The sequence below is a fragment of the Amaranthus tricolor genome, chromosome 1 (genome assembly GCF_026212465.1).
Source record: "Amaranthus tricolor cultivar Red isolate AtriRed21 chromosome 1, ASM2621246v1, whole genome shotgun sequence".
NCBI lineage: Eukaryota > Viridiplantae > Streptophyta > Magnoliopsida > Caryophyllales > Amaranthaceae > Amaranthus > Amaranthus tricolor.
This window is the reverse complement of record NC_080047.1, coordinates 1,850,676-1,911,623: the sequence shown is the minus strand read 5'-3', so window position 1 is coordinate 1,911,623 and position 60,948 is coordinate 1,850,676. Positions and strand designations below refer to the sequence as shown.

The following is a 60,948-nucleotide window of genomic DNA, read 5'->3' as shown; positions in this document are numbered from 1 at the left end:
CCTTTCACTATATTTTACTCACATTCCTTCCTTTGAAAACTAAACTAACAAGTGCAGCCTTTATTTTTAATGAAAGATCACTAACTTTCAAAAATAAAACAAAAACAATATATTCTAAAAGTAATTTTAGACTTGTATATGAGCAACAATGTTTGCGACCTATATTAAATCACATCTTTACCTCACACATTTTCATAAATTTGTCATTGGAAGTATACATAATAAGACTGCACAGGAGAAGAATTAACTACAAGTCTACAAACAAATGCGACCAAATGAGGTTCCATCGTAATATCAATTGGTTATTTTAGGAGGAGCAGCCCATCAAACTTATATATTGGTCAATCTCTCTTTAATTTTTCGATATTCTAACACGTTTATATGGCTATGTGCCTATACCGACCAATTACTAATTGGAAAAATTACCTAAAATAGTCCAACATTTTCATGATTTTCCTATAATAATACCACCTATTGATTAACCATGAATAATCCCAATTTTAGAGGGTATTTGCCTAGAATAATTGGGTAACACAATGATCTGCTATAGTAGGTAATATAATTCACCATAAAAGTAAACAAAAAATTAATTTAAAAATAGAGAAAATTTTTAAAAATTTACATAAAAAATTTTAAAAAAATCTTAATTTTTTTAAACATTTATTTGGACATTTTATTTTAATTTATTTTTTTAAAATAAAACTTGCAATAGCAATCATCCGGTTACCGGATTTATTCAAAGAAAATACTTTTTAAAATTGGGACTATTCATGGTTAATCAATAAGTGAAATTATTATAGAAAAATCAATAATTTCAACATAATGTTTCCTTACTAATATGATTAAGAGCTTTATTGATATTTTATCCATTTGTATGTGTGCACATTGATCACCATAGTCCACATATGTTTAAATCAAAAGGCAAGAAAATAGTGTTATACCTTTATACGTTATTCTTACAATAGAAAAATCAAGTTTTTGTCACTTTTAATACATATTGCAAGAAGTATATGTTAGCCATAGTAAATGAATTTTTTTTTTAAAAAAAAAATTATTTAACTTTCCTCTTCTCTTTGCATGTAGAAATTTTCTAATTTAAATCGAATCATGAAAATTTCATAAATTTCCTATTCAAATTTTAATTAGGCATGACTACATGTTCAATCATTCACAAAGTTTCAATAAGTTGCATGGCAATAAATGGAGGTGCGCACAATTCGATGATTTTTGATGAAATAAAAGCAGATACATGTCCCATTTTTCATATGGTGAGAAATTATATTTTCCTAGAGCTTATATAACCTTTATTCCTATGATGCAATTGCTACCAAATGGCTATAGATAGTAGTAATATAACGGTCTAACTGTCAACTGCTAAGAAGTATATAAATGGATATGTTACAACCTACAATGCAAGTTGTACCATCTAGAATATTGAGAGAATTATCTTATTTGATGTTTTTTACTATTTATTAATTACTATTATTTTATATTTTATTTTTAATTTAAATGTCAAAATATAGTCATGTGACATTAAATTTGATTCGTTTCAATGTAAATTTTATTAATATTATTTTTTATAATATTTAATTATATACAATTAGAAATATTTAGAAATTAATTAGTTCATTAAATGGATTATAAAATCAAATGTGACAATTAATGTGAATTGGAGGGAGTATAACCTTATATCAACCATGTGTTTTTTTTTATTTTATAGCAAGGAGAATCCCAAGAAAAAATTAATTTTTCATACGTGGTAGGAAATAAACCCTATCATAATTAGTATGGCTACATTAACAGAGACAAACAAAAATGGATAGGGGTGTTAAAAAAATCCGGTTTGCAAAACCCGATCCGGATTATTCGGTATCCCGTTAAATGTGTTAAAAAAAACTTTTAAATGCTTATTCTTGATATATCTTATATAATTAATATATTATAATCATTTTACCTTAAAAAAATTAAATGTGTTAAAATTCAAAGTAATGTGTTAAATTATATTCTATTAATGTGGTATTGGCAATTAGATTGTAAATTTACTAAAATTATCCTTGATAATTAGAATTTAATTAGGATCACCAAAGTAATAACTAATTAGTAAAGATATTGTGTTACGTAGTTTTATCTTATTAACAATATAAAAACCCTTACAATGCACGAATTTATTATTATAGAATATATAAAAATATTACTTCATCGAATTAATATGTAAGTATATATTATCGTGATTAAATTTATTGAAACAAGAATGTTTGAAACATATATGGATGTGAGAATTAAACCTTAGTCTTAATGGATAGAGTATCTTCATGTAGAGCAGATGGTTTGGGGTTCGTCCCTTATCGGACGCAGGTATTAACTGGAGGATTTTTTGACTGTGTGCATCCCTCTTTACTCCCTCCTTGAGGATGCCGAGTATGGTATATAATGTCCGTCTCTTTTAGGAAAAAGAAAACCCCCACCTAAACCATACCTTATGTGGGATGTCGAGATGGTCCTTTACCTTTTACCTTTCTAAAACTTGTAAATTTAGAGATAGTAACAACTCATCCAACATGTAATGTCAATTGACTGATTCACATTGTATCCGCCTTTGATTATCAGACAAACTCATCATCGTTTAAATTAGAATCTTTTAAGTCTGCCCCTTAAAGTGTTCGGCCATTTGATCAATTGATGATCAAGTTTGGTATTTGATATTTAAAATCAGACTGTTATTATTGATCCAATTGGACAACATACATATCTAAGCCTTAATTGGTTACAAAAATGATAAATAGCAAAATTAAATAGCATGGGATGGACATACAACTTGCTTTTTTTATCACTTTCACTAATTAAACCAATCCTCGATTCACTCATTCAATTACTATTATTTTAATGTTTCTTTCCCACGAATTTGTTATTATAAATAGTAAATACTTTCTTATGGTTGTCCACAAATTCAATACCTTGTGTTTATGAGCTTCTAAACTAAGAGTGAATATGAAGAGCTTAACTCATCTCGTCACTCTTAGTTGCCTCTATGTTATCACATTCTCTTTTCTCTTTAACCTTGTGTCTCCCACTTTATTGTTTCAGGTTAGTACTATTTTAGTTTTTTCTATTTGATTTTGTTGATTACATTTTAAGATATTTTATATAAATTTAAACATAATTTATCATAAACATACAAATATTAAAATATTTTTATGTGGGGTTGTCTTGGTAGATTTGACTTGATGTATGAAATTTTAATATACAAAAGCAAATATACTATAAGCATCAAAATAAAATGGGGAGAGTAACATTTTATAACTAATAAAGTAAATTTTAATAAAACAAGTATTACTTTTTAAAATACATTACTTGTCTATTCTTTTAAATTTATTATCTCTCACTATTAAGTGTTCTCTTTATTTGTTCCTGTTGCCTCTCATTCTCCCTTTGTACTTTAAGAGCACTAAACCGCTCTTTTCACTCACGATGCATATCCTAACAACTTTTCTTTATTTTATATATATATATATATATATATATATATATATATATATATATATATATATATATATATATATATATATATATATATATATATAGATGTAGCATCAAATAAAAAAGATTTTAAAATGAGAATGGTGAGAAGGATTTTTATTTGATTTTATTTGGTTACTATATATACAAAAAAGTATACTATGTTATAAACCAAGAACATTTTTAAAATTATTTCATAATTACCTTTCTGTGTAACATAGTTACTTTTATAATTATGAGTTTTTTATTTTAATGAAATCAAAGATGTAGAGTGTCCTTCTTACTCTTCTGATTTTCAACCCCTCCTCAATGGATCCCTCCCCTATATATATATATATATATATATGACAAATCAATCAACTTTTTTATCTATGTAATTTAACTATATCTAATATTTATCGTTCTCAATTGATCAGGGTTTCAATTGGGAATCTTGCAACAAAGCTGGAGGGCTATACAACTCACTGAAAAACTCCATTGATGATATTGCTCGAGCTGGAATTACACATGTTTGGCTTCCTCCTCCAACTCAATCAGTTTCCCCTCAAGGTATTACTATTATTGTACTTATTATTATTGCTCGATTCATGCCCTAATTAAGAATGTAATTAATTCTTATTATATTGCTCAAAATACTTTTGATCAACAGGATATTTACCGGGAAGATTATATGATCTTGACTCCTCCAAGTATGGAAATCAAGCTGATTTGAAGAGTTTAATCAGTGCCTTCCATGGAAGAGGGATCAAGTGTCTTGCCGACATAGTCATCAATCACAGATGTGCTGATAAAAAAGATGGTAGAGGAATCTGGTGCATTTTTGAAGGTGGTACTTCTGATGATCGTCTAGATTGGGGTCCATGGGCTATTTGTAGGGATGACACTCAATACTCAGATGGTAGTGGCAACCCAGATACTGGGGCTAGCTATGGTGCTGCTCCAGATATCGACCATCTTAACCCAAGAGTGCAAAAAGAGTTAATCGATTGGATGAATTGGCTTAAGTCTGAAATCGGGTTTGATGGGTGGAGATTTGATTTTGTAAAGGGATACGCACCAAGCATTACTAAGATTTACATGGAGAGAACGAACCCAGATTTTGCAGTTGGAGAACTTTGGGATTCAATAAACTATGATCCAGATGGTAAACCTGATTATAATCAAGATGGTCCTAGAAATGAATTGGCTGCTTGGGTTCAAAATGCTGGTGGTGGTGTTATTTCTGCTTTTGATTTTACAACAAAAGGTGTTCTTCAAGCAGCTGTTGAAGGAGAATGGTGGAGAATGAAAGATTCAAATGGAAGGCCAAGTGGTTTGATTGGAATCATGCCAAGAAATGCAGTGACTTTCATTGATAATCATGATACTGGCTCCACTCAAAGATTATGGCCTTTTCCTTCTGACAAAGTAATGCTAGGATATGCTTATATCTTAACACACCCTGGAATTCCATCCATAGTGAGTATCATATTTTGCTTTGCATATTATAAACACCTATTTTATATATCTGAAACTCCTACTTTAATGCCATAATTAAACACCTGCTTCATAAACCATAAACACCTAATTTATATACGATAACACATCTATTTTTTTTATATATATAACCATGAAATTAAACCTACTTTATTGGCCTGGAGTATAATTATATAATTGATACTAATTAAATTAATAAAAAAAAATGTCTTGTTTTGCAGTTCTATGATCATTTTGTTGAATGGGGATTGAAAGAAGAAATCATAAAACTAACAACAATAAGGCAAAGAAATGGAATAACAGAAACGAGTAATGTGAATATAATGGCATCAGATGCAGATGTATATGTAGCAATGATTCAAGGAAAGGTCATAGTTAAGCTTGGCCCAAGATATGATGTTGGGAATCTAATTCCCTCCAATTTTAAGGTGTCAACCTATGGAAAGGATTATTGTGTCTGGGAGAAGCAAAGCTAGCTACTTCAAGAGATCATGCATCCATTCCTACATAATTAACTAGCTAGCTTCCTAGCTAATAGTAGTGCTTATTAGAATAATGCACAATCAATAAAATTAAACCACCATAATTAATGTTAGCTAGTATTTAATTTCCTAGTTATGACATTTTTCAAGAGATATAATTTGTAGTACCATGCATGGTTTATTTTCATATAAAATAACCATGATCATGAATAAAAGTATCTTGCCATTATTCAATCATGTAATTGGTGCATGTTATATTCATGCTCTCAAAGCATTAAATTATGTAATGAATAAATTAAACTAATGATATATACCTTCAAAGTTAACTTAATTATCATATTATTCCTTTTTATAACCTTTTTAACTTAACATACAAAATTTTAATTTTAAAGGTCAAATCGTTATAAAGAACGATAAATTATTTAAAGATTAAACCTTTAAAATTATACAACTATCTTTAGAATTAAATTTTTCTTGCTTTTTTTTATTCATATTGCTAAATTTATATTTATGATCCACAAGACTAAAATTTGGATTTCATCTTTTTATTATGTTTTAATACTCGAATGTCATCATGTATTTATTATTCTAATGGATTGCAAAACTAGTCAAATTTACATATATAAATTTTTTTTTATGATAAAATAAAGATGTAGTATTCCATTAACTTATAATAAATATAAATTTTGCATAATTTAATAACTTAGTTATAGGGGCGGCCCCAAAAAATCAATTGCGTTGAAAATAGGCTGTATTTTTTTGAAAAAGGGGAATTAAAATTGAATGGCCGGAGAGAAGAGAAACTCATAAAATACATACGTTGGACGAGTATGTCACCATTTACTAATTGAAACTTTGAAGGTCGTTTCTACGGAAAAATATGTTTAAATGATAATATGCCTTATAAAAGTTATACGAATCTGTCACGTTGGGTAGAATTTGGTTAAATTAATTTTTTCTTTTTCCATTTTACAGAAAAATATGCTAAATATTCTACAAAAATAATTTATATCTCGCTACATACTCAATTAGTATATCTCATTTATATAAAAAATATAGAAATATTTAAAATGATGAAAATATTAAACCATACTCATAAATTAAGAAGGACGCGTCCAAATATTGTATAATAGATATGAAGTATATAAATATTGAATTAAATACTCTATAAAAATATTTTATAAAATTATATGCGTAAATTGAAATTGAAAGATTCTATTTCTTAACATCTAAATAGGATAGAATGTATATCATAATTTAAATTATCAAATATACTAGTGGTATATCATATCTTTGATGAGTGAATTTCACATTATATAATATATTTAATATACTAAAATAGAGATAATAGAATGTCAAATGTCATTATCTAGTGTTGGTACAAATATTGAATTGATCACCTCGCATATTGGTGTGAAATAAAAAAACCCTTTTTTCATTATAATTTCAGTGGAATATGTGTACCAAAAATATTAGAATTAGAATGTTGAAAAATAAATTTTGCTCAACAAATACATGCCATTATATTATTAGTTCATCAAAACTCTCCACCTTCTCAAAGTGAAGTTACACGTTACATAACACATGACAAACTTATGGTGACTGCTAAGATCTCATACTTATGTCGACTTAATTTGTGTTTTTAATTTACTAATTAACACACACGCATTAATACTACATAACATAAACTCTATACATTTAATTGATCCAATGAGCATCCAATGCTCTAGGTGTACCTTTATCCGATACATATTTATATGTGTAACCTCATAGGCCCTGATTATAATTAATTTAGTAAATTAATTCTATTACATACAAATTATAGTTGGTTTATAGCAAAACACTATGGCTACGTGTTGTAAGATCGCCTAGTCCTTAAGGTTCTTACAAGCTTTAATTACGGATCGAAAGAAAGAACGATGAAGCGAATGAAAGGTGGTGAATGTCGAATGCAATGACTGAATTGTTTTGTGTTTTCTGTTTGAGTTTTGAAAGTGCAAATGAAGGATAGTTTTGGCTAAAATCGAAACTCACTATGAATCCACGTAGCAAGTAATGACGCTCTTATGGCACAGGTGCACGCACCAAATACACCAAGCATAAGATTTTTTGCAAATACGACTCTAATCCAAGAATCATACAAACAATGGGGATTTGGAACAAGCGTTTCGGGTTTTCTTTATCATTAATCAACTCTTGAAAAATTACATTACATGCTAAGCTATTTATAAAGAAAGCAAAACGAAAGAAACTAACTTAAAAACCGACTCAAAAACCGTGCACATAACCGGCTGGTGAGTGACGTGTGGTAGTTACCACATTGTGGCCGGTTATCACCTCTTGGTAACCGTCCATTTGTGAGTTACTTCTCACGTAACTCCCGTCCCATTATTGCTTTTTACAAAACCGACAAATAACTACCTAAATTTCAGAAATTAACTACTAATTACTTGCATAAAAACCGAAAAGTAATCACCCTAATTATTTTGAAAATAACTCCTTAAAACCGAAAAAAACTACTCTAATTTTTTTGATTTTTTTAATTGCTTACATGAGAATAATTACCTAGATATTTGGACTAAAAGGACTTCAAAGATGATGACCTTCTACATGCCTAGATTGGCTCGACTTTTGCTGAAATTAACTTCCTTGCTTTGACTTGATATCCGTCTTTGATTTCTTCTTGATTTAAATAACTTCTGTGCTTTGACTTGATTTCCGTTTTTGATTTCTTCCTGGCTTGTAATTCCATACTTGCTTACGATTTTAAAATACTTAAAATACATTACCTATTTTTTTTGTTTTGTTTTATTTTAATTAAAACACTAGAACATAAATAGACCGACCCTAATAAACATAAAATAAAACACAAACTAGAAACTAAACATTAAAATTCAAATTTGAAAGAAACAATGATCGACAACGAATGATCTTTGGAGGGTGGATTAAATGAGTGTTTGTTACATAAGGGTGTGGCGCCAACAATTGCAAATAAGATTAAGTGATGGCTTGATATAATCGACACGAAAGCTGCCTTTGTATAATGTTGTTGATGTTTTTGGATAAAACAAGCCATGAATAAATTTCCTCCCAATTTTAAAATATTAGTGGACTTTAATTACTTTGATTTACAACACTACATAAATTAATTAAATGTATTTTATCATTTAATCATAGAACACGCATTAAATATGAATCATAGTTGATATATAATATTAAAAATTTAATATAAAACTACACATAAATTAGATGATGAGTACTTATTTAGACAGTATTCATATGACAAGTTGATCAATAACTCAATCATTCAAAGTCTCAAACCATAAATTCACTAGGGTGGATGACCCTATCTATACATCGTTACTGTCAAAACTTAAAACCCAAGTGGAGAGATGATATATATAATACATGAGTGAGCACTTAGCCGTTATCCAATCTTCCTATTCACTTTTTTTTTAGATTTCAATCTAAATTTTTAAATCAAATAATTTTAATTGTAAGTGTTTAAAAATTTTAAAATGTCAATATTTGAAAAGTATATATTAAGTCGAATCTAACAAGGTCCTACATAAATATATTTTTTCTTATAAATCAATGAAAAATCATAATCAAAATTTAACACTAAAATTAGATATTTTATTTAAGAAAAACATATCAAAATGAAAAGAGCATATATTATTATCCAAGTTTTCAACACTATAGCAATAACTTCGTAAGAATAGGGTTAGAAGTTCTAGGAGAATCCAGCAATCCATTTGGAAAATGAAGCAGCTAAGTGGATATACTCTCTCTGTCTTATTTAATTTATAGTATTTTTTATTTTGATTCATTTCACTTAATTTGCATTATTTCTATTTTTAGATTATTGTCCACCACTTCCTTTTAATCACATCCATACATTTTAACTATCTTTTAATTTCAACTACATAATTCAATATCTCTCTTCATTTATTACCATTATCTACCTTTTTTAAAAAAGTAATAATTTTCTCTTTTAAATTATATAGGACAGAGTAATATTTTTCTCTTAGTAATATGAAAAATGGGACATGAACTGACACTATTGTTCAAATTACGTAATATTATTTTCAGGTTACATTATGTTCAAAGTATCTAGGCTACTTGCGTATGTTGTTTGTGTAAAATGTTTGATTGCACTAAATTCTAATTAAAAATAAGAGACCAAAATTGTATATCTAATTATATGAATCACGGAAAATATATTTAGACGTTACTTATTGCACAAGAATAATTTTTAAAATCATACATTATTATGAAACTTATATCTCAAATTTAGATAAATTTTATTTAGTTATATATATTATTTAGGTAATTTAGGCTTAAAATTTAAATAATAATATATGAACACCAAAGAGGGACATGACTTTTACTTTTTATTTGTGCCCCACCCTTTTGGATATTTTAATATTTCCCGTCTACCATGTTAATAATATATTTTCTGTCTTAATTGATTTCACATCTCCAAAAGCAAATTTTTAGGTTATAGGGTAAGCTAAAGTAAGAGTCAAATCTAAATGACTTATGGTAAAATTGGTACATGCTTATATAATCACTAATCTTTTACTTTTTTATCTCAGTTTGGGACTTGGCTTTGGTTGCAAACTGATGACTAGGTAGGGACAAGCAATATGAGTCGCGAATTTGCTTGTTTTGGCGACCTGCATGCTTAGGTAGTGATTTAGTCGCCAGTTTTGACGACTCATTTTATTTAGTCGGCAACATTAGTCGCCATCTCATTAGTTATTTACAGTGATGGCTTACGAAATACTAGGTACATACTCATCTCATATTATTTACTGACTTGAGGATTGGATAAGGTTCTCAGCAAATATTGTTGGTCCTTCTAACCCTTCTTACTTGTATGAATATAATCTTTAAGGTGCTAAAACTGCAAGAAGAGATAGATAGCGAAAACAAGCCTCTCAACCAACAATATTTCTTAATACAAACCCTAACACTAACAACAAATTTTGTGCAGATTAATTTTTATAGAGAAATTTTTTTTTTATAATCCCTTGATCGCGGCACAAGTATTCCCTTCACTTTCGTATATGGAAGTATTATTTTAATGTAAAAATTACTAGTTGTATGATATATAAACAGTAAGATATGGTGCATCCAACTTGTTCTATGATTTAACTACAAGCAATGCAACCGTTTGATATGCGGCTACATGCATGATAATATTAACCAACCAACCAATCAATTCCTCGATTGAATAGATATTATATTAGTATTTTATCATAGTTTCCCATGAAATAATTCCTATAAATACCTGTCATTGTTGTCATCTATTCCACACCTTGAGTTGATTTGTGAGTTTGCAAAATAGGAAGGAAAATGAAGAACTTAAATCTTCATGCTCTTGCTTGCCTATGTTTCTCCTTTTCCCTCCTCTTTGATTTTGTTGCTCCTACCTTATTGTTTCAGGTGAGTAGTCTTTTTTTTGAATTACATGGTAGACTGAGAAAAAAAAAAGTAATGCGAGAAATATTAGGGGTTTAAGTGTTAGAAAAATTGTTTGAATTTATGCGGTTACTTGATTACATATATACTTGGTGTATATCCTTTGCGTTGTAAGGATGGATCGTATGGTGCTTGTGCATGCGATGTAATGCATTGTCCACTTTTTTTGGATGACTTGAATATTGTGGCCTCTTTTCATATAACTTTTTTTCCTCGTTGGAAGTTTTTATCTAAGCAGTTTTGGGTCCCTTCAATATTCGATATATTCAATAATATATCCTCAATTTTCAATAAAATTAAATGTGAGAAATCTTATCCGAAAAGTGTAATACTTGCTCCAATTATGATAAAAATATATATGCAAATAGTTATATTGATGAACCCATTACCCATTTTTGAGATAGTCATGGAATTGTATTCAAACATGATATATGTTAAGCAGTTAGCTAGACAATAATTAGTACGTATCACCATTTTGCATACAATTTTCCCACATTATTATTTGTAATTAAAAATAAGAACTTTAAAAAAATGTGATATTAATTGGATAATATGATGAACAGGGTTTCAATTGGGAATCATGCAATAAAGCAGGAGGATTATACAATTCACTGAAGAACTCAATCGATGATTTGGCTAGAGCTGGAGTTACCCATGTTTGGCTTCCTCCACCTACTCACTCCGTTTCACCTCAAGGTACATAAACATTGTTATTCACATGACTCTTTGAAATAAGATTATAATACTCCCTTTCTCCCGCTTAAAGTGTGGCTCATTCGATTAAAAAAAAATAAAAAAAAATTGCTAATTAAATGAGGCAAACTCTAACAGATGAAGTAGTAATTGTAACTAATGACATCTTCTCTGATTGAGTCTATTTGTACTTTTTCCACCCTAATCAAATGCAACACGAAAAGTAGCGCCACGAAAACCATGGAAAGTAAATGAGGGTAATATGGTCATTTGCTACAATAATTTGATAAAAATCGTTACATTTAATTAATAATTACATTTAATTGAGAATATGAATTACAATTTAGTTGAGTTCTATCATATACTACTAGATGTCTAACTAATGTAAAGATTCTCATTTACCTCTTATTCACAAAATATATATTAAGTGCCGATCAATTATGCAAGTATTAGGGAGTCTGTGCTGCCTTCACACATCTACCTAATATATCTTAATAGAGATACAATCATTTAGTTGATGAGTTGCCAACATTTTACATTTTCCAATTTCCATGACTGTATCTCATATATATGGCGTTTATTTTGATAAATCATTACATGTTTGATTTCAGGTTATTTACCGGGAAGATTATATGATCTTGACTCCTCCAAGTATGGAAATGAAGCTGATTTGAAGAGCTTAATCAGTGCCTTCCATGGAAGAGGGATCAAGTGTCTTGCTGACATAGTCATCAATCACAGATGTGCTGATAAAAAAGATGGTAGAGGAATCTGGTGCATTTTTGAAGGTGGTACTTCTGATGATCGTTTAGATTGGGGTCCATGGGCTATTTGTAGGGATGACACCCAATATTCAGATGGTAGTGGCAATCTAGACACTGGGGCCAGCTATGGTGCTGCCCCAGATATCGACCATCTTAACCCAAGAGTTCAAAAAGAGTTAATTGATTGGATGAACTGGCTTAAGTCCGAAATCGGGTTCGATGGGTGGAGATTTGATTTTGTGAAGGGATACGCACCAAGCATTACTAAGATTTATATGGAGAAAACTAGGCCTGATTTTGCAGTTGGAGAACTTTGGGATTCAATTACTTATGACCCAGATGGTAAACCTGATTATAATCAAGATGGGCCTAGAAATGAATTAGCTGGATGGATTCAAAATGCAGGGGGTGGTGTTGTTTCTGCATTTGATTTCACAACAAAAGGTGTTCTTCAAGCAGCTGTTGAAGGAGAATGGTGGAGAATGAAAGATGCCAATGGAAGACCAAGTGGTTTGATTGGGATTATGCCTAAAAATGCAGTGACTTTTATTGATAATCATGACACTGGCTCTACACAAAAATTATGGCCTTTTCCATCTGATAAGGTCATGCTTGGATATGCTTATATCTTAACACATCCTGGAATTCCATCTATAGTAAGTTCTTTTTTCTCTCTCTATATATATATTTTTTTAAATATTTTCTTTCGAATTTTTGGATCAAAATTTTTACAAAATTAATGTTCAAATGATTTTTTTGCTAGCGTTTTTGTTTGCTTTGGTCTAACGGCCAATGCATGCGCTTAGTAAATGGATTTTTAGACAATAAAAAATTTAAATTTTAACCAAAATTAAAAAGTTGCTTTTTTAGTGGCTTTTAACTTTCAACTTTCTGGCTTAATTTTTTATCTATAAATACTTAACGTACAATCAAGGACACACAAACTTTGTGCTAAAATCACTTTAATAAATAATAGTTACCATGTATATAACTGGTCAAATAAATCAACTGAACCAGTCAATAACCAATGACGGACCGCTGATTGCCAAACACCCAACAAAATTAAAGCAATGCAGTCCACTTTTATGTTATCTAATTGTTGGGTATATATAATGATGTACAGTTCTATGATCATTTCATTGAATGGGGATTGAAGGAAGAGATAATAAAGCTGACATCAATAAGGCAAAGAAATGGAATAACAGAAACAAGTAACGTGAATATAATGGCTTCAGAATCAGATTTATATGCAGCAATGATTGATGGAAAGATAATTCTTAAGCTTGGCCCAAAAATGGATCTTGGAAATCTGATTCCTTCAAACTTTAAGGTATCAATCTATGGTAAAGATTATTGTATTTGGGAAAAACAAGCCTAACACATGTAGGGAAAAGATTTACCTCAACAACACATTCATATATATGCAGTTTTTAACTATGCAATATTCATCAAGATTATAACATGATTTTCTTATAAAATCATGATTAGTTATAGTCTTATATCTCTCATTGTTTGTTCTTTTTTGAAGCTTTTGCTTCCCTATTATTGTATACGTCATGCTACTTTATTAATAACATTGGACTAATTAATGTAATATCTAAAATGCATTTTATATATATATATATATTATTATGATTATTATACCATATTCTTACAACTTGCTTCAGCATCAGAACATATCAAATCAATACTAATTAGTTCGTTTGGTTCTTGATACAAACTAAATAATTTAGTGTAATTTTTAACGAAATATAGACAATGTTATTTCCATGGTAATGTTAAAAAGTCGCAATTACTCATTACTATATATCACATCTTCAAAGGGTACGCATTGGAATGAATTTTATGAATTAAATGAGATGATTGAAGTTGAACAAACATAACTATTAAACTTATCACGAGATTTTCTAACCAAAATTTCACTTATGTTCATTATTATTCCTACCATTTATTACAGATTAAATTTTCATTATCGTTTCTAATATTTATTACGGACTACATTGATAGTTTTTGTGACCAAATAGGATATTTGGGAGTACTTGTAATTTGGATTTGTGAGATTAATTGAATCCTCATCAAGTTTATAAGAATTATTGTGCATTTGGGTATCAGGTAGGGTTTTTAGAGAGCGTAGGTGGCCCATATCTGTATACCAAAATTAGACCTTAGCATTATTATGCATGTATGACATTTGACAAGTACGTCCTTATCAGAATTGAATACAACCATTATGGAGAATCCAACGCTTTCCTTATTAAGGGTTGTGTTGAGGTTGGAATTTGTAAACTCTACCATTTATATGACAAATGCAAGAATAATCAACAGAAAATAATAAATATCTCTCACGGATTAAATTAATATAATTTACTATTAGCTATGTTCACAGACTGAAAATTTATTAATATATGTGGAGACTATTATATAGAATATAAATCAATAGGTTAAAAGAGGTTTATATAAAACCCTTAGAAATTCTAATTAAAATAAAAATCTAGAAAACCTAATATAAACCTAATTAGGATTTGACTTATAATATCACAACCCATAACCCATTAGACTATTTGCGCTGAGAAACGTATTTGTTGCTTTGGTTTTACTTTGCATCAGATTCTAATGTGGAATTTTTTTGTTGCCAATTTGTTGAGGTCAAGTTAAGGGAGCGATGAAACACCCTATGTAAAGGTTCGCATGTGCTTGAAATTAGGGTTCTTGGACTTGACATGAATAAAGAATTTTATATAATAGTTGGTCATGAATACCATTTTGAGGTGAACTGTTTATTTTTAGTCGGGTTATTTTTAAATTGTGATATTTTTTAGATCACATTATTTTGGTTTGACTAAGTTTTGGTCCATACAATGAATCAAGAGTTTTAAAATTCTTTTTATAAATCATTAAGATTTTACTAAAAGTATATTTTTATTATATAAAATTATATTTGGTGCAACAGACCATGTATATTAATTAATTTCTAAATAAACTTTTATTTGAAAAACTATTATCCTATAAAATATTGATGTTCATTATGGTTATAGGGTTCATTTCGAATTATGCGTTTCAGGTCGATTCAAAATTAGGTTCTGTGTTATAAGGTTGAGTAAATGTTGAGTCAAATTAGATTCAATTATAAGAACGAATAAATATCAGATTATCGAATCTGTTTTGAAAACATGTAAAAATACATTTTCCGACCCTTAAATCTAAAATTGATGAATTGAATAGATAAATTCATCACCTTCATACAATGTGATCCAAAGTTAACCTAAACAATCTATACCGTACCAACTCCCAAATGGTCCATTTCACTTTCACGTATCTTGGACCATCATTTTTTATTTTTAGTGTTAGAATATGTAATATATTCTGGAATCTCAACCATTAGCTTCTTAAGTTTTTGATTTAGTTGATTTCTTAATATGGTTTTAGAGCCAACGTGACTAAAGGTCAGGGGTTCGAATCACAACCACCCCTCATTTAAAGTGGAATATTTAGCATTTATGCGCATCCACACTTCTAGGCTAACGGGTTCTCATGTAAAGAAGCGTGTAAAAGTATATAACATATTTTGGGCCTCAACCATTAACTTAATCGTTTTGTTGAATTAATTGCTCCCACTAAAACTCAAAATCATGTTTGAAAAGTGGTAATTGCTCCCTCTAAAACAAGAATCAATTCTCTAAAACAAAATTAAAATTGAAGTAAGAGAGTAGCTAACAGCTAATTCGATCCTATCCAAATCCAATTTAGAAGAAAATGTAGAAAGGACAGCTGTTGTAACCAACTTAGCATAGAGTTCCGTTAGCAGTTTGCAGTAGTTAATGTGATCCATATCCAAATTCAACGATAATAATAACTTCATCATAACATTATCAATTAACAACAGCACTGCAACAGCCTATATATATTGCAATAGGTTTTAGAAAATCTAGGAGGAATCAAGCAATCCCTTCGCATAACAAATTATTTTTTAATGAAATAACACGTACATTTATTAATCGATCGCCATGCCAAGTCTGGTAAGTCTGCTGCTGTAAATTGCCGAGTCATTATATTTATTTCAAGGATATATTTCAAAGATGACACTCATTTAATTAAAAGCTTAATTTGATAGTTGACTCCCGACTAATGTTATACATACTCTAATATGTAAGGGCAATTCTTTTTATTTTTAGCTTTGACTTCTTTATTAAATACTCTTGATATATAGTTTAAAAAAACAAAAATATAACAAAAAATACTATAGCTCAACTCTATACTTTAAATGGAGAATGGTTGAGATAAGAACTTGTGATGTCTTGTTATGTTGACTTCTGAGGATTGAAGACTTAAAATATGTAACATATAATCTAGAATGTTGATATAAGATGGGCGGACCATAACCTATGAATTCGAGCCTCAAAGTCGTTCTTGAGGGTAGTTTTGAGGTGCAACTGTCTAGGACCCAACTTCTAAATTGGCCAAATTAAGCTAATCCTTATAATTAGTAATTAGTATTTGCATAAGTAGCTTTTAACATAGATCGAACTTGCAGCATAAGGTTTCTCGGTTAAGCGCATAATTACTGAACTACCCGAAACTTTACTTATATAATGGCGTCTTTTAATTGGCCTTTTTAAATTTTGGCCTAAGATCCAAAAATGAAATCTTGAATGCGAATTACAAGGTAATTCCCAGAACTTAGCTAGCGGTCAATAGGTGGGCCAAACATGGCTAATGTTTATCTAAATAAGATTGGTTCACTGATTTCATCTTCAATGACGCAAGATAGAAGCTTGAATAATACATAATATTGATCAGAGGTTTGATGAGGATGTGGAACGAAGAACATAAATTTGATGATGATCTGGATATTTTTAGGATTATCCATTTACAAATATAGTTTTGTTCGATTATATATAGTTAGCCTTGGGAATATAAAATAGGTTACATGAGATCAGTTTTTTCCATGGATGGTGATAAGCTAATTGTGATAAGGTGATTGTATTTTCAAAATTATTAAACATGAATTTTGATAAGGGTAATTGTGTGGTTTAAATTAATAATAAGCTAACATATACTTGCTAACATTGATGAAAATTTAAAATAATAGTATAGAAACTCTTGAAATGCACGAATTTAATTGTAAGAAATATACAAAAATATAACTTTAAAGAATAATGCAAGTATATATTATTGTAATTAAATTTATTGAATACATGATGTTTTTAAAGCAAAAATTAAATACTAATTTTTTTAATTATTTATCGAATACATCACATTTTCATTTAATTAAATATATCAAATTCTAGGTTAGGTATATCGAATTGCTATAATAAATTATATAAATACTTTATTAAATTTAGCTCGAATATTTTTTAAAAAATCAAGTTCTAAATCAGGTAAATATTGTCATATAATCAATTATAATTTTATAAAATAATTTCATTTATCAAGGCTCTCTAAAAATAAAATTTATCATTTTTCAAAATTTTTATTAGTATGCATGATGCATACATGATATACATCACATTAAATTGTATATATTTCGAATTAGATGTTCTCAATCTCTTATTAAAAAGAAAAAATATTAATAAAAGTAACTTTTCTTGTATAGGCTATTCTAGATACTATTAAGCATGGCTACCGATAATAGAGATAAAGCGGGCTATCACTCAAGGTTTTTAATTTTTTAGGGCCCAAAAATTTTTTATTCATTTATAAGGTTGATATTAACTTGAATTAGATTAAGATATAATTAATATCTTTTGCTATGTAATGTGAGTTATTAAGGTTTTCTTATAAAAAAAATTAAAATACTAAATATACAAAATAAAAGAAGTATTATATAAGTTATTACGCCTTATGTTTTTGGGATTCTTTTTAATTTTCATTTTGAAAAACAAGATAGTCCTGCTATAAAGTGTCTAATCGCATAAGATTACTTGATAATGTTAACAGTTCGTCTTGTATGAGACTATCTCCTCATAAGATGGGTATATACAAATTAAAATCGTTTTTTTAAATAGCTTTGGTCAATCTAATTAAAATCGTTTCACGGCAAGACGGCCTCAAAAGAGAATTAGTATAATGTTAATGGATCAATTATACGTTGTGAAAGTTGTTAGCAAGCGGTTACAAAACTGATAAGGCAGAGAAAGAAGAAGCGCAGTTGGGAATTAGTTTCGCTGAGACAACGCGCACAGTTGCATCGTCACGCACGCATGTGGTTTGTGCATAAATCTATAAGCATCAGCTGTGTCTTTCATCATTTTTGACTAATATTATATCCTACTCATTCCCATTATCTAAAATGTGATTGTAAACTTTTTCTCGTATCACATACTTAGTGTAAGCTTTCTCATTCAAACATTTGTGGATAAGGTTACACGACCTACAAAATTTATGTGTTTGATTTCCGTCTATTAAAACCAACAAGTATGTAAGTACGTAGTGGTAAAAAAAATTGTCCAGACAATTTCGACTGACCCGTTAACTTATTGTATAATGTTTTTGTTATTTTATTACCACGTAAAGTAAGATCATTGAGTAATCTACCATTTTTTAGTTAATTATATTATAGTATATCTTTAATTGTTTGATCTATAAACATTATCTATTGCAAGTATGACCACCCTCAAAATCAGTCTTGCCTGGATTCAAGTGACAATACTATAGCTTGAAGTACTTCATTTAAGTTATAATTTGAAAGATAACTAGTTAACTACTCTATCCTTCAATTCTAACAACTTACACTCGCATATGAATTCAAAGCATATTCATAGTTGTATGCTTTTTTTGTTACTTTTACTTGTATCAACTCATATTTACACACAAACTTTGAGGGTAAGGTTATATATTTTAAATAGAAAAATTAACAAAACAAATTAAAATCAAAATAACCATTATTTTTTATTTTAAATAGATTAGTTGCATTAAAAAAATTAGTTAATATAGAAAAAAATTTAAAATCAAAAAACCGTAGACCAGAGCAAACCAGACCATATTGTTGCAAAACAGTTTGGTCTGATCTATTCTAAAGGTTTAAGTGGTTCGATCTGATTTAAAAAAAATTTTGATCGAAATTTTAATTTGGTATTATTTTAGTGTCTGATCAAACCAAACCCAACCACGTGCACATAGACCTAGTTATTTACATTACCTATTACAATGAGACCTAGCAAAACAATGGAATGGGCATATGATCTAAACCTATAGGCAGTCGCAACCTTTCTTTGACTAGGGTTAATTAGTCACAATTTCATATCTAGAGCAAACCACATAAATGATAATACCACATTTATTGGTTGAATAACCGTCGTGCTAAGGAAACAAACTCTGGCGCACGGACGGTGCAAACCTCAGTTAACACAACTAATGCAAGTTGCTATGTCAATAAATGTGGGTGGCCAAACATTATCCACTTTCACTTCATTTGCACCGATCAACGTTCTCCATTCTTATCTTCACATTACGTTTATTTAGCTCTATATATACCCTTCTTGCCATACGTATTACATTCATGCAAAACTCAACTTGCAAAAAAAAATAAAAAAATAAATAAATAACAAAAACTTCCTACATTCTAAAGATGAATTGCTATAATTTATGCTTTGTTTTCCTGTCTTTTTCTTTTCTATTCACTTTTGTTACTCCTGCTTTGTTGTTTCAGGTCTGTTCAATTCTATCCAAATCCATGCACATATTGTGTATTAGTATGCTACGTAAATTATTTTGAAAAAAAATTTGCTTTCAGCTATTATATTCATGTTATTATAGACAAATAAACTTATTCTTTTTATGAAAAATTGCTCTCTAAATAATAACGGCAACACGTATGACTGCCTATGCCAATGTTGTTCAAATTAAACATCTTAGAACATACGTACTCATATTGTGATTAAAAAATAATGCATCATATTTAAGGTTTTATTGGCTAAATATCATTCTATGATCAATTAGCGTTTAAATAATAGAGAAAGTAAAATTAGTGATCATTTTGATCACCATTGGTAATGCTCTAATTAGACGGAGTCGTTTGATGGTTTTTGAATAAAAGAGCTTAAGGGAAGATGGGGTCTTCGTTTTAATTTAGTAAACAATTTTCTTCTTATAAGCAAGTACTTATGTGTTATTAATTAATGCTAATAAAATAAAACTCTCATACTTAGTATTCATTTTGATTTTAATTATTTAATCTTTTTATTGATTTAACTGTGTTATTAGGGATTCAACTGGGATTCATGGAATATGAAAGGAGGATTGTACAACTTTTTAAGTCGCTCGGCTGATGATTTGGCTAGAGCTGGAGTAACCCATGTCTGGCTTCCTCCTCCAAGTCATTCAGTTTCGCCACAAGGTATTCATTTTTTATGATGTAAACACATAATATATATATATATATATATATATATATATATATATATATATATATATATATATATATATTTAAGGTTATAATCGAGCCAAAAACACTTAGTTGTAAAAGTTATTATGTACACAGAAAACATACTACATCCTCTGTTTCATTTTAAATACCTCATTTGCATTTTGCACGTTTGTCAATGCACTAAATTCAATACTTAATAGCGTGTATAATTAAAAATTATAAAAATTAGATATTAATTAATTAATTTTATATTGAGACGAAGCAATTGATTATGTTTTAATACACGGATTAAAAATAAAATATAGAGTGATTGATAAATATTAACCCAAAAGCAAATAAAAGATTTGAAAAGAACGAAAAGAGTATGTCATAAATATAAAAAAATATTCTTAAATTATAACATAGTATCATTTTCGTATATATAGTAACTAAAAAAGTCTTTAATCGTACATCTGTATACTATATATTTATATATATACTTCATGTATATGCGCATGTGTCAATAGTCTTTTTCATCATGACAAAATATAAAAACCCTCTCTAAATAAATTAATGTTACCCATATCTAAGTTGCAACAACCATAGTTTGACCTCATTTATCACAAAAGGACTAAGCCATGCATGCATTAAAACTCGGAAGAAAAAAAACAATCCATTTTTTCCACATATCATCAATTTCACTTGAATCCAAAATTTTTTTATTTTTATATTGAAATTGAATTATAATAAACGTCATTTAAATCATTTACAAAATATTTATTCTATATAAAATTACATGTAATATTTACTATTATTATTAAAAATTATATATAATATACTTAATGCTCGTTTATTCAATTTTACCAAATAACATTTAAATATCAGATTATAAACATTGTTATCTTTACAAATGAGTGACGACAATCCTTGAAAAGTCATAAATGTATGAAACATACGTACCATGGTCCATGAATGAACCGTTGAAGTAGTAATTAAGGCTAACGTACGTTACCTATAAGTTTCACTTTAATTGTATTATTAATTAATTATACTAAATTCATGCATGCACTTATTTACCCAACAATTATAGTTATTCAAAATGTATTAAATATTTAATATTTACTTGACCTTCTAATCAAACTCAATTTTACTTGACTTTTAAAATGAATAAACCAATCACAATATATATATATTTTTTAACCCATCCGAAACATCTAATTAGATATCAACCTGATGACCCGAATGAATACCCCTAACAGCAATTTTGTTCTTACTTTAGAATTAGGTAATGTATATCAGTTAAGTTGAGCATATATCGGTTTTTTCTGAATGAACTAAGGTTCAATTCTCATTGTCCTCCCCTCCCCTCATACTAGCTAAACTTGTACCCAACAAAAAAAATTCGGACATAAAAACAAATGTATCATAGAATCTAATAAAAAGACTGTAAAATTCAACATGACATTCTCATACTGTTTTGCTAATTATATCACAATAAGCTATGCTCTTTGAAATTTTCTTAGAATATTATATTTTTTGAATTTAAAAACTACATAAGCTTTTAAATTAAAGTTTCTTGAATATATATTTAATTTTTTTAATGTTGAACTATTTGCTAATTAATAAAGTTTCATCATAAAAGTTTTAATTTCTAAAATATTTCATCAAGAAAGAAAAGATAAATAATACTCAAAAATTATTTTGAGAATGATAAAGATTACCCAAATTTGGCTTAAAAGGTATGAGAACTACTTACATTAACAACTTTTTTTTTCATAAAAAGCACTATATATACTAAAATACTCTATCTTTTTATAAGAAATATTATAATTTTAAACTGATAACATGTAGTTGCATCTCTATTTAAAATTTATATTTATATATACTTTTATACAAACAATTTTATGTATGGCACGAGTTTCTATACTAGCATACGATAATACCAATTACTTAATTAAATATAAACTCTTTAAACAAAATGATCTTTGAGGGTGTGCGAGGTTATCGATCGAAAAGGCCCCCTCTTACTCAAGTTAATAAAAAGAAAATATTTTAAATTTCTTAATAAATAATATATATTTACTACCAATATGGCTCAAAATAAAAGTTTTGGACTGAACCCCAAATTTTACAATACAGGCACGGTCTTTAAAATATGATTAGCTTCTTACTTGATTGTAAATTTTCAGGATACTTACCTGGAAGATTATACGATCTTGATGCATCAAAATACGGAAATCAAATGGAATTAAAGAGACTAATCAACACTTTTCATCAAAAAGGGATAAAAAGTGTTGCAGATATTGTGATCAATCACAGAACAGCAGAACACAAAGATGGAAGAGGTATATACTGCATGTTTGAAGGAGGAACTTCCGACAATCGCTTAGATTGGGGCCCATGGGCTATTTGTCGAGATGATACCCAATACTCAGACGGGTCGGGTAATCTGGATACGGGTGATGGGTATGCAGCGGCCCCAGATATCGATCATCTAAACCCAAGAGTACAAAAAGAATTAATTGATTGGATGAATTGGCTTAAATCCGAAATCGGGTTTGATGGGTGGAGATTAGATTTTGTAAAGGGGTATTCAACTAGTATTACTAAAATGTATATGCAACAAACTAAACCAGATTTTGTAGTTGGAGAATTATGGGATTCGATTACTTATCTAAATGGAGCCCCGGATTATAATCAAGATGGGCATAGAAATGAGTTGGCCCGATGGGTCGATGCTTCGGGTAGTGGTGTTGTTTCTGCCTTTGATTTTACTACTAAAGGAATTCTTCAATATGCTGTGGATGATCAATGGTGGAGGATGAAGGATTCTAATGGTAGACCAAGTGGACTTATTGGGATTTCCCCTAAAAATGCTGTTACTTTTATTGATAATCATGATACTGGTTCTAGTCAAAAGCTTTGGGCTTTTCCTGCTGATAAAGTCATGCTTGGATATGCCTATATTCTTACTCATCCCGGAATTCCAACAATAGTAAGTCCTTTTTTTGCGTGTCAAATAACTAAATCAATTAAAAGTTTAATTATACTATTATAAATTATATTACACTCTTTCACACAAGACTCATTTGAGTTAGAAATACGGATGCAACACATACGTTCATGTCCTTCTCAAAGTTCATAAAATGATATATCAAAGTTTATAAAATGATGTATCACTTTCTCGGATGTAAATGCAGGACAACTCACGTACATGTTGTGGGTAATAATGAGTGTCCTTGGAAATTTAACCTACTAAAAGAGTTACAGACCACATTATAAATGAACATCTAATGTAAAGCCTATTAACCAGTGGAGATAAAATGTCAAGTCATAAAGGCCCAACAACAAACTATGCTCTGATACCATATTAAAATTTTAGCAATTAGATATGGAAACCCAAATAAAGAAAGAAAATATAGCTTACCTAGAAACCCAAAGGAGATTCACTACTAAAATTAATTAGTAATAGTAGATAAGAGTTACTCTTCTCTTTCTCCAGGACAACTCACATGTGAGCAATAACGGACACTCTATCCTATTACGAGACCAACTTTTTAAAGTTAGTCTAACAGAAGTACTACACTTGTTCATTACATCTACATTAGATGATTTTGCTCTAACATAGTTAAATTGATGATATTTGCAGTTCTATGACCATTTCTTTGATTGGGGATTGAAGGAAGAAATAATAAAATTGACGTCAATAAGAACAAGAAATGGGATACATGAAACGAGTAATGTCAATATAATGGCCAGTGATGCAGATATGTATGTGGCGATGATTGATCAGAAAGTAATTGTGAAAATTGGATCAAAATTTGATACAGGCAATCTTATTCCACCGAATTACAAAATGGTGACATATGGAAAGAATTATTGTGTGTGGGAGAAGCAAGGCTAGATAATCTTCATAATGCGTTTTTTTTAAAAATTGACTTGTAACTCTTTTTAAGAAAAATGTTGCAATTGTATTCAAAATCATTAATCAATATATGCATTGTGTTTCTTAGCAAAAATTTAATCTTATTTTCTTAAAGCCAATTTACCTAACTGTAATTTAATTATCATATTAACTGTGATTTAATTATCATATTAACTGTAAATTATATTTAACTACCTCTCGATCTTCCTTTATCACAATACGAGTTTACACATATAATATGGCGGTTATTATTTTAAACTCCAAAAGGGTTGAGCCCTTTGACAATATTGACATACTTTTTACATTTAAATTTTTTATTCATCTTATAAATTTCAAGATTAACCAATGTTTGTACATTTATTTACAGTTCAGATATTCCTTACGAAAGTCAATACAAATATACTTTTTCATCTGTTAAAATAACTCGATTTGACATTAAAATGTTAATTTTTTCAAATGAATAAAGAAAAATGTACAAGATGGGATTGAAGTACAAATAAATTATTGATGTTAACATATATCTAATCATCTATGGACTAAACTAACATTAAGAGAATCCTCAAAAAAAAAAACATTAAGAAAAAAAAGTAATTGAAAAACATAGTAGTCATGGCTCTAGTCTACCAAATGGCAACGAATATTGCCAATTTTGGTGTCATTGTCGTTCAAAAATGGCACTAATGATGTTGAAGCATGTTACATGTACCGCTTTTTGGGGTAATTAGATAATAGAAGTACTACTATTTTCAGCTAAAAGAACCTTCACCCAACTAGAGCTTAATTTCTCTACTAGAAATTGATGTCCATTTCCTATCCTTGTGTCGTCTTTCTATCTCAAACAATTAGTCTTATTTTTTTAGTTAGTCTCATTTCAATTTTTTATCATTTTACGTATCCTTTCTTTAATTTTTATCCACATATCTAACATACTTTTTCATCCTTTTTGTTTTTTTACACTCATGAAACAAACTTCCTAATCCTATTTACTCCTATGACACACTGATATAGTACTCCTAATATAATAATTCCGGTGGTTTTCACTTGTTGCTACAGTTTAGTTTTTCACGATATCTAATATATAATTTAGATCTTTAATATCTTTAATTTCATATGATAAAAAAGTTTTTAAAAGTTAATATTATAAAAATATGCATTAAGATAAATCAAACAAAATCTCATTTGATATGTTTAACATTATACATAGAGAAATACAAGATAAAAAGAATCAGTTGATAAATAATAATTGCTACAGTAACTATAACTATTAAAATCCAGAAAAAGATATTTTTTGTCTGAATAGAATTGCTAAATTTTTTATAAAAAATAGCATAAAAAAGAAAAATATAGCAATTTCATTAAAACGAGAAATAATCTCATGCCATAAAATAACGACATTAAGGTTCATCTCGTGTAACATAATTTATAGGATCTGCTCATCTGCATCAGCACAGACAAATTCTTGGGAGTATTTATTCACTCTGGTTTCTGTTATTTTATTGCAGGAGTAAATGCAAGTAGTGTTCATACAAAAAATGTACCAAGCATTTCCAGTAAAGTCATATCAGTTTTCTATAATTTGGAAACCTAAAAAAAACTATTATACTTATAACTAAAGATAAAAAGACACTTTCAGTATCCCGCACAAGGCAGGGTCCGGATGAGGGTTTTTATTTCCTAAAAGATGCAAACAAACGCTAAATGTTCCCCTTCAAGTAGGGGTAAAGAGGATGCGTGCAGTCAAAAAACTCCCCAGCTGATACTTGTGCCTAATAATGTCGAGCCTCAAACCTTCTGCTCAACATGCAGAGACTCTATCCATTGAGCTACAAACTGTTAATGACATTTTCCCGCAGAATGGAGTAATTACATATTACATTTTTACCAACAAATGCTTCAGTTTTCACACCAATTCACTAGGATTCCCCTGACACATGGGGAGCATAGTTACAGAAACACCTGTTAAAATGTCGATTTTTCCATTTCTGCCAAGCTTTTTTTATTTTTGGGGTCAAATAAGACCCGTCAAACAAATCAGGTTGGGCTGAATTCTTGGTAGGGTCTTATTTAAATTGATCATGATAGAATACACATTTTGTTCCTATTACTGATAGAATAACTAATCAACTTTGATCAGATTAGTCGGCTAACTGAAGAACAAATCCGAAGTATTCTCACATGAATATCGCTTAACAGGTAGGGTCAGCTAGTTCGGAGCTGAAAATAGAACCATGCGATTTCGGTATTTATTTACCACCAATTGACTGAACAAACTAGAAAGTGTTCAATGATCAACTAATGGTTGCACAATTGATTAGAGATAGTTAATAGCCTTTCTTTACATATAAACTCGGGTTTCCTAGCAAAAATACAAGCACTACACTACTAATCCATTAGCACAATACTACCCCCCCATCCTTACGATCTTACCATTACCGCTCCTACTGATCCTGGTTATACACAGAAGTACTAAAACGTAAAAAAAAAAAAATTTAAGGTCTGAACTGCAAAAATAGATGTCTAACACGTACAAAATCCTCGAAAAAATCGTGGATAGTGTAGAGGATATTGCAACTAACCTGACTTTGCACTTAAAAAACATGCTGCACAGATAATCTGCTGCTAGAGAATTTACAGAGAAGAGAGTTACGGCTTAGCTGTTTTCCGAGGGGCTTTGACAAAGAATTGTCAGTCTCTCTCAGGAGCATCTCCGGATGCCTTTCGGGCACTCAAGTTCCCAGGATGAGCCCATATCTTCTCGAACTCTTCTGAGAGTGTTTTTCCGGCTTTTGTGTCTTCAGCTGCTCTAAGGTTCATTTTACTGAGGGTTGAGAGTGATCTCCCAGGACTACCACCCGCGGGGGTCAAACTGAAGCTCGGCGTAGCAAAAGGTGAAGCGTATGGAGAGTGTTGAATGGAGAAAGGGCTAGGCGACATTCGTTTTTGGATCGGAAGACCACCAAACCCTCCTCGGCAGAAAAGAGATTTGGACTCCAAAGCTGATTGTTTGGCGGCATCATCCACAAATAGTAAGTCGTCAATTCTCGCCATAATGTTGAATGCTAAGCTTTCCATCACTCTTGAATAGCTCTCAAGAATTGCTTGCCCAACGTCCTGCACGACAAGAAAAGGATATTCAGCTGCATAGCAAAAGTTGGTTATTCCATAAGAAGTCCTTAAACACGTCTATAAAAGTAAGTCGGAAGCAAATATGAGCACGACTCTTGTCCAACCCAACCCATATTTACTTAAGTCCAGCCCGGCCCTTATCTGACACATTGAACACCCCTAGCAACGAGCTAAAAGCCTAAAAAAGTAAATCAGAAGCAAGTTGAGCCTCGCAAAGTACCTTGTTAAACTGAATTTTACTCATATCTAATGCCGTTTGTGGCAAGACAGGAAATCGGAGCTTCAGACACCTCAAAAGAGTCTCAGCTCGTCGAGCAAGAACCTGATTTTTATCATTGTCAGTGACAAGGCCTTTAACTTTGCCACCCCATGATCCTCGTTTACTTTTGGAGTGACCGGCATGTCTCTTCTGATCTTTCAGTCTCCAAACATGAACAGCTGCCTCAACCCTATTGGCTACTTCCAAAATATGATGTTCAGAAGATAAATCTAGGCAATCAAGGAGACATTCAGGCGTAAAAATCTCCGCAGTTATGTAGCGGTATATGATCTCCCCGAGACAGTCTTTTCCGTTCTGCCAAAACAATGTGAGCTTAATATCAGTAAACACCTCCAAATAAACTTCTAATCAGCAATCAGAAAAACGAATAATATGTCGTCTTTTGAAACTAGGGATTCAGAATTGGATTCCCTAGTACGCCCTCTGTCCCTTTCGATTTATGTTATACACAAAATTTTTTCACTGTAATTTGCATAATGTAGCAAATTCAGAGGGACAACTCAGTATGCCATTAAGCTAATCAAGTTCCAAGACAAGGAAGAAGATACACAACTATCATAGTTCTTAAGTACACTTCAAATTCATATCCATATCTCAGGACAATACACTTCAAATTCAAATTCAGATACAAATAAGCTTCTCAGTTCTCACCTTAGGCAAGGACTCCAAATAAACACAAGGAATCTCCATCTCAGCAATGACACTAGTATTAATAGCCATAGCCGCCTTAAGAATCTGGTTAGTACAATCACGACATTGCTGCAACCTCTTCCTAGAATCCTCCGACAACCCACGAGGTGGAACTTTGGGACATGGCAACCACCACTTATCCTCTTGTCGAACAGACGGTCTACCATTACATGCCGTGTTTTTGAGAGGATCCGGATCATCACTCTCTCGATCAGCATACCAAAACTCGGTCTCCTTAAACCCTTCAAGCATACTAAGCAACATAGCATCCAATTTCTTAAGAGCAGGCAAATTCACATACAAATCTGATCTCGGCCTCGTTGCCATGACCTCGAATGTGCCTCCACCGGGAAATTCTTGCACTGAAGGGACTAATTCAACAATGGAATCACTCACACATAACAACCACTCCATTTCTCTGCACCACATTTTCTTCCTCTGACTTGCTAAAGGCTCTAATCTCCATAATTCCCCAAATACAGTAGCTACATATTTCAACAAACAAAACAAAAATCAACAAATTTCACCAAAACATCAAAAACTAAGACCAAAAAGTGAGTGATTTACCAGCAAGATTGGTAATTGCATTTGAGATTGCAAGTGCAGTACAGACACCCTTTCCTCCACCAGACATATCCTCTCCCAGTAACAATTTTGCAAATCTTTCCTTCATTAATTCTACTTCTGTAGTTGACATCAAGAATAGTCAAACAAAAAACGAATGAAAAAAAAAATTCAACCAAGACTTGAACTTTACAATACCAAATGCTAAATTAAAAACTATCCACAGATCTATAAATTCACAAAGAAATAATTGAACATGATATAAGCACCAAAACATCAAAATGAAATTATTATCAAAGCATAAAATTAGCCGTAGTTTTCCGTATAATAACAAACTTTTTTGACTAACATTACTAATTTGCATAGATTATGCCGACACATTTTCTTTCATGAAAAAAAATTAGAAAAAAAAAATACCCAAACATCTAAATTTAGAAATAACATCAGAAAAATCACATCCTTTTTGACAAAGATCCAAAATTTTAAAAATTAAACACCAACAACAAAATTACATCCCCAATTCCAATAAAACAAGAACAACAGCAGTACATTATCTAATTAAATTGAAAAAAAAAAGGGGTAAATAAAATAGAAAAAGTACCTGATAAATCAGAGTCATCAGATTTAGAAGGTTTAGAATCATCCCAAAGAACAACATCTCTACCAGAAATCGCCGGAAAGACAAAATGGGTCGCCGGAAAATTAAAGTTTCCGGGAGTCTGACGTTGAAAAACAGCAGGAGAAGAAGTAGAAGTAGAAGGGGCAGCATCAGGATCAAATCTTAAAAGAGAGAAACTACTAGAACTTTCTGATTCACTAACATCAGCACTCAAACAATAACTCCCAGCACCATCTCGCCGGTCATCATACCCATCTTCTTCTGATGAAACACTCATGATAAAAATCAAATCTTGGGATTAAATATGAAAAGGGTAGATAGATCTTGAGTTTGAACTTTCAAGTGTGCATTGTAGAGTGAATGAGGATGAAAGTAGAAGATATATTAAGAGTGAGGAAGGAAGAGAGAGAAAAAGGAAAGGGGAATGTGAAGGAGAGAGAAAGGGTGTAAAAGTGGGGCCTAATGATGAAGATGAGAGAATTCCTTTGGCTTTAAAGGATTGTGGGATTTAAGTGTGTGTCTGTTTGTGTGCGAGTGTGGAAGAGCAGGGAAAAAGGGAAGATGCTTGGCTTGCTTTGCTTAGGCTGCCAAACATGGCATAGCAGTGTCCTTTTTTTTCTGTTGTGTGGTTTCATGAGGTTACTGCGAAAATACCCACATACCTAAGGGTCTTTTCACTTTTTGTACCATCAGTCATTTTTACCTACTTTTTTTTACTTTTTCGACGTACATCTCACGGTGAAACCGTCTTTTATAAAAGTTTCTGAAAAAATAAATACTCCTTAGTATACTATTATACTTTTTTGTTTTATTATAATACTTTTTACACAATTTAATATATTTGATCATTAATAATTTAAATTACGCTTAACCAAAAATTATTAAAATTTGATATTATGATAATATCTGATTAGACAATTCAAATAAGATTTATTTTACTATATATTTATTAGAAAAAATTACATAAAATAATCCAACCTTTTTATGATTTTTCTACAATAATCCCACATATTGATTAATCATGAGTAATCTCAACTTTAGGTAACTCAATGACCTACTATAGTAGGTAATTTACAAAAAAAGTAAAATAAAAATTAATTTAAAATTAGAGAAAAATTTTAAAAATTTACATAAGTCTAAATAATAAAAAAAATCATAAAATATTTTGTAACATTTTTTCGACAATTTATTTTAATTTATCTTTTTTTAAAAAAAATAAAACTTGCTATAGCAAGTCATCCGGTTACCATGTTTATTCTAGGAAAATACCTCTCAAAATTGAGATTATTTATGATTAATCAATAGTGGGATTATTGTGGAAAAATAAAACAAGCTAATTGTTAGTATAATTTATTTATTTTTCTTGATTTAAATGTCTGGAGCAAAATTTAATCAGGTCGTCTTGTATGAGATTGTTTCATAATGAGATGACCTCAAAACAAGAAGCTCAGAAGCTAAAAGTGTGTATTATTAACTATTTAATCCAAGTATGATATATGTCTCACGGTAATACCGTCTTACAGAAGAATTTGGAAGTGATAAAGTATAAAGTTTTCTCGTCCTTTTTGTCTATTATAAATAAATTGGTCTAGGTATTCGGGAAACATGAGTTGAAAATCATGTTTAAACTACCAATAATTTGTCCGCTAAGCCATCACTATTCACATTGTTAACAAATTCAATTACTTGGATTTTTATTTAATTTGCTTACAAGTTTCTTCACTTGGGTTAAGATCATTTTGAATTTTACATTTATAAGTAGTTACAATCGATAAAATTATTTTCAAGTTAGATGAAATTATTTTATAATTTGAGTTTAATGATTATACTTAATTATTAATTATACTTATAAAATGAACTTTAGCCAGCCAGCTGTGATTGTTCACTTCATTATCTTCTTCTAATCTTATTATCCTCACAATATAATACAAGTTCATGCATCTAATTATAATCTTACCAGCTTTGTTATGATATAATATATAATTATGTACAATTAAAAGTAAGATTAAAGCATTTTTGTTTGACTAAAAGTGCAATTATTAATCAAAAGAGACAACTCTATGTTACTAAGCATGCTGTGGAGCCCACCATTACAATGCATGGGGAGAAATTGGCTGGAACAATAATTTTCATATTATTATAATATTGTTTTTTTTTTTTTGGAGGGAGTGGAAATTGAAAAATAGGCATGATAAGGAATGTTTTGGTTTGTATTTGGTTGGTTGGTTAGTAATCTCCCTATCTCCTACCATAGAGGGAGATATTCCACTAATTTTGCTTGTGGTGCTTATGGGAGCAATCATATACAACTCTAAAAGTACTTCTAGTATAATATAATTTTTTTTAATCGTAAGATAAACCGATAAAATTTAAGATTTAGGTGAGAATTGAACATATAATTTTATCTATTGAAAAGCAGTACTTGCTTCAAGTCTCTACTAAAACAATATTCAATTTTTTTATTATTCTATTAGATATATATACTATTGGATATTATTTTTAGAATTATAATAATAATATTAGTTTAACAAATAGATTCTCGTGCCAAATATGATTTATAAATGTTTTTTTTAATAAATCTTACTAATCATATATATTTTAGTATATGAGTAAATACTTGTTATGAATTCAACTAAAACTGTTACAATCGAGATTCTAATTAGAATTGTTTAGAGAGATAAGATCGAATCAGGTAGATTGAATCGAAAGATCGTAAAATCTTTTATTATGTGCTAACAAATATTGCACAATTAAAAGAAAAAGGAGTGAAATAATATTTTCCATACTACAATAAATATGTATAATGACGCTATTAAATATCTAAATTAATGATTGAATTAGTGATAAATTAACATTTTAGTAATTAATTAGTCACGAGTTGAAACGATTACTTGCCCTCATTTTAAACCCATTATCATAGTCCAGAATCAAAACCTTTAGCCTCCTCAACTTTTATCTTAAGTTTTACAACTCATTGACCAAATTAATAGCAGTCTTAATCGCGGAATGACTATGGAATCACACTAATCAAAGTGATTAATCATCATCATTATCTGTGCTGTTGTAATGTAAATAACTTAGATTTTCATTTATTAGTCAAAGCATAGTATTAATCAAAATGTTCTTGGATTTTTAAAATAAATTTTAACTTTATTAATTTACATGCTTTTCGATAGATGGTGGATAATAAATAGGTATTATCTTTGTATTTTCATTTCAACACTATCATAGTGCGTGGGTATTTTATCCTTTGCGTAAATGTAGTTGTTTTCCCTTACAACACCAAACTAAAGCCTACAAAGGAGAGATATTGCTTCATGAACTCATTCGGTATACAACACATTACTTATTATAAATGGTAGAAATGTGGAATGTAATTTACCAATAAAAAATGTATTGTATTTATCTATAACTAAATTCAGGGGCTGAAAATATATATAATTTTAAAATTTATGATATTTTTCTAACAATTTTATATCTTTAAACATTTAATATACACTACATAATTTTACATTGAAGCCTCTAATTTTTTAGGGCCTTATACAGCTGAACATGTTACTAATGGATAGTTTGTCGGCCGGATTAAATAAAGTTTTCATCTAAAAAGGTAGTCTAGCAATTTAGAATACAATGCCCAATTGTCCAACTTCCATGTTTAACTTGTACTTTTTTGATTTCAAAATACTTGCGATGTATGACTTTTTATACAGTTTAACGCACTAATTCACTTTATAACATCTCTAATTGTGTATAATAAAATATTATAAAGCTTTAATATTAATAATCTTTTTATTGAGACGAATTAAACAAGATCTTAGACTATGTTTTAACTTATACATTAAAAATTAATCAATAATTAAGAATTATGAATAAATAGTACAATATTTCTAATGTTGCGATTAATTTGGAACGGAAGAAGTAGTTCTTCTCTACACTCATAAATTCATGATGACTGTCTAATTAAGTGTTCTCATAGTTTGATCAGTGAGCCCTACTCTGTTCTGGGAGTTACCCCTAAGAACTTAGTCAAATTTATCAATCATTTGAACATTGAAGAAAGATATTTCTATGTGAGCTATGATTATTATGCCATTTTTATGAATTTTGTAAGCTTTTTTTTGTTTGAAATTATGGAGAAACTCATTGATTTCTTTCCCTTTAGAGTGTTTTTTTTTTACACTTTGGTTACTGAAACTTTACAGTATTCTTCCTAAATCTACTTTGGTTGGAAAAAGGAGGGTATAAGTTGTTTTGTAATCCACGTTTTAATGATGCATTGTTCATGATCGTGAATAGATTCTTCACCCAAAGATTTTGTTGTGGTCACCAAATCAATTTGGGTTTTTGTTCATGAATCCATTGTTCTAAATTTACTTTGAGGGTGTTTGACGGTATAGTTTATCAGACAATTTTAGCTTATTTTAATATAATAGAAAATTGGATGGTCAAATCAGTCAATGCTAGTGTTTGGTAAATTAGCTGATTAAAACATTTTATTGTTGTGAATACGGTATTTTTTGAACAAGATGTTTGTAATAGCGAGTTCAAAATTAGTTGCTCAAACCAGTTATTAAAAATCAACTGATCAAATCAGCCACAGTAATTAACTATTAACTACTAGCTAAAAGATATTTGCAAAACACCCCTTCTATTTGTTTTTTTGAATTTGCAAGTGAAAATAATGTTTCTTTTATGTAGTAAAACATTTGGGATTCATAAAGTGGAAATTATGTTTGCTAAGGATAGCCTTACCTTACAACTATGGACATCATATGCATACACCGTGAAATAATAATAGGTTATGTTATGTTATAACGAGACTATGAGTGTGCGGTCAATTTTAAATATGACTTGTAAGATGTAATATGAGTACATGGGTTATGCATGCCATTGTTGTGCCGCAAGATGCAACACAATTTTTCCAAAATTAACTTTTAATGTGTCGTATTGACAAATTCTTAAAAATAAAATGTTATTCAAAACTTTCATTTTAAATTTCTATCATACTTCCTCCATTCCATTATACTAATTATTGATATTTTTTTTCCTAAACATCTATCATAAATCATACATTCTATTAATTTTATTGTGTAATAAAATAAGGTATCATATATTCTATTAATTTTATTGTATAATAGAATAAGACAATTTCATTATAAGCATGTCATTCGTCTTTTTTTCATTGGACGTTATTAATGGAATTTGACTGATTGACATTTATTTTTAGATTTACCATATTCACAAATTTGCATTCTTGAAAAAATTTATACATTAATGGATGCAATAAATTACAATTATTCCAATTACGCTATTATATATAAATGTATTATTTAAAAAATTATACTAGAAAATATATGATGTACTGTGTAGAAAATTATATATTGTCTAATAAATTATTGGAATTACACTGTAATATATATGATGTACTTTTAAAAAAATTATACTGCGAAATATATGATGTACTATGTAGAAAATTATACTGGATAATAAATTCCATTATTCCAATTATACAACAATTTAGGAAATTACTAGGATTACATAATTGCACTTTTTTCAACAATTGTTCTTTAAAACTGAAATGACATAAAACTTATTTAATAGATCGTTAAAATCAATCACTTACACCGTTAGACCACCATAATTACAATTTGTATTTTAGAAAAAATGTCAAAAATATTGAATTGAGCAACAAATAAATTAATGCAAAAAAGCAGCCAATTGTAATCAGTCTGTATGCAGTCAAATTATCTCAGCTACTAAATATAGTATAATAAAATCAATCAACTAAAAATATTATCTAATTTTTGATAATACAATTATTCCTTTTTAAAAATATATTAACACCTTAATGACAAAAATTACAATATAAATATTCTAAAATTTAATATTTTTATTATTTTAAAGTTTTATTAAAATATTAATATTTTTAAAAATTCATATATTACACAGATTTCTATCTTAATATTATACTATTACTGATAAGTATTTCAGAACAAAAGAAATAACTAAATCTAAATTCAATAAAAATAAAGGTACTTCACATAGAGTAAAGACGTGAGGATGTACTCATAAAAAATGTTATCATAGGAAGTCACTCTTTATACTTTTATTTACCCTCGCAATAAATTTCAAAATTAATGAGTATGCTACATTGCTACTGTAAAAAGTGAGTTTTAGGCACACGCTTTACTCTGTAGACCCTCACGAGTAGAAGCACCAACACCGTTAATCGCAGGAAATTAGTAATGTCTGTTATGGCTGTTAATCATACGTGTCCATGATTGCGCCATTTCAACTGAATTACTCCAACCCAATCCTTAAACTTTGCCGCCCTTTTCATTTTATCGTCACAACCTTTTAAATAAAATTACAAATTTATCCCTATTTTTATAAAATTACAATTTTGCCACTCTACAAATTTCTTATTTATAATAATAATAATAATATGAATAACAACAATAATAATAATAATTAACTTTTTTATATTCTTCAAAAAGAATATAAATAAAATTAATAATAATAACAGTAATAATAATAATAATAACAACAATAATAAAATAAAAAATAATAATAATTATTTAAAAAGAAAAAAATAATTAATGAAAAAATATGAATCAGGGCTAAAATAGAGAATTAAAGAAAATTAATTTAGAAATTTTTAAAAATTTAAAAAATTTTAAAAATAGGACCAATAACATGGTAAAGAGCGAATATCTAATTTTATAACTTCCCATCACATGGTATTCAGAGACGCCACACAATTTTACAAGTCAATAAATTGTGGTTGCGTTTGGGGAATTTAAATTTGCATTTATTACAAATCTCGTGATTGTAATTCTTTGATATGAAATACTTTTAATAATTAATTGTGTTTTAAAAAGGTTGTTTTGTGTTGTCTAGGAATAATCTTGATTTCATGCGCCTTTATCATGAAGTATTTAACTGACGTATAATTATAAAGGGTGGATTTACTAACGCATGCTCTATTTTTACAAAAATGCTTGTGAGAGACGGTTTCTTTAAAAGATCATATCTAATTAGGCTGGTTAAGGATACGGTAAGTAGGCATTTAAGATATTAAAAGTAGGCATTAAGGATACGGTAAATAAACATTAAAAATGATATAAGTAGATATTAAGAATACTATAATTATATATTAATCTTTAATGGGCTCGACTTGAGATACGTTTCTCAAACAGATGATCTCTCAAGAAACTAGCTGCTATTTTTATACTCCTACTAATTCCATGAAATAGCCCGGGTCCAAATGGGATGGAAGTAAATACAATTACTCTTATGAGAAAGTGTCTCTCAAATAGATGGCTTCAAAATAAGGAATTTATTTTTAATATTTTCTCTTTAAATTGAGCTATTTAGCCATATATTTAATGCGCATCTCGAAAAGACCATCTCTCACGACAATTTGTGAAATAAAAATATGGTAAACTTGATAAAAAATATAGACAAATTCTTTATTAAGACCGTCTCACTGTGAGACGGCTTAATATGTGCTGATCTAGTTCTAATTTATTTAAAAAAATTGCTTAGATTCAGTTTTAAATTAATTCTTTTATAATATAAATAATTTTGGCTGCTTGTATGAGACAGTCTCATATAAAACTTGCTGAAAAATATACTTCATTATATGTTATCGTAAAGTGAGAAAAATGTCTAAAGGAGATGAAATATTAAGTTAAATATGTTAGAAGAAAATTTTAAAAGAGTGTAAAGTATAACTAAAATAAAACTATGATAAATTTAATGGGACAAATTAACAAAGAAAACTTAATAATACATACTTTACACCCCTATTTGACACAGTGCAAAGACTTATTTTAAAAATACCATATATCCTTACTTGATATACCCTATAGACCTACTTCATATACCATAAACCCTTCATTCACATACATTAAACCTCTACTTAACATACCATAAATACTTACTGAGCATACCATTAATCCCTACTTAACATAAACCCTTATGTGACATAGCATATATATTTGACATGCCCTAAACACCAACTTGACATCTCATAACAATTAAGAGAAATTTTATGAAGTATCAAACATGTGATTTCATTGCATTGTTTTTGGATTTGATTATAAATGTAAAATTATCGAATTCGAACATTAAATCTATTCTGATTGATAATTTTGATTAGAGATGAATGTCAAAAAAAAAAAAAATGATTTGGGAGCAATTTTAGGGGGCAATTTTGCATGAGGAAAGAAGAAAGTTACCTTGAAAATCGTGCGTGGATTATGAAAAGGAGTTTATTTATAACATTTTTGTTTGTATTTTAAAACATAGAAAATAGGTTGCTCTTTTGTGAGAGGTGTCTCTCATAGAGACTATTTCTCAAAAGTCATAAAAACTGCTATAATTTTAAAATCATCAATTGGAAAAATGAACTGATTGTATGAGCTCGTCTCATGAAAGTCAATCATATACAAGACTCGGTAGAAAGAAAAAAGATTTCACAAATTCTTAAATGAGACGATCTTATGGTGAGATTGTCTCTAACAGAATGAGTCATGTATGTCTAATGTGTTAAAGTAAAAACTTATAATTTTTTTAGTGAGCAATTACATATAAGGGCGGCCTCATACGAGACGAGTTTGTAAAGATTTCCTCTTTAAGAGTTGGGCTTTTGCTTGTAAACCTCCCATTTGGATTTTTCACACTGTTAATGGCCCAATTTTATTTGGTATTTACTCTTCGTAATTTGAACGCAACACAACAGCACAAACCCATCAACACTTGTCCACCCATAAACTCAAGTCTCAACCCGTTTTATTTATTATTCTTGATCAAAATTTCTGGAAAAATCCCATAAATCAATCAACAACCCAAAATCACACTCCAACCATGCCGAAGAAAATGGGCGTAAACAGCAAAGCTGAGGAGGCCAAGGCACGAAAAGCCGCTGCAGAAGCCGAGAAGAAAGACAAAGTAGCCAAACAAAAGGAAGACAGTTACTGGCGAGAAGCCGAAGGACCCAAATCTAAAGCCGCCAAAAAACGAGAGGAGGATGAACAAAAACGCGCTGAAGCCGCCGCTAAGAAAGCCGAAGCGCGCCGGTTAGCCGAGCAAGAAGAGAAGGAACTTCAAAAATCACTTAACAAACCCGATAAGAAAGCGAACCGGGTTATGGGTGCAGTGGTGCCAAAGGTAACCGAAGCGGAGCTCCGAAGAAGGAAGGAGAAAGAAGAGGAAGAGTTGAAGATTAAGGCGGAGGAGGCGAAGAAGAAACAAAGTAGAATGGCTGAAGAACAAGAGTATGAGAAGATTGTATTGATTGAAAATAAGAATAGAGATGATGATGTGATTGAAGCTCACAGTGTTGAAGAAGCTCTTGCTCAAATTTCGATTAATGAGAGTTTGCCTGTTGATAAACATCCTGAAAAGAGACTTAAGGCTTCTTTTAAGGTAATTTCTTGGGTTTTTGGGTGGTTAAGATTATTGGGTATACCTGATTTTTAATATTAATTTGTGGGTTTTAATCTGATTGTGTTTAGATAGAAATAGAGGTTCTTTTTATGGTTGGGTTTGTTAATTGTGTTCATTTAGTTGTTGATTGTATTAGTGATTGAGTACTACTCAAAAGTGTGTTCTTTGCTTGATTTTTTAATGTTTTATTTTGGAACTTCATGTTTCTAATATTTTGTGGCTTTTGTGGGTAGACTTGCTTGAAGGTAATTTTATTGAAATTTTGGGTGGTAAAGATTATGATGCAGTTTTGTTGGTACGACAGTTATCAATAGTATTTTTGAATTCTAGTGTTATGATAGGTTTCCAAATTGCTATGGTATTAGACATCTTCAGACACTATTGAATATTGATGAGGCATATTACATATGTTATTGGCTTATTAATTTTAATGGAGTGTGGAAGATGCTAGTGACTCTTTATAAAAGGAAATACTCAACGTTGTATTGGAGGTTTTGATGTTTGATTAAGCGTTTTAATGTTACTTAGCTAGTTGATTGTATGTATGATTGAGTACAAGTCTCACACAACAACAATATCAAAGCCTTAATTCCAAGTCCCAACATATGACGTATTTTCATGTTATCATGTGGATTTTAGTTGATCGTGCTGATCTTATGTGATTGGAGGATTCCCTGGAATGGGGAGTGACATTGAAATTGTGAGATTACTTGTGTAAAGGTTCTCTTTGATGTGAAGGTCAAAGTAGTCAGATTTGTACCACTCCTAAAGTATTCATTGATATGAAGTAATTTAAGATTTTTATGGCTAGCTATATTATGATTTTTTTTTGAAGCATAATGATAAGGGATGTGATGTAGTCTCTTCGACTTTGGCAGATATATAAGATCCAATCAATTATGGAAAAAAGAAAAAAAATTAGAAGTTTTGGGAGTGGTATGGCAATGGTGCTCGGTGGTGCACTGCTTATCTTATGAATCATATGTAATATTTTTTCCTTTTTATGGAGGGGTGCTTGAAATTAGTGAATGGTGAATACGTGGCAAAGTTTCTATGTGGTATTTCATTAAAGTGGAATGAGCGATCTTGTTCATATTGAACTTGTTTACTCACTGAATATAAGGTAGAGATATTTAAATCCTTGGTACAATAATGTACTATCTGCACAAGTATTCATAATACACTTGGCTGTGTATACTACCCCTATGTTTTTGTAAGAGGCAATAATTGTTGGGCTTGCCTTAACTATGATATTATGCAAGCTACATACATCAATCTCTATGTGTTCCTTAATTTCTCAATTGAACATAGAACAAGATCGCAGATATTGCTGCAATTGCGGTAATAATCGCAATGTTGTGGACATTTCACATATTTGTGTGCATCACAATGAGAATTGTTAGTTAAAAATATCCACTTTATCATAGATATTCCACTTTTCTAGAGTATATATTTGAATCAAAGCTTATAGTAGACCTTTGAGAACCCAATGAAAAAAAAAAATGAATTATTATGGCTTGTATGTTAGAATAACAGCTTATAATGGCCGGTTCTCCATGATTTAAAAATCACAAGTCACATAACGGGGTTTTACAAAATGTAAAGAGACCGTTATTCAACCAAACGTCCTCATTTTCATTCCATGCGAATGAATGAGGGAGGAAAGGGTAAATAAACATGGGATATATGTATTTACAAATCTGGGCGGGCTTTCGTGTTGGATTTGTTCAATTTCCATTATATAATGGGGTGTTGGATTTGATTTCTCATCCTTCTATAAATATTTATTTATGATTAGTGCATTTCTTTGACTCAATTGCCAGGGCTTGACGATCAATTTATCCTTTATTTGTTATGCATGCTGTTATTTCTTTATATGCATATTAATTGGACTAAATATTGTACATGTTAGTTCCTGTTTTTCTTGTTCTCACTCTAGTTTCTTAGGCTTTTGAAGAAGCTGAATTACTAAGGCTGAAGGCAGAGAAACCAGGTTTGACTCACACCCAATATAAGGAAATGATATGGAAATTGTGGAAGAAATCGCCTGACAACCCTCTCAATAGAGTAAGATCAAGTTTTTCTATTTTGGTTCATATGGTCTTTCTTCCAATTTTTCACTACTTCTGTTTTGTTGATTTTACTTTGGAATTTGATATCTTCATTTCTGATCCTTATTTGATATTTTTTTTTTGGCATTAGATACCTCGTTGCTATTATGTGTTATCTTGTGGTTTCATAATTGACATTCCCGTCCTGTTAACTTTTTTTATTTTTATTTTTTTTTTTGATGATTGAGTGGATGGGATTTGATCTATATTCTCACCTCACCTGTTGCTAATCAAGGTTTGATCAGTTTAGAGATTTGATGTTGGTAGAATCTGTGCAATGTGCATCATGTTCTGGGGTTTGGCTTCTTTTTGTTCTCGTAAGTATTGTTAGTGGAAACATTTTAGAATGTATGAAAATATATGTGAACTAAAGTGTTTTGCTTTTTTTTAAAAAAAAAATCCTTTTACAGTCAATTTACCTGGCAAACAGAAGAGAAAATTTACTAAGTCACTTTTTAGTATTGGCTTTTAGGAAGATAGAAACGTGTATCCCTTTTAATTCAGGAATCTAAAACTATCTGATAAGTTACTGTGCAGTAAAAGGTGCAAATGCTCGGCTTTAATGAAATACGGAATGTAAGACACCTTAAGAGTCTAGAGCTCCAGATTAGGCTCCAGAGTTGCGTTTTATTGTGATGTATCTTGAGTTATTAGCAGCCAATTGTAAATTTTTTCCCGAGAATGCTAAATTGCTTATGATATCTCAGTGTTCCCGTTCTACTTGGAAGCTGGAGTAGCTTGATGGATGTGTATAACTGGTTTGGCTTTACTAGTTGTGGGTTTATTTTGTTGACTCTGAAGCCCATATGTTTTGCCTTGGATCATATGGGGGAGGTGAGATGTTGGTTTTAGGTCTTTGTAGGATGGAGTTATGAGAAGAACATCGTGGGGGATAGTTTTGGTTTTGTTGCATTCAGAACATTGCGAAGATCTGATTAATGCTTAGGTTGTCAAATGTGCTTATTGCTGAGAGTTGAAGGTGTTATATGTTCTGGGGAACTTCATTGGGAAGGTAGGCTGGCATAGGTGAGAAGTTGATACTGATTTCTGTAGTTGTACTTATCATATATTGCAAAGCTCTATGCTGACTTCTTGGTTGAGGGTGGAAAGGGGGCAAATTTGTGTTTATTTCCGTGAAGTTGGAGGATTAAATATAAGTTTATCTTCCAACTGCTATCCTGGTAAAGAGATAGGTAGGGGTATAATTGATTTTAGGGGGCCCAATGTCTTAATTGGATAATGGGATATTATGTCCCGTTTGACTGTTGATAGTAATTGGTGAGAATGGTGGTGGAAATTTGAAGTTATGTAACTACGATAATTACTTGACATGATTTATGATCATGCTTCTCTTCTAATCAGTTTTTTTCATGAAACTCGTTTCTATCCATTAGCACCTGAGAAAGTGATATTAGGTCATTTAGATGGTGAAGGAATCATGAAAAGATCACATTTTTGAAGTTTGGAGCCTCATTACCAAGAGGATTACATAGCACATTTCCTGGAAATTAACAGTTAAATTCATTTTCATTACCACAATTCAACATCAGGAACCAAGTGGGCCGTTAATGTACTTCTATATCGTTTGTCTATTGACATGGGTTTAGGGGATGAGGGCTATGTTTAAGCCATTTTACGATGTGATGTAGCCATGTAGGTGTTGTGTTATTGAACATTTACAACGGGAATATTAAATCCTTATCCTAAAGCCAAAGCATGAGATTAAACACTGGTTTTCTGTACTGGTCTAGTGTGCCTCACTGAATTGGCAGCTTGTCTTAGTTTCAGCATCTGTGTTGGGTTCTTAGGGTTCATAAAGCAGGTGGACATTGGGGGTAAAATTGAGTATTATTGATTCAGGGTTTTGTCAAAACTCTGGTATTATTGAGATTAAACCATAAACGAGCATAATGAGGAGAAATATGCAGTGTAATATTTACAGCCTGTTTGGTATCCAGTTATGAATGGAAGGATGATAATGTTTTCAACTTTCAAGTGTTAGGAACCCCCCTTCCTATACGTGTTATTTTTTCACAAAATTCCGTTGCCCCTAATACCGCCTCCTATGGTGACAGATTTTTGTGGATGCCAATCTTTTGGGCTGCTAGTATTTAATTGCCATTCCTGTAACCGGCATAGGCGGAGCTAGGTTTGTGAATGCCAAACTTTTATAAATTTTGGCCCCTCGAATAATATGGTCCCCTATTTGGCTCACCCTCACGTGAAGTTGTGGCTTTGCCATTTTTGTAAGCGGGGAGTAAACGAAGCAAATTTTTTTGGTCTTATAAATATTGGCTTGTTCTACCCGGTATTCAACATTATTTGTATTAATTCTGTAAATATAGGATTAGGATATAGTTGTGTATACCATTGTTACAAATGCTACATGAAATATATATGGATATTGAACAGATTATCCATATATATATCGGATTGACATCGTGATTATATTTGTGTTGTGAACAGGTTGCCGAGGCTTGATGTATTGAACAGATTATCTAAGAAATACTTTCAAAAGTTGCGGCCAATATATTCTGGTACAAGTTCATATATACCCAAACCTTATTCGCAAAGTGATCATCTCAACTAAAAACGAGCTCGAGTAATAAAATAATGCTTGCGTTCTTGTAAGAATTCTGTATGTGCAGTAGCTGAAAATATCTTTGTAATTAATAGCAAGTTTAATAATTATTAAAAAAAAATAGCAAGTTTAATATGAAGGCTTAATGTTATTGCGATCTAATTTCTTTGGAACTTGGAAGTATCAAAATGATTGTTACATGCTTTCAGTTTCTGAGTATTATATGAGGGTTGACTTTGCCTTTTATAGTCGACCACCATTAATGTTTAACCTCAGGCATTGATGTAATATTTATGGCATCTTTTATTAGTTGATTTTCTAAAAAAAAAAATTATAAATATTTTAGTACTCCATAACTCAGACTTCTAATTTTACTACACAAATTCTTCTATGAAACAGTTTTATATAGCACTTGCTGATTGATCACGTTGTTCTACTTTGTGTCCACGCATTTGGTCTTGCTTCAGCATTCATCATATGCTCACAAGTTTTTATTTAAAATGGTCTTCTTGTAAGCTCAAAAAAGCCTAACAAAAACATCAATTTTTGTATTTAAAATATTCATTTACTTTTGAATTTGATTGGACTATTTAGCCTAAAAACTGTTTCATAATGAAAATGTTAAATGAGAAAACTATTGAAAGATTGAAACAATTACGCAATTTTAACAAATATATATATATATATATATATATATATATATATATATATATATATATATATATATAAGTTTCGGGTAAACTTGATTCTAAAAATAAGCGTTTTTATGTCTGAGCCTAAGGTCAGGTATGTTCGCAGTTATTAACTGCGAACAAAAAAATTGGTCAAAAAAAGTCAAAATTGTTTGTTCGCAGTTAGTAACTGCGAACAAAAAGGAGACAATGTCATAATGTTAGAAGGGACGGAAAAAAACAAAGTCATGTTTATTCGTTGGTAACTGCGAACAACAATGTTTTTGTTTTTTTCCGTCCCTTCTAACGTTATGACCGTCTCACTTTTGTTCGTAGTTATTAAGTGCGAACAAACAATTTTGACTTTTTTTGACCAATTTTTTTTGTTCGCATTTATTAACTGCGAACATACCTAATCTTAGGTTTGGACATAAAAACACTTATTTTTGAAATTAAGTGTACCTGAAGCTTTTTTTTTACTTTTTTTTGTTAAAATTTCCTAATTGTTTCAAATTTTCAAAACTATTGCAATTGGATTTTGGAGATCCACTTTACCTCTTGAACAAAAGCCCAAGTTACTTTTGTGCACATACTTTTATTTGATCCTCACAACATGGGCAATTATGAAAGCGCAAATTGTATCAGAAAACGAAACTTTAAAGAAAGTTAAATAATGGTCCAGTAGGCAGTATGTATGATGATGATGAGGCAGTATGTATGATGATGAGGCAGTATGAATGAATGTGATATACCGAGTATGATGATGATGATGAGGTAGTATGTATGAATATGATACACCGGGTATGATGATGATGAGGCAATATGTATGAACGGGATACACTGGGTATGTTGATGATATGATGATGATGATGATGATGAGGCAATATGTATGAACGGGATACACTGGATATGTTGATGATTATGATGATGATGAGACAGTATGTAAGATTGTATGACACATGACCTTCATTCGAATTATTGGGTTGGTTTCATGTTTGTTTAAAATTGAGTCTTGTGTCCACATTAATTTTCACATTAATTTTTATATAATTGTAAATTTATTTTTAAAGTCATATCAAAGTTAAATTTGGCCACAAAATCGGGTAATTAAATATTGTATTATCGGGTCTATTTTAAACAACTCTATCTAACTTTGATGAATGGCAATCTAAGTATGGTCCCGGTTGTTAACAGGGGTAGGTTGTGCAAATGGTGCCAAAACCTAACTGTCAGTATATATTCTAAAGCCTGTAGGCTGTAGCTCATTTAGGCATCTACCTTACAAGTTGCAATTAATGGTTGAATTTGCAAATTTGCAACCTATTTGGCTAAATCAAATTTTTTTGGACCGTTTTTCAGTGAGACAAACCTAAAATTAAAAAGTTTATATACTTATATTTTGTATTAATTGAGTTATTACCAATATATAAAATGCATCTTATAAATTGACCGTCTCATATATAACAATTTGTAATTTGCCTATAATTAGCTATCTAGATTATAAATCCTATTTTGTAGTAGTATCTTGTACTAGTATAGTTTAACACTAATAATTTAGTATTGTTCAATGCAATCAAGCTCAGTACAATGAATTTAATTCAATCAATAAATTATTTGTTTTTCCACCCATCGAATAAAAAGCCAAAATGGTTAGGTCATTATAATTATATAATTATATAATTATATAATTCAATCAACAATGAATAAAAGGCCATAATAGTTACCAAAGCAATATATGAAGAAATTTTTAGGTCAGTATAATAATATAATTATAATTTATATAAAAGCAAAATATTACTATTACCATTATAATAAAATATGTGATTTAATGATTATGTGTACTATAGTTATTAGACTAGAGATTTGGAATTTAAATCTTAACCCTCTTAATTTTTTCATAAATTCTCGGATGAGATAGTCTTGTCATTAGACGGTCTCATACAAAATATGCTATTTTTTTTTTCTAATTAAACCATCGACCAAATAAGTAAAAAAGTAGCACTAAAAAGTAATGACTACTCTAAATTAAACCATGGACCAAATTTGCATAGAAAACCAAAGCATAAATACAGATCACATATTCACATTCCCAGCAGACATACTGTACAGTATACACAATACACATATGCTCCTACACTAATCAGTTTAGCATTAAAAGCGTTAAACCCCTCACCAAACACAAAACACAAACATTTTAGACCACATCTTTTCAAGTTACATCCATTTCATACCTACTTAAATGAGAAGTAGTATTTTAGAAATAATTTTAAAAAATATTGATAAAATCAATTTATTTGGCAATTTTAGCTTATTTGGAATAAATAAAGTTGAATGGTCGTCAATAAATTTTTAGATTTTGACTAAACTAAATCAAATCCAAATCGAATCACATTACAAAAAATCAAAATCAAATCAAATCAAATCATAAATCAATTTAGACCCATAAACATGTATAACAAATCAAATGCCATTTTTAACGACAAATTCACTACATACTTTTTGTTGTGCAATATTTTTTTTATAGTGTAATTGATTTTCTACTTTCTCTATTTCAAAATACTTGTGACGTTTTATTTTTTATGTACTCTTATGCATTAATTTGACCTTAGTATCTTTAATAATCATGTATAGTAATTAATAATAATATAAAAAAGGAAAATATACCTAGAATAATCCAACCCTATCTTCGATTTTCCTACAATAATCTCAATTATCAATTAACCATGAATAATCTTATGTATTGTATCATTTTACCCGGAGTGTTGTTGGATGACCTGCAACCGATTGAGTAAAATATAAGTTAATTTCGTTTTTTTTTATTTTCTTTTTAAAATTGATTTAATGTTATTTTATCTAATTTATTGCAAAGTACCACCCAACTCTTTTTACTTTCCATTCCAGTGACTTCCCAACACCTTCATTGGAGCAAGCTTTGGTAATTTTCATCATCATCTTTGACGACGCAGCAGTGAAGAAGATTAATTTGCTGATTTTCGACCTTCATTATCTAGCTATCAATGGTAAGTTTTCTTAATTTTATAAAATTAAATTAGGGTTTCGAATTTCCCCTTTTCATTTGCAATTATGCATTCTAAATTTTTTTCTTGATTTGATCTATGCTAGGCTAGCCTGTGTGATTCCTTTACAATAAAATGGTGGTTTGGTGGGGTGTTTAAAAAAACAAAGGTTGAATTAGTGTATGTGGGTGGTATGTGTAAATCCATGAGCATAGAACCTGACAAGTTATCTTGGTTTTAACTTAAGGGAATAGTTGAGGAAAACATTGGTTTCAAGTCTCCATTTACCTTATACTACTTGGATCCTAAGGCAATGGTGTATTTGAGCTGGTGAAAATGGTGTATTGTACTACACAGAGCATTGTAAGGTCTGTGGGAATTGAACTTTCAAATGGCGAATGAAGGCATTGTGTGAGACATATATATGCTAATTGGAACAAAAGCTTCAAGGGTGAAGAGATGAAACTTTTATTTTGGAGGTGTGCAAAAGCTTATAATGAAGTTGATTTTAATGATGGAATCACAAAAATGGAGAAAGTAAACTATGTTGCTGCTAAAGCATTTAAATTAGCTAATCCTCGTTTATTTTGTCGAGCTTATGTGAAGGTTGATACAAAGTGCGATGTGATATTGAGTAACATGGCCGAAACTTTTAACAATTACATCATGCATGCTAGATCAAAACATTTGATTGATATGCTTGATGATATTTGAACAATGCTAATGAAGAGGATAGCTACAAAGAGGGAACAATGTGCAAGCAAGTGGAGTGGATTGTTATGTCCCAAAGTACAAGCTATGTTGGATAAAGAGAAAGAAGAGGCATCTAATTGCATTGTTCTACTGTCTACTACTACAATATTCCAAGTTGCTCATCACATTGACGTATTAGAGGTGGACATAGAAAAAAGAACATATACGTGCAGGAAATGGGATCTTAAAGGGATTCCTTGTTGTCATGCTATTGCCTTAATTAGTTACCTACATAAAGATGTCGAGTCATTTGTGGATGAATTACACCAAAGCTGCATACACAAGGGCTTATACAGGTAGCATAGCTCCTTGCATTGGAGATCGTCATTGGCCTAAATTGATATGTCCATTGATCCATGCCCATCAAAATCGGTCTTGAAGACCAAGAAAGTCACGAATCAAAATTTCTCATGAGGACCCGAAGAAACTTGGGAAACTCACAAGACATGGCATGCAGATGAGTTGTGGCATTTGTAAATCTACTGCACATTATAAACGAAATTGTCCAGAAAAGGGTAAAGCTGCTGACCCTACACCACCATCAATGAAGAGAGGAAGAGGAAGACCAAGAAAAAATGTTAATGATAGAAGAGTAAACCCAGAATCACAACTATGTCAACCAGCCCATCATCAGCTAACTGCACATCCTGGGGCAATAAGTAGAAGCGGAAGAAGGATCCAAACAGGGCAAGGGAGCAAAGGTGGTAATCCAAGTAGTTCTGTTACAACTGCTGAAACGGTAAGTTAGTTAAACTTTATGCCAAAAAACTATTACACATCAAATAAATGTTCAGTCAACCTAATAATTACTATGTTCCTTTTTAACAGTGCAAGCGTAAAAGAGGAAGGCCAAGCAAGGGAAGCCAAACTCATGTAGATGTACTCTCAACTCAAGCATCAACAACCAAGCAATGAAGAATCTTTATTAATATTGAGATTAATAGTTAGTACAACATTTAAGAGCTTTTGTAAACGATGAAGCATATGTATAATTAATGTATTGTTAATGACTTAAGTGTTGCTTTTGTAAACCTTAATATTTTGTCAAACATTAAGTATGGTAGTGATATTTTGTCAATGTAATGGAATATATGGCAGTGATATTTTGCCAAATATTTTGTAAAGGAATATATTAGGAAATGGGATATAATTTCATTACATTAATTGTCTTACATTTTTGTAGGATTTTCATTACATTGTACTAATCATGTTAACATAAATAAGAAGATTACAAATAATAACCATGATGCAACAAGCACAAATCCTAAAGCTTTTGTTGCATTTATTTGTTTAGCAAGTTTAATTTTCAACAAAGCTTCACTCTCCTTCAATTTTTGTTTCTTCATCTTTAATTTGTCAATTTTCTCAAGTAAAATAGAATTTTGTTCCTCCAAACAATATGCTCCTCCAAATGCTTCCGACTTGATTACATCATCCTCCCACTTGAAAAATTTGCAATTTAAGTCCTATAAACAAAATACAATCAAAATTAGCTAAACTAAATTACTTTACTAAAATAAATCATAACCACAAAAATTAAACCATAACTTATAGGCCAAAGACCACAACCATAAAATCAATGCCCAACTCTAGAACCTTTTCTAGCAGTTTGCAATTTTGCTAGAACACCATGTTTATATTTAGGGCTTTCCCTTGCAATTGACCTTCTAGCAGTTTGGGTGTGGGTTTTAATATAGGAGAGAAGCAGTAGAGGAAGACGATAATGCTGGGTTAAATGAGAGAAAAAAGCAACGGCTAGTTTACCGGAAAAACAAGTCAAAAATGATTCCACAACACTCCGGGTAAACTGATACAATACATAAGATTATTCATGGTTAATTGATAGTTGAAATTATTGTAGGAAAATCGAAGAAAGGTTGGATTATTCTAGGTAATTTTTCCTATAAAAAATAGATAGTAATAATCATTGCATTTAGACGAATTCAACAAAATCCCACATAACTATGTATTAAATTATTGATTAAAAACTAAAGCCAAATTAATAAGATGAATTAATTGTGTTAAAATCCTAATGTTGAATCTACTATGAAAGGTGGAAGTATAATTTTTTTTATATCTTCATGGGTATTGCAATATCTTTTTTTTTTTTACTATGATTCATACTCCTTAATAAAAAAAACATATTCATATCTTTAATTTATATTTTCATCTCATTCGTTTATTTTCCTATTTCACTCAAAAAATATTAGCTAGTCTTATATGAGATCGTTTCATCATGAAACAGATTCATTTAAAGGCCCCATTAGTTAAAAACAAAAATTCTTAATCAATAACCGTGACTTGTAAATCACAACAAAATGACAAAAAAAATAAATATTAAAACAAACAAAACCAAAAAAATATAAATTAAGATAACAAAATTTTCACCCTATCACATCTACATCCTACCACACAAAGGTGGTTTATTAACCTCATATATAACCGTTATTCACTAAAACCTTCTCAGTTAAAAAACATATATTAAAAGCTAAATTTTCACTTATAGAAGAAGCATTTTTTTATAGTTTAAACTGACTTAATTAAAGTCACCTCACGTTGAGACGTTCTCAATAGAACAAATAGTGAATTAGTGAAAAAATATTTATATTTGTCCCTTGTATTATTTTTGAGTCCCTTGTATTATTTTTGAGTTCCTTGTATTATCTCGTTTACAAATTGTATACTTACAAAAAGTATTGAAACATAGATAGAGTAGTGGTTTTATTCAAAACATACTTCTATTTTAAAGACACAAAAAAACTAATAGCAGGCGCATTTACCATTTTCGTAGCCCCCAAGAAGACCATCCATCCATCCATCCATCCAATTCCTAGGAAAACGCAAAAGTTACTCCCTACATAACAATTTACACACACTTCTCTCTTTCTCATCTCCATTTCCCTCAACGTTCAAAACTCATCCTTCATTTCCTTCCCCTGCATTCATTCATCCTCAAAACCCAGAAATACTTTTCAAAATGCACGCAAAAACAGACTCAGATGTAACAAGCATGGCAACAATTACCCCTCCAAGATCACCAACTTCTAGACCCACAAGACCCCTTTACTACGTTGAATCTCCTTCACATTCCCAACAAGATTTAGACAAATTCTCTTATGGAACACTCACTCCTCTTGCTTCTCCTACTCGACAACATTACCATTGTTCTCCTATTCATCATTCCAGAGAATCTTCCACTTCTAGATTCTTCTCTTCTTCGTCTCTTAAACAGCAGTATCACCGTAGTGGTGGGTGGAGAAGGATTTATGGGGGTAGGAGATTGGATTATTCTGGTGCTGTCGATGAACCCAGAAATGGTGATTTGGGTCGAGATAATGATGATGAAGATGGTGATGGAGAAGGGCCTTCTAAAAGGTTTTATGTTGCCTGTTTTTTGGTGTCGTTTTTTGGTTTGTTTAGTTTGTTCTCATTGATTCTTTGGGGTGCTAGCAAGTCTTTTCATCCTCATGTTATAGTCAAGGTACCCTTTTCTCCATTTGCAATTTTCTATTTCTCTCTTTTTTGCCCTGTTTCTGCATTTTTTGACTCGGTGTTGACTCGTTTTGTGACTCAATGAGTCTAAGTTATTTAGGCTAACTGCTGCTAAGTACTCTGTTTTTGGTAATTGATACTAAAAAGGTAGCAATTGATAGATGTAGCTGAATGTATTAGTCGGTTGATTAAGGTAGCAATTGATATGGTTTGTTAGAATTTTAAGATAAGTATTGCTCTGTTTCCTATTAATGTTTATATTAATATTCACCGAAATTTAAAAATTAAACGAATATATTATCTTATTGAACAATAAGTGAATGTAAAAAATTGTGAATTATAAATGTTAATTAATATTAAAATAAATTTAATGAAAAAAAATATCAATACTATAATTATTAAAGAGTGTTAAAAAAATGAGTGAAAAACACATGGAACTGAAAATAATACTCCTATAAAATTATTAAAATAAAGTTAATAAAAAATGTGTAGAACATAAGCATTGATAAATACTGAAATTATGAAGAATTGATATGCTTATGTAAAATGTTTTTAATTAATATGAATAGAAAGATTTTTGAGCTACTTTCGTCTTTTCAAGAGACGACCTCAAAATAAGAAGATCATATTTATGTTTTCTCTTTAATTTATATTAATTAACATATGCGTCTCTTTGAGAGACAGTTTCTTTCAATAATTTGTGAAGATTTTGTTGGATAATAAGAAAACTCACAAACGAGTAGTAATGTAGTGTATATCTTATGAATTAGGAGTAAAATATAAAATTTGTTTGGGTTTTTTCCTTATTAGGCAATGGCCTAATTTTGGTACAACCAAATAATTTGAACATTTTACAATATGAACGGTATGACCAGTGGTTGATTAAGTCAAACTCGTTAGACTTACTGAGTGAACTCGCAAATTTATGCCCTTCAAAATGACGTTAGCGAAGAAATGATGGTGTAATATCTGCAATCATCATCTCTTCATCTACCTTAAAGTTGGGATTTTTAATCTTACTCGTCAGGTGGACTGGTCAAAGAACAAGTGGGTTTTGAGGTTCGAGTTCACTGAGTTAACTGGGCGTATCCAGTGACTGATGACTCGCAGATTAAAGAAGTCCCACTTCATGACCTCGTGGGTTCCTTTTAGTCTTGTTCTCTCACATGGTCATCAAGTCATCAACTATTGGATTAGATATATATAGTTTAGTCTTTTAAATAAATCCTAAGAATGTTTTTATGTCTAACTAAAAGCGCACATAAAAGGGTTAATAATGACATTTAACTAATTGTTACCCCTCTATCCCATAAGATATGCCCCATAGGCAATTGGTAGGAAACTAAAAAACGTCTGTTATACACCGCGGGGAGAAATGTGTGGATAAGATTAAAAATAAATTAATTGTGTGGAAGAAAGTTAAATAAAAAATATAAATTATTGACTAATTTATAGACAGTAAATTTAATAGAATAGACTAAAAAATTGAAATATATATATCATGGCACATTGGATGTATAATTGTGAATGAAAAAGATATTGTTAGGTTATAATTGAAGATATCAACCCAAATCTTAAACATTAATGCAAAATATTGTAGATTCTAACCTAAACGAAGTATTCATAAAGCTTTTTGGGTCTATTGGGTCTTGTTAGATTTATTTTTATAAATTGTTACTTTGTTTTTAAAAGTTTGTCCATATTACTATAACGAATAATTTTAATTTGTTTGTCTTTAAAAAAGTATTTTTTACTTTAATGTCTTTGATTGATTTACAAAACTATCAATTTTGAATATCTCTAAGACTCAAACTATGCATAATTAAAAATTATATAAAATTAATATTAGTTGTGATTTAAAAAGTATTTATTGAAATTCTCAAAGTTTGATTAATGATAAAGATTAATGCAATAAAATGATGTTTGAAAAATGTAGAACATGGTGTTTCTGGATTTTACAATACAAGCAGGAATGGATAGCACAGGAGTGCCGACAGATATGCTGTCAGTAAATTCAACGGTAAAGATATCATACAGAAACCCTGCCACATTTTTTGGAGTTCATGTCACTTCAACTCCTCTTCAATTGTCCTACTTTCAACTAAATGTTGCTTCCGGTCAGGTATACTTCTTATTCCCATATCTTTTTTGTCTTCTTTTGATTCTATCAAGTTACTCCATTCTATTATACTCGCACCATTTCGGCTTGACACAAGTATTAAGTAAATAATTGATTTAAAGATGTTCCCATTTCCTGGAAAACAATAGGTGATACGCTTTTCCACTACAAAAACACGCACAAATAGCAACGACGCATGACATTGCTAAGCAGAGGCAAAACGCCTTTAATGATGGCATGACGATGAACTTTAACCCCTTGCTATCCAAGTCAACGCTATCCATGTTTAAATTTAGGCGACGTCAAAGGATGACCTTGTCTTCGTCGCCTTTAGCCGTGACAATTCAGATAGAAAGGATTAAGGACTTAAGAATAGTATTCTTGCGGTTTAGGTATCTGTGACTTGACCAAGTTTGAGTAGGTCCTTGATCCTTGTTTATTGTAAAATTATAATATTGGTTGTTTATACGCTAATCTAGGCTTTGATTATTGGAAAAAGTTTTTGTTTTGCTTAGTTTTTCCTTCGAATTTCTTGACCATGAGCTGTGACCTTGGACTTTCTATGATTTAGGCAACTTTTATAAGTCACATGAATAAAATCTGATTTCAAGGAGATTTTTATTGTCAATGTTATCTTAACTTAGAGATTGTTTGGCTTATAACAATTTTGTAGCCAAGTAAATCTCACTTTTTTGTTCTCACTATGGCTGGATTATACTATTGACTTTAGATCATTTAGAACCGTTGTTGGGTCGCTTTTGAGATGGACGGGGTCATTTGGGCTGCAGTTTTAAAACTCTAACCCAAAACAGAAAAAATCACTGGATATATATTAGGCATAAGCCCAAAATTGTTGAAATTCGTAAATGGGTTAAAATGTGTCTGGTGACTATTGGGTTTGACCCACATTTTGAGGTTCCTTGTGGCCGGATTATTTTTGATTACGGGATTGTTAGATTATCACACTAATTTCCAGTTGAATTTCAAGTAAATTTCAAGTCGGATTAGAATTTTTACATGGTGTTGTTATATAGTAGATTCCTATTCTTTATTTTACTTCTACCACCCTCTATTAAACACTTTTAAATGTGTAAATTTATAGATGAAGAAGTTTTACCAGAAAAGGAGGAGTCATTCAAACATTACCACAGTAGTTCATGGACATCAAATCCCTCTCTATGGCGGAATGTCGGTTGTATTGAATGCAAGGACAGTAGGTAACAACTTGCATACTGAAAAACTGAATGTAGGACTGAATTTAACATTCACTGTCCGATCAAGAGCTTACATTTTAGGGAGACTTGTTAAATCCAAGTTCTACAAACATGTTAGATGCCCTGTTTCTTTCCGTGGCACTCACCTCGGTAAACCCATTAATTTGTTACATTCTTGTGTTTATGAATGAATTTATTGAATGTTTTAGCCCATTTTCTTCGATACATGATTAGTCAATTAGAAATCTAAGATAGCTTTATATGTCCAAATCAAAGAGATGACTACGGTCATGGAAATTGGGAAGGCTTAGCTTAACTATTCCTAAGTTAAGAGAAGGCACATACTAACACATGTTTTTGTTGTTGGTTTAAAATTGTACTGAAAACAACTTTCCTTGCAAGGAAATTTATTGATATTCACTTTGCTAAGTAAAATATCCTGTCTATTGAGCTGATCAAGTATGGCTGAAACTTAATTCGAACCATTTGTGTGGTCGTGTTCAATTTGTGAGGTTATTTTTATTGGGTTATGGTCCGGCCTTGATATTGATCATAGCCTGGTTGCTCACTTTCCTCATTTCCTGTATTTAGGCAGACTTTGAGACCCGATCTGATATCAAATGGGCTGCTTTTTCGGCCACTTTTTTGGCCTATAACCGGAGGCATGTTCACTTGATTGACATAAATATCTTCCAAGCCCTCAGATTTATCAGTCTTCTGTCCTATACAACCTTTCAAAAATATATTATCTGTTTGACTTGAGACCGACAATATGTACAATAACAATACCAAAGACTTAATCCCAACAATATATGATCAACAATAGGAACGAGGAAAAGAGGGCCTTAACAGACTCTAACTGAAACAATGTAATTCAAATCTCAGAAATATTTCATGCACTAGTCACAAATGCAGAAGCTGGAACCAAACATAATCATCTTACAATATGAAACAAACAAACACAAAAGCTGAGGGAAAACAGAAACTGCAGAAAACAAAGATGGCCTTAACAGACTCTAAGACATAAACTACAAGCAAACTACCATGGATCAAAGTCAATCAAATTAATGATCTTTCTTGGTTTCATCAGCATCCTTATGTCCACCAGGAAGCTTCTCTTTGATCTTTTCTAAAAACCCTTTCTTATCCTGAGGCTCCTGTGCTCCTCCACAGTGTCCATCCGCTCCAAAATGAGGTGCGGCTGGAGGCTGAGGAGGAACAGCGTCGTCCTTGTGATGCCCCGGCAACTTCTCTTTGATCTTCTCTAGAAAACCCTTCTTCTCTTCTGGGTTTTCATCTTGTTGATGATGATTATTGTTATGATCATTTTCATGAACAGCAGCAGCTTCATCGTCTTTGTGACCCGGAAGCTTTTCCTTGATCTTGTCTGTTAGTCCCTTCTTCTTCCTCTTTATCTTCACCCCATCTTCCTCCACCTCTTCTTCTGACTGTAATTCAAAAAAAAAAATGAGAATCATGGGTTCGCCTAAAAGTTCAAGGCTTTCGCTTCTACCCTTGTGATACATATTGAAAACATTTTACCGAAAACATAAAAAGAAGAGAATACATACTGAGCTAGAGCTGCTACTGTTTGAACGTTGGAGCTTTTCTTTATCTTCCACAACAACATTTTTGTTGGGTGCCTCGTCCTTCTTTCCAAAGCAATCGAAGAGACCGCGTTCCTTAGCATCGGTCTCAGTGATCTCAGATTGATATGGATTCGACATTTTTTAACTGGTCTGTCTAAAATACTAATGATTTTCTAAGTGATTTAGTGAGGGATTTTTGAGATGGATGTATTTCAATTGTTGATGATGATCATTTGAGAATTGCCCACCCTTTTATAGTAGAATAGGAACCACCTGAAGACTAATAAAATATCTTGGAACTTGATCTAAAGTTCTGCAAATATTTGTGTGCATTTATGTTTCTTTCTGTATTTGTTAGAGGGGATGTATCTACTGAAATGTCGGTCCATGAACGATATAAAAGCTCTGGTTGCTTAGTTTGGCGAGTATGGAGCTTATTAAATTAAGCCATGTGCCTGCTGCTGATAAGTTGGGTTATGGCCTTGAGATTGGGAAATACAGAATTGTGCAAATATTGTCCTAGGAAGAAGAAAGCAGAGTTTCAAGTTCCTAGAATTTCTTGTTTATTGTACTTATGGTACTAATACACTTATCCAGCATATTCTGCTATTAGAAGCTATAATCTGGGTCTGGAGAGGATTGAAAGATGATAAGACGGTAGACCATACCAGATTGTGGCAAGTGAGAGCCTCGGCTTTACACTACTATGCTATTGCTATAGTAATTACAAAATTTTCCATTGAGATAAATCGTTACATGATTTCGTAAACTATGGTTTGGGATGAAAAAAATTAGCAGAATTACCCTTGGTTACAACATTATATATAGCAGATATGATTAATAATACACTAAGGAAAATTCCTAAGCTACCAAGAATTAAGTTGGTACACCAAACTGTCCCAAATTTTTTGGGTTTCTTGATGAAGATCCACATGAGACATGGGTATGCAAAGGTAACTGGCAACGCAATCCCTCCGATTAGAAGTGCTAGTTGGGGTAAAAAAGGAGCCGCAACTGCTATGAAAAACACTAACCCTCCGAAAAATATCCTTAGCCCCGTTCTTAACCACCACGCACAGGGTTTCTTGGTGATGCTAACACACCGCAGCTCAAAGTTGTCGAAAACTGGCATTGCGTAAATTTGGAATGAACATAAACTATTTATGATGAGGAAGAAGTACATTATGGCTAGCTGAACCTTTGAGCCTTGTTTCCGATGAAATTGTGCATATGCATTTAGCATTCCTCTATCAACTATCTGAAAATAAAGAGTATTATATACATCGAGATGAACTTCACTTGGTTATATATGAATATATTTTAACATATACTTCTATATATATTCATGAAAAAGCTTTGTTTGAGTTTCGTTCTCTTTAAATAAAATGATTTAAATGTAACCAACTTAATGAAACAGAGAGATTAATTAATGTTTGGCAAGTTTTTGGGACTTACCAAGTTACCATACGCCCAATATCCAGCAATGGCTAAGGGGAACAAACACATAGCTATTAGTGCATATGAAAATTTCACTCCTTTCCACATTGTTTTGTGGGTTGGATGTTTTATGCTTGCTGGAAGAGTCCCCTGGAAAATCACAATTAGGTATCGGAATTCAGGATTCATCATGAATTTTAATGAAAGTTCAATATTCCATGATTTCTATCCCTATAAAATTGCGCCATTTGAATTAAATAAATAAGATTTTTTTGGAAAAACGGTGCTATTTTGAGAGGGACAATGGAAGTAAAGTTTTTCCTATCAAATAAATTGTGTACGACTTTTATTATAGAATTTTACTAAAAAATAATATAGATTGTTGAAAAATGTAGCACTTCATTAAAATATATGGGGTTTTGTTTAAGTGGTTGTCGGTTGGTTTAGTTAGTCATTTCTTGAATCTATGGGTAATCATGGATTCAACATCAGATTTAATCTGTCTCAAATTCGATCTTTGTTTAAAAACAGGCTCGGCCCTGGGGTGAAAATTTGAAAAAAATAAGAGCATTGAACAACTTTATTCCAAAAATAAGCTCCGTGAAAACTTTATTTTCAAAATAAGTGTCCGTACATCCAAACCTAGGCTTGGTGTAAGTCGCTGTTACTAACAGCAAAAATCAAAAAAAAAAAAGAAAAAATAAAAGCCTAAGTCGCTGTTACTAACAACAACTTAAGGAGTTGACCAGTCAACTCCTTAATCTCGTAGGTTGGAATGAGGAAGTACTGAAATAACGAAGAAGACTTAAGTCGCTGTTACTAACAGCAAATTAAAAAAAAAAATTATTTTTTATTTATTTATTTTTTAATTCGCTGTTACTAACAGCGACTTATACCAAACCTAGGTTTGGATATACGGACGCTTATTTTGAGAATAAAGTTTTCACGAAGCTTTTTTTAGAATTAAGTTGTTAAATAATCTTATTTTTTTCACATTTTCCCCAGGCTCAAAGGGCAACCACCCAGGGCCCCTACCTCAAAGTCCAGAAATTAAGTTAAGTAGGGGGCCCATAGTTTAATAATTCTCCAGTAAACACACTCGGGGCCCATAAAATAAACCTTTCCAAAGTAAAAAAAAGAACCCAGTCACTCACATTGAAAATGGCCCGGGTACAATTAACAAACTTAGGAAATGAAAAAGCCTGTACTCTATTTTTTTTATTTTTATTTTTATTTTTAAATATGTTTTTCCCTCTACGTCTCCTTAGTTTCATCTCCCTCATTTGCACAGATGTTTATAGTGGTGGATAGGATGTCTTGATGGTGTTGCAAGGTCATTCAATTCAAATGCTAGATTAGAATTGGATCACCTTTTTGATAATTGTAAAGTACCCTTAGGGGCCTCAAATTTTGCCTAGGGCCCACGAAAAGTCAAAGACGAGCTTGTTTGAAAGTAAGTGTTTATTTCTCAATATTCAAGATATTGATCGGTTCTGAGTCTAATAAAACTAACCAGCTATAAATCTTGAATTAATATTTTAAGACTCAAACATGACTTATAAACCTAGTCCCCAACCATGATTCATTCTAGACCCATTTTGAAAAACAAAACCAATTAAAACAAGCTCTATTTAGATCTTGAATATAATAGATTCAACGGTTTTGGATACGAGTTCAGAAAAACCCAATTCTTGTGTCTTATTGATTTGAATCTGACTAGAAATAACTTAAATTCAGTAATGCCACATAAGTTCACATAAGCGAGACTTTGTTTATACCGAACAAATTCTTATGGTTGAAACCTCAAAGGCATTCATCTTACTATATAGAAGTTAGAAGTATGAAACGATTTTCTTATAAAATTAATTACAACTATTTTAATAAACCATTAGAAGTTTAGAACTTGAGAATACATTGGTTTATTTTTTTATTTTTATTTTTTTTTTATGAAAATGATATTTGACCTCCCATTTAATTATCTTCCAATTTGTTCACCTATGAGTTATGATGAATGGATATGGAAAGTTGAAAACAATTTTTAGTGAACGCACTAGAAGCCTTTTGTAGGATAGAAATTGAGTTTTATTTTGTCTTGTTGTACTAGCATTTGACACAATTATGACATTTTTAGAATAAACTATTTTTATTGGGCTCTGGCCTTTTCCAAAAAGAGATAATGGACACGAGCACAACATTGCGGGCCCATGACAAGTCTAACGATGAACCAGGGAATTGCATTTTATAAATTTTTGAATATTTAATTGTAGTTTTTCGAATAAAAAATGTGAAATATATTTTTTAATAGGAAAAAATATACTCTTAGATTTATATTAATAACTTAAAACAATATTTAACAAAAAGAAAAAACTAAAAAATAAATTTGCAAGTCTAATTTGTTTTAACAAAAATAAAATCAATTTAAAAAACAAGATGAGAATCAAGCATTACACACTATACTAAATGTGTTTCAAATGAACATGAGCTGGAAATCGAGTTTTATTTCAATTTGAATAAGTATTACTTCCCTTTATAAAAATCCTTAATT

The 60,948-nt window shown here is 30.7% G+C and overlaps 8 protein-coding genes across 14 annotated transcripts in view; 5 read left to right on the top strand and 3 right to left on the bottom strand.

Moving 5' to 3' along the window:
- Window positions 1-2,958: 2,958 nt before the first annotated feature.
- Window positions 2,959-5,784, top strand: LOC130798293 (alpha-amylase-like). The gene is made up of 4 exons (XM_057661224.1): window positions 2,959-3,084; window positions 3,933-4,065; window positions 4,166-4,974; window positions 5,214-5,784. Exons 1-4 carry the CDS (start codon window positions 2,989-2,991, stop codon window positions 5,466-5,468), a joined length of 1,293 nt encoding a protein of 430 aa, XP_057517207.1. The 5' UTR covers window positions 2,959-2,988; the 3' UTR covers window positions 5,469-5,784.
- A 5,024-nt stretch (window positions 5,785-10,808) lies between these two features.
- Window positions 10,809-14,019, top strand: LOC130798286 (alpha-amylase-like). The gene is made up of 4 exons (XM_057661212.1): window positions 10,809-10,925; window positions 11,525-11,657; window positions 12,266-13,074; window positions 13,542-14,019. The coding sequence occupies exons 1-4, from the start codon at window positions 10,836-10,838 to the stop codon at window positions 13,794-13,796; spliced, it is 1,287 nt and encodes a 428-aa protein (XP_057517195.1). The 5' UTR covers window positions 10,809-10,835; the 3' UTR covers window positions 13,797-14,019.
- Window positions 14,020-19,903: 5,884 nt separating this feature from the next.
- Window positions 19,904-24,858, top strand: LOC130798276 (alpha-amylase-like). The gene is made up of 4 exons (XM_057661203.1): window positions 19,904-20,066; window positions 20,621-20,753; window positions 22,952-23,757; window positions 24,412-24,858. The coding sequence occupies exons 1-4, from the start codon at window positions 19,986-19,988 to the stop codon at window positions 24,664-24,666; spliced, it is 1,275 nt and encodes a 424-aa protein (XP_057517186.1). The 5' UTR covers window positions 19,904-19,985; the 3' UTR covers window positions 24,667-24,858.
- Window positions 24,859-26,967: 2,109 nt separating this feature from the next.
- Window positions 26,968-30,604, bottom strand: LOC130798267 (rop guanine nucleotide exchange factor 1-like). The gene is made up of 5 exons (XM_057661194.1): window positions 29,949-30,604; window positions 29,351-29,467; window positions 28,745-29,268; window positions 28,034-28,387; window positions 26,968-27,798 (listed from the first exon to the last, which is right to left on the bottom strand). Exons 1-5 carry the CDS (start codon window positions 30,241-30,243, stop codon window positions 27,373-27,375), a joined length of 1,716 nt encoding a protein of 571 aa, XP_057517177.1. The 5' UTR covers window positions 30,244-30,604; the 3' UTR covers window positions 26,968-27,372.
- An 8,136-nt stretch (window positions 30,605-38,740) lies between these two features.
- Window positions 38,741-44,420, top strand: LOC130798263 (uncharacterized). Its single transcript, XM_057661181.1, has 3 exons — window positions 38,741-39,398; window positions 41,367-41,486; window positions 43,997-44,420. The coding sequence occupies exons 1-3, from the start codon at window positions 38,838-38,840 to the stop codon at window positions 44,009-44,011; spliced, it is 696 nt and encodes a 231-aa protein (XP_057517164.1). The 5' UTR covers window positions 38,741-38,837; the 3' UTR covers window positions 44,012-44,420.
- A 6,867-nt stretch (window positions 44,421-51,287) lies between these two features.
- Window positions 51,288-60,948, top strand: part of LOC130798219 (uncharacterized) — a 27,738-nt gene continuing 18,077 nt past the window's right edge. For 2 of the 7 annotated variants that reach the window (XM_057661127.1, XM_057661121.1), the window contains exons 1-3: window positions 51,289-52,033; window positions 53,981-54,166; window positions 55,266-55,527. In XM_057661127.1, coding sequence (XP_057517110.1) covers window positions 51,530-52,033; window positions 53,981-54,166; window positions 55,266-55,527 — 952 coding nt within the window. In that variant the 5' untranslated portion in view covers window positions 51,289-51,529. Of the gene's footprint in view, window positions 52,034-53,980; window positions 54,167-55,265; window positions 55,528-60,948 lie in introns of all 7 variants that reach the window. The other 5 variants (XM_057661135.1, XM_057661144.1, XM_057661159.1 and 2 more) reach the window with 3 other exon arrangements.
- On the bottom strand, window positions 56,229-57,462 carry LOC130798253 (phosphoprotein ECPP44-like). Its single transcript, XM_057661169.1, has 2 exons — window positions 56,949-57,462; window positions 56,229-56,825 (listed from the first exon to the last, which is right to left on the bottom strand). The coding sequence occupies exons 1-2, from the start codon at window positions 57,102-57,104 to the stop codon at window positions 56,442-56,444; spliced, it is 540 nt and encodes a 179-aa protein (XP_057517152.1). The 5' UTR covers window positions 57,105-57,462; the 3' UTR covers window positions 56,229-56,441.
- The window catches only part of LOC130798211 (lysine histidine transporter-like 8), a 5,071-nt gene continuing 1,801 nt past the window's right edge, over window positions 57,679-60,948 (bottom strand). The window contains exons 4-5 of the mRNA XM_057661102.1: window positions 58,422-58,553; window positions 57,679-58,224 (exon numbers count right to left, since the gene is read on the bottom strand). Coding sequence (XP_057517085.1) covers window positions 57,736-58,224; window positions 58,422-58,553 — 621 coding nt within the window. The 3' untranslated portion in view covers window positions 57,679-57,735. The remainder of the gene's footprint in view (window positions 58,225-58,421; window positions 58,554-60,948) is intronic.

Coding starts and splice junctions, on each gene's coding strand:
- LOC130798293 (XM_057661224.1), top strand. CDS start 2,989: ATGAAGAGCTTAACTCATCTCGTCACTCTTAGTTGCCTCTATGTTATC. Junction 3,085..3,932: donor CTCCCACTTTATTGTTTCAG/GTTAGTACTATT, acceptor TCAATTGATCAG/GGTTTCAATTGGGAATCTTG. Junction 4,066..4,165: donor TCAATCAGTTTCCCCTCAAG/GTATTACTATTA, acceptor TTTGATCAACAG/GATATTTACCGGGAAGATTA.
- LOC130798286 (XM_057661212.1), top strand. CDS start 10,836: ATGAAGAACTTAAATCTTCATGCTCTTGCTTGCCTATGTTTCTCCTTT. Junction 11,658..12,265: donor TCACTCCGTTTCACCTCAAG/GTACATAAACAT, acceptor GTTTGATTTCAG/GTTATTTACCGGGAAGATTA. Junction 13,075..13,541: donor ATCCTGGAATTCCATCTATA/GTAAGTTCTTTT, acceptor AATGATGTACAG/TTCTATGATCATTTCATTGA.
- LOC130798276 (XM_057661203.1), top strand. CDS start 19,986: ATGAATTGCTATAATTTATGCTTTGTTTTCCTGTCTTTTTCTTTTCTA. Junction 20,067..20,620: donor CTCCTGCTTTGTTGTTTCAG/GTCTGTTCAATT, acceptor CTGTGTTATTAG/GGATTCAACTGGGATTCATG. Junction 23,758..24,411: donor ATCCCGGAATTCCAACAATA/GTAAGTCCTTTT, acceptor TGATATTTGCAG/TTCTATGACCATTTCTTTGA.
- LOC130798267 (XM_057661194.1), bottom strand. CDS start 30,243: ATGAGTGTTTCATCAGAAGAAGATGGGTATGATGACCGGCGAGATGGT. Junction 28,388..28,744: donor ATTTGGAGTCCTTGCCTAAG/GTGAGAACTGAG, acceptor TTGTTTTGGCAG/AACGGAAAAGACTGTCTCGG. Junction 27,799..28,033: donor GTAAAATTCAGTTTAACAAG/GTACTTTGCGAG, acceptor CTTGTCGTGCAG/GACGTTGGGCAAGCAATTCT.
- LOC130798263 (XM_057661181.1), top strand. CDS start 38,838: ATGCCGAAGAAAATGGGCGTAAACAGCAAAGCTGAGGAGGCCAAGGCA. Junction 39,399..41,366: donor GACTTAAGGCTTCTTTTAAG/GTAATTTCTTGG, acceptor CTAGTTTCTTAG/GCTTTTGAAGAAGCTGAATT.
- LOC130798253 (XM_057661169.1), bottom strand. CDS start 57,104: ATGTCGAATCCATATCAATCTGAGATCACTGAGACCGATGCTAAGGAA. Junction 56,826..56,948: donor ACAGTAGCAGCTCTAGCTCA/GTATGTATTCTC, acceptor TTTGAATTACAG/TCAGAAGAAGAGGTGGAGGA.